This window comes from Ornithodoros turicata, chromosome 4 (genome assembly GCF_037126465.1).
Source record: "Ornithodoros turicata isolate Travis chromosome 4, ASM3712646v1, whole genome shotgun sequence".
Lineage (NCBI taxonomy): Eukaryota > Metazoa > Arthropoda > Arachnida > Ixodida > Argasidae > Ornithodoros > Ornithodoros turicata.
The window spans coordinates 54,811,449-54,871,996 of NC_088204.1; the positions used below are offsets into that span (position 1 = coordinate 54,811,449).

At 44.4% G+C, this 60,548-nt stretch overlaps 3 protein-coding genes across 5 annotated transcripts; 1 reads left to right on the forward strand and 2 right to left on the reverse strand.

Annotated features, from left to right (window-relative positions):
- Positions 1–219: 219 nt before the first annotated feature.
- Positions 220–16,269, reverse strand: LOC135391569 (coiled-coil domain-containing protein 137-like). Its single transcript, XM_064621863.1, has 6 exons — positions 16,073–16,269; positions 15,327–15,460; positions 9,806–10,058; positions 6,727–6,806; positions 482–549; positions 220–400 (listed from the first exon to the last, which is right to left on the reverse strand). Exons 1-6 carry the CDS (start codon positions 16,153–16,155, stop codon positions 236–238), a joined length of 783 nt encoding a protein of 260 aa, XP_064477933.1. The 5' UTR covers positions 16,156–16,269; the 3' UTR covers positions 220–235.
- A 22-nt stretch (positions 16,270–16,291) lies between these two features.
- On the forward strand, positions 16,292–46,476 carry LOC135391571 (intraflagellar transport protein 56-like). Of its 3 annotated transcripts, none has more exons than XM_064621865.1 (16): positions 16,292–16,578; positions 16,663–16,794; positions 21,465–21,557; positions 21,618–21,919; positions 26,039–26,108; positions 28,069–28,170; positions 28,226–28,300; positions 33,719–33,821; positions 33,876–33,985; positions 35,903–35,981; positions 36,036–36,124; positions 36,641–36,724; positions 36,784–36,853; positions 37,510–37,604; positions 40,300–40,433; positions 46,359–46,476. In XM_064621865.1, exons 1-16 carry the CDS (start codon positions 16,576–16,578, stop codon positions 46,462–46,464), a joined length of 1,647 nt encoding a protein of 548 aa, XP_064477935.1. In that variant the 5' UTR covers positions 16,292–16,575; the 3' UTR covers positions 46,465–46,476. The 3 variants fall into 3 exon arrangements, with proteins under 3 accessions (XP_064477935.1, XP_064477937.1, XP_064477938.1); XM_064621867.1 differs by having other exon boundaries at positions 35,918–35,981; XM_064621868.1 differs by lacking the exon at positions 16,292–16,578 and having other exon boundaries at positions 16,700–16,794; positions 21,465–21,562.
- A 2,341-nt stretch (positions 46,477–48,817) lies between these two features.
- LOC135391572 (tyrosine-protein phosphatase non-receptor type 21-like) lies at positions 48,818–51,803 on the reverse strand. Its single transcript, XM_064621869.1, has one exon. It carries the CDS (start codon positions 51,516–51,518, stop codon positions 49,026–49,028), a length of 2,493 nt encoding a protein of 830 aa, XP_064477939.1. The 5' UTR covers positions 51,519–51,803; the 3' UTR covers positions 48,818–49,025.
- Positions 51,804–60,548: the final 8,745 nt, after the last annotated feature.

A 60,548-nucleotide genomic window follows, 5' to 3' on the forward strand; every position in this document is an offset into this window, starting at 1 on the left:
GACTAAAAACATCGATGCACGAGCTGAAACGACGTTCACTGCTTAGCGCCAAAGCAAGAGTCCAGTATAATTTCGGTTGTAGCTCCGTAACGGAATCAAAGTTTTGGATCATGATAACAAGTACGAAATTAACGTAGCGTGTAATGTAATTTGAAGTGAACTTGTTTTTGCATTTTAGTGCCCCTCTGAGAGATGCTCCACTTCAATACTGCGTAGAAGTACTGCAAAAGACATTTTACTTAAGGGACTTTTTTTTAGTCTGTCGGTATGCAGAAATGACACGTTGCCTTTCGGCCTCGAGTAATCTTCGATCTCCAGGTTGCAGCATTTTTCGTTTGACTGTCAAGTCTCGACTTGCAGGTGTCTCCAGCAGCTTCTTGAGCAGCAGCTCCTTTTGAGTCTTAAAGGAAACATGCAGGAGAAACTGCTGCAGTTTACTTTTATGAAAAGCATACAGGAGGGGGGAGATTGTATAGCTCACCTTCTGTTCCTTGTGTGCCCCGCTGAATTGTGGTGGTTCATGGACCACTTCTCCGAATGCCACTCCATCTGTAACACACCTTATTCTGGAATTTACTGTGTAAAGTACTTTTAATGGCTTGCAAAGCTGTGTAAGAGCAGGAGCTTTGCGTGCCTTAAAAATATATTATGGCATTAGGGGAGGTGTGCAAATGCTTGAACATTTTGAATACTGTATAATAATTATACTGTAGTCATTTTTTGCGGATGCTATAGTGACGCCCTTAGGAACTCTGTGGTGCAGGATCAACGTACCGCGAAATAACGTGCCACAAAAAATTTTCCTCAAATGAATTCCCAAATTATTATGACCGAGAAATTAACTACTTATACAGTAGTACGTCTGAATATCATAGTTGTGTCACCAGTAGGAATGTTTTCCCACTACTCAGCATCAACCGCTGAGCAAGTGTACTACCCCTCTTAAGGGAGAAAGCTACTAAAAGTATAAATCAGTGATTCCCAAATAATGCCGCCCCACGTTTTATAAAAATACAGATGACCCCCACCCCGGTTTCTCACTTCACGGTGCCTGACGTCTTCCGATCTCAGCACATGAACGTTAGCTAAAACTATACACTGACATATTATTGGAGCTACATTCAGAACCGTAGTTCTCTGGGTCAAAAAAGTCTTGCACAACAGCATGCTTCGCTCACCGATAACACACGCGAAATGGTTTTCTTAGATTTTGGCATCTGCTCTAATTCGAGAAGACGCCACCAAGTGGTGCACCGTGAGGGCAGGGCGTCGTGTATGCCGCGATAGATGAGTGGACCTCATGACATAGCTTTTGGGACCTTGTGCACAAGTGAAAGCAGGCAGGAAAGCGAGGCTCTCTGATGCATCGAAAGCATCGTGTACCCCGCATGCAAGTGATTTTATGAGAAACATCCGGGTCTGCCGCCACGGGCTTCCTGGCAACGTAGAGTAGCTGGCACAGAGTGGCAGTTTTTTTTAACTTTGTGGGTTGCTTCGTGACCCCCCTCAGAACGTGTCACAACCCCCCCCCCCCCCTGGTGTCGTGAACCACAGTTTGGGAACCACCGGTATAAATCATGATAAAGCAGAATCAAAATGTGTCAACTCGACCTAACGCTAGGGAATTGCTAGGTCATTTTGAGATCCAGATGTCCCTGAAGACGCGGAGCCTGAGGACCAGTTTTGTAGATTTGAAATACTGAATTTGATTTAAATCCACATAAGAGGTAATGCAGATTTGATTTGGATTTAATCACATTTTTAAAGAGGGATTTAAACTGAATTCCTTTTCTTCAGAAAGATTTCGACTGAGTCATGCTTTCGCAGAGGGATTTGGATTGAATTCATTTGCTGCAGACAGAACTGGGCTCCAGCTGAAGCACACCTTACACGTGGAGCTAAACCGTGTTACCTTGATCTATGCTAAAAACAACACAACATATTGATAGTCCAAAAGGTTCGGCCCTGGTTTTCTCAACCCTAATAACTAGAGCTGTACGAATAGCAAAATTTCCATCGCGAATAGTTTGCGAATATTTCAACTGCACTGTGAATGAAATCGGAATAATTTCTTTAGACAGCGAATCAAATTTGAATAATCAGAAAAGGTCAAATTATAATAATTTTAAATACCTCATGGAGAAATATTTTGTGGCGTTGTGTTCATTCGATGATGTTCTGCTCCAAACTTGTGAGCCTTTTATCGTGAGAGAAGTGTCCCTCTGTGTTGTGTATAGTAGACAGCATTAGTGGGATGAAGTGATGTGGTGAGAATTCCATGCAGCCTGCTTTGTGTGCATCCCTGTGTACATTGTGAAGTTCCTGTACTTTTTTTTAGAAACTGCACATATTTCCATCTGTTACTGAGCATAACTCTGAAAGTTGGGAGTAACTTACTGGAACATGCAGCGCCCAGAGTACAGTGTTGACCATGAGTTATAGACCATTGACAAATTATTGTAAACCTGTAAAGCGGGCTTGACCTAACACTCGAGTGTAATGAGGTGAAGCTGACTTGCAGAATAGAGCTGTACACCAAAGGAACAATGACAGTGACGTGAAGCTGCTTCACCTAACTCTTGGGTGTAATGAGGCGAAGCCCACTTGCAGAATGGCAATAGCGATATTTTGCTTTCGTACTATTAGAAAAATATTCGAAAATTTGGAACACTGATAATAAATATCATTAGAATAGCTTCAGATATTCTTTTCATATTCAAAATTTCGAATATTCGCACAGCTCTACTAGTAACTGCACCAGATGTACAGCTGTGATGTAATTGATAGGTCAATCCTTTCTTCATCTTTTTGCCTTACCACTTGCGTTCAATTTGCTCAGAGCCTTCGAACGATGCATTGCACCAAAGCCCTAGAAAAAAATGCCCTATGACCTGCACTGTAGCACCGAAGAGAAAGCTTGCAGAATTGATGTTTGAGAAAAGAGAAAAGTTTTGGACAGGTAAATGGAGCATTTGGAGAATCTACTGCAGCATAATAGGTATGAAACAGAAGCCATTCTTAAGGATAATAAGCTGTGTTCTATAGGAATATACTCATGTCTCGCTTATCTGGAGTTCAGATAACCGGAAAACTTGTTATCCGGACTACATACTACGGGAAGCGAACCTGCTACCGTTGGATTTTGTCTCAGCTATCTGGAATTTGTTACCCGTATCCGGAGTGAGAGTATGGGGACCAATGTTCCAGAACCTACGTCATTCAAATTCGATTATCGGGAAATATATCAACGGCCTCTGTCCCTGGCATGTGCTGTGTTCGCATTGTTCCGGAAAAGGGTCACATCTCAGCGGGGAATTCCGTACTGCTCGACTCCCGTTTCTTAACAGGTCACTCCCCTTTGGTGCGTATGGGCACATGGTAGAGATGGTAGACGATAAGCGGAAGAGGTGCCCTGTATCCACCAGGCGTAAGAAATCCACATGTGTACATCATTGTCCAGGCAGTCTGAAAGCATCGCCCCTCTCTCTTGGCCCACGCCAAAGGCATTTGCATCTACCATTACAGTCATCACTCCTATTAGACAACCTAGCTACTAGGTAGCGTTCCACCACTGGAGTGGAAAACCTAACCACTTCATCGTCAAAATATAATTGTTGTTGTTGGAAAAAGACCAAAACGTGTACGGAACCAACTTTCTGGGAGATTACCCTTCTTTCAACAGCAGGGTGATGCAGCGGGTGCCGTGGCTGTTACCAAAATTCTGTCACACACGAGCCTACTAATTTCCATTTCTGGAGCTATAAAGAGGTCTCCCAAAGTTTTCGGGTTCCCCCGGGAGTTCGTTTGGTTCAGCTATCCAGAAATTTGTTATCCAGAATAAAAGGGACAACTCCAGAAGTGTCTGGATAATCGAGACATGACTGAACACATAGCAGTCACTTTCACAAGTACATGGTGAAGTAACTGATTTGAAGCTGAAATCTGACAGTGCCTCGATTAAACATACAGGATGTTTCATTTAACTCGAACCCCACCTTAAAAAAATAACGGCTCATTGCATCACAACGAAACCAACTGCATGGTATTACTAGTACCCTAAAGTGTTTCAGAATATTTTTGTACTGCAATTAATTAATTAATTAATTAGTGGAAATTAATTTTGTAACTTTCTAGTTACGAGGATTACAACGAAGATGTCAATTGTGAAGGTGTAGGCGCTGCCATGAGAAAACAAATCCAGTGTCTCGCAACACTCTAGCTCTAACGACTCGTTTTTTCCCGGGTCTGCAGAAATGTGCCCGGACTTCCGAAACTTCGACGGTGCATGTTTCCGTCACGCCAAAAGAGCGCTCGATCGCAGCGCCCTCCCACGTCCACGTGACAAAAAAGGAGATATGCGATCCATTCCACCTACTACACTCTTATCTATCATCCTTGCATGGTGTCATATCTGCTAGACAATCAGAGGGTGCAGTGACGATGACAACGTGGCGCTTTGTCTTTTTATTGTTTGTTTGATTCCCTCCTGTTTTTTCGCTGTGACGGAACTGAAAGTACGGGACAAGGAATGTTATCTTTCAACCGAAGCACCTTGATTCTTTGTTCACTTTCGTCTCCGTACACGCACTCCTTGTTGGGTGCTCTGCGGGTCAAGTAATGGCCTATTCCAACGAAGAAAGAGCTGACATGGTGCTGGCCCTAGGTGCTCCACAGTGCAATAAGAAAAAGGCAGTGAAGATTTTTCAGATGTGGCTTCCTGGCAGGAGACCAAGCTCTGCGACGACCGTTTGTCAGTACGAGACGCTAAAAGAATTTGGCAAGTTTTCCTGAAAGCAACGTAGGTCATCAACACCTTCAGACGACTTTCGAACCAACATCCTGGCGTTCTTTGAGCCCCTCTAGCCAACATCCGCGAGGCCAGCAGTCAGAGTGGCGTTCGGTTGTCGACGGCGAGGAGGGTAGCAAAAGAGGCCTGCCTCCATCCTTACCACATTTAACTGCATCAACAGCTGCAGCAAGGAGACTTCGAAAACCGGTTGCATTATGCCAACTGGCTTTTGCACACTGCCGATCTCAGGTGAACCTGCACAATGCTCATTATTGAAGTACCACCAATCCCCATTGGCTGCGCAAGTCCCATCATCAATACAAATGGTCCCTCAACGTCTGGTGCGGCATTTGCGACAGGACCCTCATTGTACCCATCTTCCTTGATGGGACATTGACCGCGGACAGATACCTAAACGAGGGCCCCGTGGAAGAGTTCTACGCCAACCTCCCACTCGCGCGATATGGCCAGCTGTGGTTTCAGCACAATGGCGCTCCCGCACACAGCTCCAGCCCAGCTCACGCCTATCTCGACCACGCATTTCCTAACCAGTGGGTGGGAAGGTTCGGACCAGTGCCATGGCCTGCCAGGTCCCCGGACCTTACGCCTCTGGATTTCTTCTTACGGGGATATGTGAAGGACCGCGTGTACGTCGAGGACACGACAACACCTGGTGCCCTCAAGGCGAAGATCGCTCAAGTTTGCCGTGAAATCCCCGAGGACATGTTGCGGAGGGCGACCGAGAACACAATCAGGAGATGCCGGTTTTGTGTGATGACGCACGGCGAACTCTTCGAGCACCTGCTCTGAATATCCATGTTATTGTTTCTGCTATTTTAGAATACATGTGCAAAATGCAGGCTCACGTTGTTCTATCTTAAAATAAGTTGTCATTAAAATAAGTGACACCAAAAAGAGGCAATTACTTTTATCTTGCTCTTTTCTGTTTTCCCTGTGCAGCACTTAGGGGAAGCATGATACCTGCTGGCTCTTCGCTGGAATAAAGCATTGCTTGTGCCACAAACCATTTTACAGAGAGTGGCTGTAGATGAGTAAATGCATAAACGTTAAAAGAGCGACTGAACAAATGCCACCCGCAACAGCTCTTCCTCGTGTCTTCTGGTTTGCTCGCTTTTTCTTTTCTTTTTTGTAAACACATGCTACAGGTTCAAGGTGCTTCCGTGGAAAGATAATCTCCCCTGTCGCATACTTTGAGTTGCTTCACGGCGAAAGAATGAAAAAAGAGGAAGAAATCAAACAAACAATAAAAAGACAAAGCACCGCGTTGTCATGGTCAGCATGCCTCCTGATAGTCTAGCAGATACGGCACCACGCAAGGGTGATAGAAAAGTGTGTAGGCGGAATGGATCGCATATCTCCTTTTTCGTCAAGTGGACGTGGGAGGGCTCTGCGATGGAGCGCTCTTTTGGCGTGATGGAAACATGCACCGTCCAAGTTTCGGAAGTCCGGGCACATTTCTGCAGACCCGGGAAAAAACGAGTCGTTAGAGCTAGAGTGTTGCGAGACACTGGATTTGTTTTCTCATGGCAGCGCCTACAACTTCACAATTGACACCTTCGTTGTAATCCTTGTAACTAGAAAGTTATAAAATTAATTTCCACTAATTAATTAATTAATTGCGGTACAAAAATACTCTGAAACATTTTAGGCTACTTTTAATACTATGCAGTTGGTTTCGTTGTGATGCAATGAGCCGTTATTTTTTTAAGGTGGGGTTCGAGTTAAATGAAACACCCTGTATAATACTAAACCAATGCAGCTAGGTGGGGTAATTGGTGCTGATTCATACTGTAACACTGTAACCTACTGTAACACCAAATAAACTACACAAGAGGAATCTTGTGTCTTGGGGTTTTGCAAACTTATTCTGTGAAGGAAGGACAAACTGATGGTCTGCCGTACATAAGACATATTACCTTTGAGGTGAGCGAACTCTGAAGGTGTGGGAATTTTTCGCTTCTTCTCCCTGAGCCTCTTCTCACGAGCCCGTCGCTTCCTGTGAACACATTGTCAGTGTTAGGATATCAACTGAATATTCAACGTGGGTCCTTGTTTGTTGGAGGCATCACTGAGAAGCTGCTTGAGTGTAACCCTTCTATACAGGGTGTCCCAGCTAACTGCGAACATATTTTAAAAAATATAAATATAACACTTTTTCCAAGATGAAATCAGTTGCAATATAGCATATGCTGAAGGGCACTCCCTAGCAGGGCATTAGCAAAGTCCAAAGGCAATGTCTTAATTAACTTTCATTAATTAACTTTTTAATTATAAAAGCTACAAAGTTGTCCCAATGAGAACATCTGTTCCTTTTGGTCACCTGATATCGTAGCCGTTTTCTGAACAAAAATCCGTTCGATAGATCGCCCGCAAAAAATTTGTGAAGGAACGCAATTGTTTTCTTTATTTTGTTCATTGCGTTTCTTAGAAGACGCGTCTTTCCTTCACCCCCAATGTGAGAGGGAGAAAGAGCACACTATCGCCTCTCGCATCCTGGAAAAAGATTAAAAGGAAACAGAAAATGCAACCCAACATAAGGACAGTTCCGATAGAGTCACCCGATACATTTGTTTTTGTTTTGTTTCCGCAAGTTAAAGCTCATCTTCGACGCGTGAGGCGGCACTGTGCTCCTTCCCCCTCTCATGTTAAGGATGAAGGAAATACGCGTCTCCGAAGATGCACAATGAACAAAATAAAGAAAAAAATGGCGTTCCTTCACTAATTTTTTGCGGGCGATCTATCGAACGGATTTTTGTTCTGAAAATGGCTAAGATATCAGGTGACCGAAAGGAACAGATGTTCTCATTGGGACAACTTTGTTGCTTTTATAATTAAGAAGTTAATAAATGAAAGTTAATTAAGACATTGCTTTTGGACTTTGCTAATGCCCTCCTAAGGAGTGCCCTTTTTTTTTTTTCTTTAGCATATGCTATATTGCAATTGATTTCATCTTGGTAAAAGGGTCATATATATATTTTTTAATATGTTCGCAGTTTTCTGGGACACCTTGTGTATGCCACATATATTACGGTAGAATGTCATGCAAACTATGGCAATAGTATTCGTTACACACAACTAGACTCCTGTGCGCAATCGTGTGTATTTACCCCTCCTTCTATGGCAATCGCCAGAAGTATTATAAATAAATAAATAAATAAGTAAGAGTGAAGGTCAACTTATCTGTTTTTCAGTATTATTGCCACACTGGCATATAAATAATAGTCAAAAAGAAAAAAAAACTGGGACAGTATTGTAATTTATTGGCTTGGCACAGAATAGTAAGGAACAGGAAATGCAGGTTAATCCCCTTGCCAAATATTCAGACAAACTCGGCACAGTGTTATTTACCTTATCCCCTTACTTCATGTAGAGGTTCAATTGCTCAAGGTAGGTTGTCACTGAACAGCAGCTATCACTTTTTTCTACAGTATTAAAGGAGCTATAGATTTCTTATAATAATTCTCATTATGCCGAGTTCCTTCCATTATTCGAGCAACATCCAAGTAATACACAGCAATAGCAATTTGGTACACACATTATGAGACAGAAACCTAGTTGAGTCTGTCACTGTCATTATGTGTCGAATCTTGCACATTCAGCTCCCTTGGACCACATTCTTCCATGAGCAGTAATTAAACGGATCCTGCCCATTTGACTTCACTACTATCTTCACCAACCACTTGCATAGCATTGAGCTTTGTTGCGGGAGTGTGTTGGCGAAGAAGATCGATATGCATCTTCACCAGATGCTACACAGATAGCTCAATGAAGATGCTAGTGAGGGAAAACCTAATTAATGCTTGTGGGAAAAACTGACAGCCCGCAGGAGCTGGATGTCCGACGATGATGATGGCAGAGTCAACAAGACCTGCGACACAATTGCCTGGCAGAACAAAAACCGGAAGCTACTGAGAGGCATGTCAAAGACCTAGCCACAAAATTTAATTGCAATAATTGGCTGCAAATTCAAATGAAATGTTTTCTATGGCAACACTGATCATCATATGAAACTGAGTAACATTTTCCTTTAGCTTTGGTGTAGGTTGGTTTAGGTCCCGATTATCGCTTTAACATATTCTCCCTTTTGTACTTGTGCACTGCTCCCAACACTTTCTCTGGATGAGGAACACACTCTGGAAATCATCCTGCTTCACAGGTCCTGCAACAAATTTTCTATATCTTCCCTTATCTGAATCAACGACCTATCAGTGTTGATTTCAACTTCAAGAACAGGAATAAGTGTCTTGTGTTTTCCGGTTTTATGTTGTTTGAAAATCAAGTTTGGGGGGGGGATCAGATTTTATTGTAGGAGCTGTAAATGAGGGTAAAATTGGGTGGAAAAGCAGATCTTCATGCTCCTTATATTTTAGGTTACAGCCATGCTGAGTGTGCAGTGCTTAGCATTCTGCAGTGCATGTACTGGAGGCTGAATTGACACTTTGTCAAGTTAGTCTTTGGAGTTTTTCAGGTTTTACCCCAAGTGATGATATGCAAATCAAGGTTTAAAATGAAATCAATGGTCTATATCGGGGGAGTTGTTGCATGTTTAGTACTGCAGCGCAGCAAAACAGCGACAACAGTGTTAGACGGAGGAGACTGTACACCTGCAGGCAAAATGCAAGCAAAACACCCGCAGGTTTAAAAAAGGTTTTACAGGGTTTAACCATAATATGCTGAACTCTAGGAATAAGTCAACAGGAGTCAGACCTAGGGAGCAAGGTGGTTGGGGGACCACTGGTGTCTGGTGCTTCACAAAAAATTTCAAAAAGAAAAAAAAAAAAGGAGAAAGAAAGAAAAATGTTGCATGAACTATGTAGTACTCCAAAGCATTATCTTGACAGCATGTTTCAAAGTGATGGCAGCTGTGTACAAGTATGAGAGGGGACTACTTTGAAGGAGACAAGTTTGGGTCGTTTTATTTTTGGAAATTCGCACATGGTACATCATGTGCACCACCGGAGAAATACATAAAAGAACGAGAGAAAGGCAACTCACTCGCGTTTCCTCGATCCGTAGTCTGGGTCGCTTCCTTGCGCGTTGACTACTACTTTTCCCGTACTGTCGTGACGGATGTCCACGTCAAACTTCTGCTCGATAGCAGCCTCCCCAAAAGCCTTTGTTGCAAAGCTGTTGATGCGCTGAATGAACTGGCGATCCGTCTCGTACCGTTGCTGCTGCACAACATCGGGGAGGGGCTTCAGTGGTCGAGTCATGCCTGGCTGCTCGACCTCTTTCTTGCACTGTCTCACTGTCACAGAATGTGCCGAGTTGTGACATTCACATAATTGCTGTCACATATCAAGCTGGTCACTTCTAATGTACACTAGTAGTCTTAAAGGACCACTGAGGTGACCCCCCCCAATTTTTTTTCGCTTTTCGGTGCGGAATGTTCTCCAATTTATAAAATGAGTTCCTGCGAAAGAACAACGCGCGCAGCTGACCAACACAGTGAGCACGAGGGCTCTATTCTGCACACCTTTGAAAAATCGCAGAACGAGAGGACGTCGTGACGTATGCTACTCCCCTCACGTGACTAGTGGCGTACGGTGACACAGCTCAAGCATGTATACGTGGCACTTGAGCTGCGGAGAAAAAACAAGGAAACAAGGAATGGAGCATAATGTAAAAACCCCCGAGACTAGGGAACACGAAGGGACAGACCAGTTAGTCCAGTCCACTTAGTCCAGTTAGTCGAGTTAGTTAGTTAGTTGTGTTCGTGTTCCCTAGTATCGGGGTTTTTACATTATGCATCATCTTCACCAGCTCGCTTGCTTCTTAGCCATTTTTTCAAGGAACGGAGCTTTACCACGCCACGAGAACATTGTGTCGGATGCCAGCGGCTGCTTTCTCAGACAGTTTTTTGTAAATTCGATAGCACAGCTATAACGCATCGCAGAACGAAAATATTTTGCATGGTGACCCCTGCTGAAGCAACTTGACAGACGAGGCGAGGATTTCGAGCGATGCTAAATGTCACCTCATTGCTCCTTTAACCTTATCAAAGGGATAGTAGAGTGAAATACAACCACCACGTTTTATCCTCTACCACAGAGAACTCAGCCTTCTGATGAGACACACAAGCCATATGTCTCAGTTCTTCATATTTTGCACATTAATGAATTTCAAAGATTGATAGCCCCTGATTGCAGCGTCCGCCGATGTCCTTCGCGGGAGGCTGTTAAGGGCATCCTGGATAGCAGGCGTTAACGTAATGCATTTGAGACAAATTACTAATTATGTACTTGTGGTGTATTGATATAACAGGCCACAAGATGGCTCCAGGTAGACAGGGTGTGACTCGAGTAAGGTGAGACTGCGCAGAAATCTCAATCTCGATGCGAGAAATCTCAAGAACCTGGGTGCCTGTCGTCTGCTTCCATGTACCCATTTGAAACAGGAGCTCAAAAAGCAGCACGGAGCTTCACTCTCTCGGGTGCGCGAGTGGTGCGTTAACTGATTAGAGTCTGAAACGCTCGTGTCCCGGGGCGTCTACTTAACACACCCAATGTGAACACATACACTCTAAATGTAAGCACATACAAAAAAGTAGAGAGTGTCTCATGGGTATGTCGGTTTCCAGCTGCTCGAAACCAAACCAGTAACAATATAACAGTGCTGTTAAACCTCTTTTGAAGATTGCAATGATATTGGGCAGTTCAGCTTAATCAGCTATAACGGATAGATGCCTAGTGGCTTTGTAACGGGCTGTGGCATTGTGCCACCTTGCCTGCTAGGAAGAAATTAACTCTTGGACAGTAGTCCTATTTTAGAATATCAGTTCCCCTTTTCACCCATTTTCTCGTGTTGTCCTTAAATTCTCTTGTACTCATGTTGTCATGAAGCGGGCACATGCCAGTTATCCACAGTCCCCTCTGTTTGTTTTGACCGCCATAGCCGTTCCATGGTTTCACAGTATGCGGCGGCATTAGTTGTTGTGCCTGGAAGCACGAAGTGAACAAGCAGAATGCCACACCTGTCCCAGAAAACAGTGGCCATCAGTTTCTTCATTGAAACTGAAGTTCTGAACTTGTGTTGTTTTGGACATTGCGTATGACGCCAATGCAGTGATTGTTGTTTGGATTCAGGCATGTGGTGGAAGACCCATGTTTCGCCCCCTGTGACTATTGAGTCCAGAAATTGGTCACCTTCCGCATGTAGTGCGAGAGGAAGGCCAGCGCGTAACTCATCCTCTTCGTTTTGTGCTCGTCGGTCAGCATCTTTGGCACCCACCTTGCGCACAACTTCTTAAACCCTGATTCCTCAGTTGCGGCTTCATGAATCGCCGTCTTGGACACTTCGGGAACCAGTTCGTGCAATTTCCTTATCGTTACATGCCTATTCGAATGAATTTCATCTTCAATTTTGAGAAGAACATTATTAGTGAGAACAGACGACCTTCCGCTTCTTTTTCCATCATGGACATCAGTTCTTCCTTCCGAGAATTGACGGCACTGCTTCGCCACATTGTGCCTATTCATAACGTCACTGTAAACTGCACAAATCTCTCCATGAATGTCTGCTGGTGTTTTGCCTCTTGCATACAGATGGTGTTGGTGTATTACGGATCACCCCTCACATTTGGCAGGATTCTCGATCAGCACAGACATTTTCAAAGCCTCATACCTGCCAAAGTGGTGGCGGAGAACTGCAAGCCAGAGAGGGAAGCACAGTGTTCAAGGATTACAGCAGTGCTGCCAAATCTCTGCTGGCTTCGTTACTTAGCTGCTGGCAAGCACTGTATCCTTGTTGTGTATCACCCAGTTGTGTGTCCTCATTTCCACACCCTTGAGCCGTGATTCCCTAAATGTCGCCTGGGAATGCCTTTTGTGCCAAGTGCTGACCCTGCCACTGTGGTCATTCATATACATAACATGCTTTGAGTTCTTCGCTTTCGCGTTAAACCTGATTTTTCACGACAGTTCCCCCCGAACAAGTTTTCAAGAATCCGGGTAAAACCCCATATCTACCTGACTTCAACTTGTTGTTCTAGGTAAACTGTTAGAAAATCAGCAACGAGAGCTATTTCTGACAACCCTTCTGTCCTCCTTTTATAGTCCCCTCCTGCAGGAGTCAAAGACGAGCTTTTATGGAACTTAGGCAAGTGTTTGAATCCCGCGGCCATTCACTGCCCCAGTTCCGAGCGGAAATATAAAGATTCTTGTTTCTTGTCCCAGTGTCACAGCACTGGCTTGTTTCATATGCCTTTCATTTCACCCGAAAATTCCCTGATGACTTATCAAACAGAGATGGTAACACCCGATTTCTCCCCATATTCTTGTGTGCAAATAGCACCAGATTTTTCCCTCCCAAATTTGAAAAATCATAGAACCCGAAAATGAAGAACCCTAATTATGCTAGTGTCGTGACAGCTTTCACTCATACCTCATCGGTCACATACTTGATGTCGCCGGAGGATTGTGGGACTTTCGGCATTTACCTTCTGGAAACGTTTGCCGCCATTTAGGAAGGCTTTGGAAGGCTTTTAGGAAGGAGGGAATTTTTTTCAATTGAACTTTGAAAATTGCCAAGCGCACCTCACTTTTTTTATACAGAACTATGAAGTCCTCCACGGATAACCACAGGCCCAACAAAAACTATGCACAGTATCACAACAAAAATAGACTAAAAAAATTAGTAAAAACACGGCTTTAGCCCTGCCTGCTTGATTGTCGCAAAGAAGAGTGCATGTAGGTTGCGGGGAGAGGAGGAAGTGTTCCCGTCTCTTGTTTTACCTTTCATCCCCCCGCTTTGACCTTGATGCTGATGATAACCGACTTATCACAAAGAAAACAAAACAACCGTCTTACAACAAAGAAGGCAAAACAAATGAAAGCGGGGACACTTCTTCCTCTAGACACACATTTCGTGCGCGCTTCTTTGCGAAAATCAAGCAGGCGCGGCTAAAGCGTATTTCTTATAAATTTTCTTCTACTATTTCTGTTGCGATACTGTGCATAGTTTTTGTTGGATCTGCGGTTATCCGTGGAGGACTTCATCTTTCTGTAAAATAAAAAGTGAGGTTCGCTGTGCAATCTTCAAAGTTCAATTGAAAAACAGAAAAAAACATAAATTTCTCGCAATTAAAAATTGTCCAAAGCCATCCTCAATGATGGCAAAAGTTTCCAGAAAGTAACTGCCGAAGGTCCCACAATCCTCCGGCGAGTACTACGTCACCAGTTAGAATTTTTTATCACATTAGGTGAAACACCCTGTATTCTGGATGTTTGTAACTTGACGTTAGACCTGAAGAAGTGCAGCCTTCTGCACGAAAGTCTTGTCTCATTAAAATTTAGATGCTCTCAACCGTCTTGTTTCTGTTGTAATATGGTAAGCCCTCGGTAATTTGACCCCCATCAATTCGGAAATTCGGATGACTCGTGTGGTCCCAACAGATGTCTGTACAAGTCTATGCTAAGAAACACTCGTTAATTCAGAAGCTGTCGCGCTTCCACCGCATGATTCGGAGGGTGCAACATCGCGACGAACCAATGCAAACAGTGTGTGCCCCAATCCAGAACAATCACCTGGACAAAGAAGGCAAGGTGTGGTGCCACTCTGCAACTAAGAAGAACGCCAAGCTGCCATGTCGACTCTGTAGCCAACTCCAAAGAAATCGCGAACTGCTTTCGCCTTTGCAGTTTTACGTGATCTAAGAATTCTGCCTTATGGTACACAACTGCCGTTCCCGTGGCCTCCTGCCTTCTTTAGCGCAACTTGAAGACTACATTGCAATTGACGATGCTGTTGCTGGCAGTTTGACTGAAGATGAAATTGTGGACAATGTCCTTGCAACTGCTGAGAAGACTATCGTCGGACGACGAATGTGAGGAGCCGCTGCCGCGGCAGAAAAACTTGTGGTTTCGGATGATTTCTCCTGGAGTGCTTTTGGTGGTGCAAGTGCGGTGGAGCACCTAACCATGCTCCAATAACTTCTAATAGCGCAAATGAGCTTGCAAAAGCGAACTACTATACTCTGACAGTTCGTCTTAAATAAAAGTGTCTCCATAATTACATGCTTTGTTATGTGGTTCATTCAATAATTCGACATTTTGATAATTCGAACATTTTCGTGAGTTTCGTGATATCCGAATTAACGGGGTTTTACTGCGTATAAGTGGTTAATTTTGTGGTCTTAATACTTTGTGAATTCACATGGCAGGATGTTTTGTGAGGTGTGTTCTGTGCGGTTATGTCGTGGTGATTACGTGAGTTGGAAATTCTAGGTGCTTCTGCAACACCAACGTAAAACCATACCCCTCCTTGGGAAAGTTGATGTCGACGATCGAACATACATTCTCAAGGTGAGAACGATGGTGGAATGACGTAATAATACGCATGTGATGGTAGTAGTGCCATTATAAATTAATTCTCAGTTCAATCTCGTTCATTGCAAATTCCAACATTTTTGTCATTGTTACCAACAGGTATTTTCTGGAACTTATTGCTAAAAGATCCAGGAATTTCTGAACAGTACTCCTAAAGTATTTTACAGTACGAGAGCCTCTCCTCTGCCTACCTTCGATTTGGTTATTTGGTTTACGTTTCTTGCGTAGTGCCACCTTGACAGCATTCTGCTTGGGGCCAAACAGTTCAGTGAAAGAGCGTGGCACTTCCTGCTCCAAAGACTTGGGTGGCCGGTTTGCTCGACGGCTGCAGCAAAGACAGGAAACTTAGTCCTAACTGTACCCTAGAGCATGTCAATCGCTTTCTCTCACAATAAATATGTGCACAGTACATAGACAGCATCATGTAAGCTGCACTATCATAAAGCATAGACTAAGATGAGAGCAGTTGTAGATAAGATAAGTGAATGTGCCTTTAACAACGGCAATGGATTAGCGTTGGATTTAAACGTGTGGTACACTCTTCCCTGTCTACTGAACTGTTGTTGGCACTTAAAGAATTTCAGTAATAGAGAATCCTGAATCAAATAGCACACTGACAAGCGCACCTCCAACAGTGCGTAAAATGGTAGCCAATCTAAGAAGAGGAGTGGTGAATTTGTGGTGCCCCCAAAGAGAAGCAAGATGGATTAATGAGGTTCGCACGTCCCTTGTGGACGACAACATGTTGTACCGTGACACCAAACTGATACATCCTCGGCCAGGTTTGAACCCAAAACCTTGGAATCAGCAGACCAGAAGCCGCGATTAAAGAATTGCAGGACGAAAGGCGTTTTGCCTCTCCGTAAGTCAGTTCACTTGCTATGTCGGCAGCTATAACTTTCAAGTGCGGGTCCACTGTGCCGATCGGACTACTTACTCTTCTTTCACAGTTCCTTTGAAAAGTGGATCTACTGACTTCAGCTTTTTGTGTCGCGTGCTTTTAGGTATTCTCCGTCCCATGTTCCTTGAAGTTCCTAAAACAAGAAGCAAAAGCGATCAAAGCAGTCAAAGTTTGACTCGCGAACTCCCAACCAACTCAAACAAAACCACGTGGTGCGCCGGAAATTCGCTTTCACACGACGAGGCGATGCGAACTTCCGCCAAAATATCAACACACACATGCACGTGCGCGCGTGACCTCCCAAATCCGCACCTTTTTGAGGTGGTCTACGCGCGAGTGTGCGTGAGAGCTTTGTTAGTTTCTTCTAGTATGAGTCCTTCACCATACATTGGCATGCACACTGCGGATTCTGTCATATGTTGTGGTGGTGCCAGCACGTTACAAAGTGTAGCAATCGATAAGCCAAATACGTGCAGTTCAGTCACCATGGTAGCAAGCACGCAAAACAAGGAATTCATAGTCGGCATTTTGTCCACACAATGGTATGTGAGAACTGTACTGCCGTTTTGCCCGGGAACTATATATGTGCGAAGTGTGTCAATTTCGGTATTGGTAACTCGTTGCAGCTGCTTTCGAGGACGAAACCCGCTGCGGGTCCTGACGGGGCGCGTAAGGATCGCCAGCAGCGGTCTAGAGTTCCCAGCCTGCAAGAATTGCTGAAGGAACGCGACTTCACAGGGGCGCTAACCCTCGTCGAGGCAAGTGAATTCTGAATGACAGGTTGGAGATGTGCCTCCATGACAGCAAAGCGGTGTGCACAGGAATTTCCCTACACCAGGGGAGCGTACAATTTTTGAAATTGCCCAAAACAGCTCGGCTCTACCAATGCAAACACCAAGACATGTATATAAGCGATTTCATTCAGATTCAGGCAGGGCCCTAACCTTTGGGTCTCCGATTTTTTTCCGACATTTTTTATGTGATAGCCCCACCTGTGGCATGAACACTGGCGTTGGTCCCAGGTTCCGAGACGACGTGGTAGGCGAGATATAAAATCAAGAGCGTCAGGGGTGAAAACAACGGCTGTGCTCCGAAGCGATTTCTGCCCACTTTGAAGTGATCTAATCCGGCGTCTGTAACGACCACAGCCTCCAGTCTTCCGCAACCTATTCACCATGTCATAGGCTTTGGGGCTGATTAATAACTCTTGTCTCCGACGAGCGAAACCTTTTGTAAAAAATCCTAGAAAAGCCATCCCTACCGAGTTTTACGCACTTTTTGTACCCATATGTCTGCGTTCGTGATTTTAGCAAAACAATGAGCTACAAGTTAAACGGAAGCCTAATTTTCGCTCTGTTCAACGATGTGCAGCACAATTCGCTATCCTGTTTCGTTTCGATAAAATTTGCGCCGTAGCTGTCAGAGGTACGAAAATTTTGTCAAAGTTCGCGAGGCGCGTGCGTAAAAAGGCCATGATGGATTTGTAAAAAAGAAAATTCTGGTTCACGACGAATGCCCTAGCTTTCTTTTGACATACAATTCATAATTGCTAAAAGCTTGGTAACTGAGTTACAGCGCTCATAAACTGCCATACTTCGCCACGTACGACGGACCGGCGTACTTCGCAGTCACTTGCAGTTTTCGAGCATGTGCATTCACCACAAGTTTATAAAAGCTGGTGCATGAGCCACAATACACCTACCAGTTCATAACGAATATATATTCACTTCAGAAGCGTTCCACTTTGCAAACAATAAAAAATAAAAAAGGATGGAAAGAAACAAACAAGTCGAATGGGATGAATACGAGCACGTATGCGGGCTCGTAGTAATCAGATTTTTTTTTCTTTTTTTTTTTCTTGGGATGCACGCAGCACAACCTTTAAGGAAGCCCGAATAAGAAAGATGTCATTCACATACGGCAGGACGGGGAAAACCAAGCAGTTGTGAAGCGATTCATGACGAGATCCATAAGAGAGACGTACCACATGTTCAAAAACGACCACCCGGATATAAAGCTAGGATTGACGAAGTTTTACACACTTCGGCCGAAATGGGTTCGAGTGACACCCCATCAGTTTCAGTGTGTTTGCACGTACTGTGCCAACTTCGAACTTGTCGTTATTGCCGTGAACACAATCTCTGCACGTGATCTGTGTAAAGACAGCATTAAACTAATGTGTTTATGTGACCCACCAAGTGAAGCATGCCTGTTCCAAGAGTGCCAAGCATGGGCTGGAGCTAAAAAGTTAACAGTGAAGACTTTACAAATAAGTGCAGAAGATGAAGTTGTTCTCGCGTTGTGGGAGTCCGGCAACCTCATAAGAAAAACGATGAGCGGTCGCGCATTCGTCAAGGAGCTCCGCAAGGGGGTTGCACTCTTCATAAAGCACAACCACATCCGCAACATTCAGAGGCCATTTGGAGTGAGAAATCTTTCCCGAGGCTCCGACACACTGTCCTTCACTTCGATTTTGCGGAGAACTGGACGATTAATTTGCCTTATGAAGTCCAGAGCCACTATTGGCAGAGAAGCCAAGTATCGCTCTTCACGTGCGTTGCAACGGCAAAATCTTACACCGTTAGCCTGGAAACGGTAAGCGATGACCTGCGCCATGATACAGCGCACACGCTTTTTGCGTTGAAGACAATATTGGACACCCTTGATGACATACTGCCGGTGTTCTCACACGTCGTCTATGTGTCGGACGGTGCAGCGGCGCATTTCAAAAACAGGTATCAGTTATACGAGATGCGCCGTAACACTCTGCTGACACACTGGATATTTTCAGCGAATGGACATGGGAAGAATGCCTGTGATGGAGTAGGGGGCTCGCTTAAACACGCAGCAAGTGTGTACAACATGCGGTCTCAAGCAACGGACGTAATTTGGTCGGCTCAGGACTTCGTTTCGGTGCTGACAGAACGAGGGCACACAACGCATATCTTGCACCTGCCTTCAGATGAAGTGGCAGCATTCAGGCAATCGAAACAGACCGAATTGATGTCCGTGCGGCCAGTACCCGGCCTTCGTTAATGTCACGTTTGGTACAAAGCTGACAGAAGTGCACAGGAGGATGTTTCCCTTGGGAGAGCAATGTGTGAAGTGACGACCATGCTTTAATGCATCTTTAAGGCACTGTTCTCTTTGAATAAAATATGGAAAATTAAGCGCCTGTTGATCTCATTGCCATTCCTTGTTCCTCTCTTTACCGGTTTTCCTTCATTTTTCTGCAAAGTGGAATGCTTCTGAAGCGAATATATATTCGTTATGAACTGGTACGTGTATTGTGGCTCATGCACCAGCATTTATAAACTTGTGGTGAGTGCACATGCTTGAAAACAGCAAGTGACGGCGAAGTACACCGGTCCGTTGGGCGTGGCGAAGTATGGCAGTTTGTGAGCGCTGTAACTCAGTTACCAAGCTTTTAGCAACCATGAATTGTATGTCAAAAGAAAGCTAAGGCATTCGTTGTGAACCAGAATTTTTTGTTTACAAATCCATCATGGCCTTTTTACGCACGCGCCTCGCAAACTTTGACAAAATTTTCGTACCTCTGACACCTGCGGCGCAAATTTTATCGAAATGAAACAGGATAGAGAATTGTGCTGCACATCGTTGAACAGAGCAAAAATTAGGCTTTTGTTTAACTTGTAGCTCATTGTTTTGCTAAAATGACGAACGCAGACATATGGGTACAAAAAATGCGTAAAATTCGGTAGGGATGGCTTTTCTAGGATTTTTTACAAAAGGTTTCGCTCGTCGGAGACAATAATTATTAATCAGCCCCAGAGCCAATGACATGGTGAATAGGTTTCTGTTACGGTTCAGTGTCAGAACTCTGAAAGCGGTTTTGGTTACGAGATTCGCCGTTTTAATATTTGCGGTTACCGGTAACCAAACGGTTGAACCAGTATTTTTTTCGGCCTTCTCTAGGAGGTATCTGCATGCTGCGTGGATGTCTCAAAGTGAGCTACAAAGTGCGAACAGGAAAAAATGAACATATAGAGTATTTATATTTTGCGCTCTGAAAGGGTGGTGCAGTGCCATCTGCATCTTCAACGCACTTTTGCCGTTTGCAACATCCCCCGTTAAGTAATTTGTTGCGGTCTCTATTATCTTGTGCACATTCATTTTGCTCATGCTGCGTAACAAGCTACAAGGCAAGAAGAACTGTGTACGTTCAGCAGTTAGGCAAACAGATGTGGAAACAAACAACGTGCAACTCTCGGCATCTTAAACTATCGCAAGAGTACAGTTCGTCACTCATTAGGGACATACGCAACACACGTCATACGATGCATATGTCATCCGATTATGGGTCCAAGCGCATAAGATGGTATGTTGTCTACACAACTTCTAAATGAAAAACACAAGCCGAAGAGATCTCCTTTAACAGAAGCACGTACTACACCACTAATCAGAGTTGTAAAGCGATATGAATACCACAGCCAAAGTTGTTTGCGTTCACGCTTGAACCGATTCATATGAACGGTAACCGAAATCACATTTTTCGGCTCAAGTTATGGTTTCGGTTAATTGCTGATGGTGAATTGCGGTTACGTTCCTGTTCTGGTTTTTGAAAAGATTTGGGTTCCAAGTGGTTCTTGCTCCATTCCGGTTTTGAACCCTGCTCCCCCCCAGGGGCAGATCCAGACCCTGGGTTTGGGGGGAGTTCTTTGTTGAAGCATGTAGTGGGGGAGGGGAGAGAGGGAAATTCCATGTAGAAACTGTCGTTTTGGGGGTGCGATCGCCCCCCCCCCCCCCTTTTCGTGGATCTGCCACTGCCTCCCCTCCTTACAAACTCGTCGCCGCAGAGGTTGCCCTCTGGGGAAACTACGTACTGGTTGGACATTTGCCTGACTATGAGGAACGTAAGGACATGAACAACAGAGAAGTGAACGATGCAGAAGCTGACAGACTCACAAGACAGATTATACTTTCATTCTGACTTTGGGAACAGTTGTAACAGTGCAGTGTGTAAGAAACGATCATTCCGTCCCTTTCCCCCCAAAAAGCGTTAGGTTAAACATTACCGTTCCTAACCCCCTTCCCACCCTGTTATACTCCTCGAGGAAGGGACCCCTCAAAGTTAAGGTTTGGATCCACCCCTGTACCCTTGTTCTAAGGACATATGTTGAGTTCGAACGAACGAGGCGCACACATATACTGTATGCACATACGCTATGCAGGCACATCACGTGGAAGCATGTCGCATTTTAAGTAATATGTAAAGCACCAACTTTACGACATGCAGCCAACCCCATACCAAGCATTGTGAAAATGAAGTGTTCTGACATGTGCCGCACATGTCAGAACACTTCATTTTCACAATGCTTAGTATGGGGTAGCTGTATGTTGTGGAGTTGATACTTTTTGAGGCAAATTATCAAATTATGCTCATATAGATGGTTGTAACTCCTTTCAGTTTGCTCGGAATTCTGGGAAAGGCACTTTAGAGACAGATCTATGGATTGCGTACTGTGCTTTCCATCTGGGCAACTACAAGCAAGCTATGCAGGTAAGGTAGACAAAAGAGAAGAAGAAGCAAATATGAGGAGCCCTCTGGAATTTTGAACAGGAATACGAGCGCCTGCGAGACAAGTGTCCTGAGGCGTGGACTTACCTGGCGTGCTGCTATTTCCACCTCGGCATGTACCAGGAGGCGCAGGCAGCCGTGGCGAAAGGCCCCAAGAGCCAATTGGAGAATCGCATCCTCTTTCACCTCGCCCACAAGTTTGGAGAGGAGAAGAAGCTCCTCTCCCACCACCAGTTACTCAAGGACATATTAGAAGACCAGCTGTCACTCGCTTCCATCCACTATCTGCGTGCTCACTACCAGGAGGCAATTGACATCTACAAGCGATTGCTCCTCGACAACAGGTAATATTGTGGGGTGCACTCAGTACCTGTCCAGTACACGTTTCAATTGAGTAATGGGAGTCCATGAAAAGTAACCAGCAATTGGGTTCCGAACCCACGGTCTCTATCCGGGGTGCCACCAGTTACACATGCGAGCTACCTTCTTATCAATGCACCAAGCCATGCTAAGAAACACTCATGCTCGACACATTCTCTCCAACGTGCTTTCTTGCTTGCAGAGAGAATGCGTTGAGGGTGAGTGAAATCACCCTGTGTTTCTCAACATCACGTCTTCTCAGCTACTGGTATGTTTCTTGAAATAGTACGTATTGCCCATTTATGCAAAGTGTGCAATGCCACGATAAGTCATGGTTACAGTTCAATGGAAATGTGGCTTTTGTGAGCAGTAAGAGAAGCTGTTAGGAATTAATACTAATTAAGCAATTGTGTATAGTACCAATGAAGCGAGTTATGGTATGTTTTGAGGTGGCGAACCTTGCTGTACTCTCCCAATTTCTTCCATGAATTTTCAGTCATTTTCGACCTCGTAAGAGCTATGAAACGGGAATCAAAAAGCTAGATAAGAAAAGCTGCAAAGAGCCTTTGGAGAACAGGAGAATGTTTATTCACAAGTTTAAGGTGTTTGAAATTAAAGTGTCATTAAAGTGCACCCTACCATGGCTCTTTTACAGTGCTTTCAAGACAACCTATGTGATATAATAGCTAAAGTCTGCGCTTTTATACGATGCACAATTTTATACAAAAGGTCACAGAATCAAAATTTCGTCTGAAATTAGGCAAAGACACACAAAGACGTGTGATCTAGAACTGGTTTTGTTACACGTACGAAATTATATGTCGCTTTAACTATATGGTCACATGGTTTACATCTCACAAATATCTCACAGATGGGGATAAACAGGTAAGCCAAACTTGCTCTCACAGTGGGCTAACTGGAATACTAACCAAAGAGGGACTGTGCGGCAAACTGGTGGCGCTGCGATGCGGCCTCCACAGAAGGTACCTTGCATGACACCCGTCTGGTAGCCAGCTTGTTTACATGTGAAGTGCTAGTGGGTCATTTTTTTTTTTTTTTTTTGCCACACTGGAATTGTGGCACCACTAACTGTGCAAGCACCTAAAGGAACTCTCCACTTTGGACCAGGCGTTTCATTTCTTGCGATTTCTATGCTTCCAATACCACCGAGGGCACTAAACTCGCAGCGAATATCATTCGTGACGCGCGTTCAGCCATTGCATGAAGTGTGTGCAACATGAGCGAATATACTCTATTTCTTGTGCCCTAGTTTCTAGGACCGACAGATGCACTGACCATACAGCAAATTTATTTGGAGATAATAAATGGGGTATTTCATTGCCAGAGCCCAGAGGCAACATTGCTCCCAGTAATTTTGTTGACGAGCCTCACAGTGAGAATGGAAGTTCTCTACGTTGTACAAAAGGTTCAGTATTTACTCAGCGACCATTTCACAGCCGTCATGCGGCAAGCTCATGGCGGTAGCCGAGGGTCGAGGTAAAAAAAATTCATATGTATAATTTCTGTTTGGTCTCTTTAGTGTTATTGTTTCTGAAGATATTGGGAAAAACTGCGGTACAAGTTCAGACAATATGTTGTGACCACACGTGTTTATTTGTATGAATAAAGCGGACGCACGATGTAGATTTCAGCGACGAAGCTTTGTGCGCAGTGATGTACCAAAAGGACGAAAGGAATACGAGACTGAGTCAAAAACATGAAATCACTAGTGGGTGGAGTCAGAGAAACGTGCCTAGTCTTTGCTAGCGAGCTAGGATTTTGTGAGACATTAAATAACCATCCTCTCTGTGAGTTGCTGTATCTCCTTGCGCACTGTTAGATACATTATAGTTATGGTGGTTGCTTCTGTGGAGTTTGTTTCCCTTCTCTTGAATCGTGCCCCTGAAAGATTCCACATTATTTCCACTTTGAAAATCAGCCCCTCTAATTACGGTGGTCGCCATGCATACGTACGGTCCCACTTGAGAATGCATAGAATGGGCGGCGTGGTATCACGTCAGATACTCTCAAGACCACTGCTGGTGGTGATGTTGTGATGGAGCAGAGCGCCGCCTTTAGATGTCGCATGGTCCCTATACGCCTCGTGCACCGACTAAAGGTGGCGCTTTGCGTGGCCACATAGCAGTGGGAAAGCGAACTTTTTGTGTGAGTCGTCCGATATCGAAATCAGTCAAAAGTGTATGTGGCGGGCGTCATGAAAACCAAAAATGTGTGAATCGGTTGTGTAACTTTGCTGCTTTCAATCACTTTAAACTCAGAACGACTAATCTCTGTCCTCAGCGGTCAATAAGGCATAAGACTACACGGCGAAGCAGGCACATCAGCGTTATTACAATTCTTTGAGCTTTACTGCGTGCGCACCGCACTTGCGTGTGTTTTCTTTTATACTTTTCACAGCAACCTTGCAAATGTTGCACCTACACCAAAGGGATGCAGAAGTCCCATTACCTGAGTCGGACAAAGCGACAAGGTCTAAGCTAGTTGGAAGTGCATGTCTGGATTGAGAACACACACCACAACATCACTCAACACAACACGAACGATACATGGTCTGATTACGGCAACCAATTAGGATCATTGACCTAAAAAAGACAGGTAGAATCCACGGACTAGCTTATTTTGTGACACGTACGTTTGACGGCCGACACCCATATCTTCTTCTCCTGTCCACCTCGTGTGGATTTGGCGGGAAACTGCAGAACCTTGTACCCGGTGGGGCATTCTCCGGTCCCGAAAAAAATGATCCCTGGTTGGAAATAGTGGTCCCGCGAGGTTCCGTGCGCCAAAAAATACAGCAGCTGTTCTGGAGAGCCGATGAAACTGATCCTAGCCGACCAAGTGCTATCATTCGCCCTCCTGATTTGTTAAAATTGGGAGACATAGGCTTTTTTTAAAATTCGCATTGATGTTAATGAACAATGAAAGCTGCACGGCATTTACCCGCATTATTTTAGGAGACGCAGGACGAATTACAGAGGACTAACCAAAGAGGAACATTACCTTCTGTATTCGTACATACCAATAAAATAAAGCACACATAAACGCTTTGCACTAGACCTCACACTCGCTGTACGGGGTCGGGAGGGTCGTTGGATGTGGTTCCCAATTCAACCTGGGTGCTAGTGTTTTCCCATTGTTGGTCAGACAGGTTTTACAGTTGTTCTGTCATACTTTCTATGTCGATGAACCGTATCTTCAGCAGAAGTGGAGTTGAAAAGCCAATGAAGCAACGAATGAGAGGGCGACAGTTTTTATTGTCCATAAACTTCAACACGGAAAAGATGCGGGGGACAACTGTAAAACTCGTGTCTCATTTTTTTTACAATCAAGCTCAAACTTATGAACTCAAAACTCGTGTCTGACCAACAGTAGAAGAATACTAGCATCCAGCGAACGATATTGCTAGCGAAGTAGTGCAGCGAATGATGTCGCTTTTATGTTACTTATTGAATGGCGTGCAGATTTTATTATCTATTAACAGATAAAAAGGCTTATTTTTATAAAAGGCCCCCATTTTCAACGAGTGGGGAGAGCGAGTGGTAACACTCGATCGGCTGTGATGTGTTTCATCAGTTATCCGCGATCACACCCCTGTATTTTTGCACGCGCGGGAACATGTGGGACTATTTTTTCCCTACCCCCGGCATTCTCATACGTATTTGTGCACTCGACACCGCAACATTTTGTGCGGTACGCCATTACTTTTAGCAGCTATCAATTCAGGCGTGGCGTCACCGAAGCAAGGTGACGATTGAAAGCGTACGAATAGCCCTCGAGAACCGAGCGGGCTCACACAACTAGTTCCGATGGCTGCCGCCAGGATTTTCCGTGGCGCGGTGGACGCTTTGCACGAAGCGTATATATGCAGTTTGGAAACAGATTTAATTCGATACTAGCAGAGCTGTTCTCATGACAAACTGACTGCCTGCTATACTCCTAGGCTGGGAAGGACTATAAAGAATAATGTTCTCTGTAGTGCATTGTGTTTCAAACATACCCACAGCATAAAATATTGTGCTCGTCAATCATCATCATTAAAATAAAGTTATTGTTGTTATAGCCTGCCCCTTCTTCTTCACTAGGGACTTCCTGGCTCTCAATGTCTACGTTGCTCTGTGTTACTACAAGCTGGACTACTATGATGTCTCTCAGGTATGTGTTACTCTGCATGAGATATGGACATAAGTTTTTAAATGGTAACTTGTGACATTACAAATTTTTGTGCTCCACTCAGATCTGCTGTACTGTCATTTTCTACAGCGCTTGAAAGTTGACTGTAATAATGTTGCACATTATGTAGAGCTCTCCTTTGTGGATTCACATGTGCTGAACAATCCTCTTATGCACAAGCGATGTCCAGGTCGACTTGCAATTACTGCCAGGCCCACAACTTGTCGAATGTATCACTGTCATCTGCAACATCCACCACATGACCTGAAAGCTTGAGTGACAAACTGCCCTTGCTGTTCCCGTGTCTCTAATGTGATTTAAATTCATATGTGACCTTCCACCCTCACACGTTAAAATAAAAGAAAAGAAAAAGTCATAATGGTAACTGAACAGCACATCGGATATATTTTTATTGCCTATATCCGGAAAGATTTGCAGCATTGTTTACAAAGACAGATCTGAGTATCATGGTAACCCTATTAATCGATGGCATCCTACTTTCTATGTCTCATAATGACTATATTTAAACAAAATACGTAGTACAACAACTTATATGTTCACTAGTTCAGCTAATCAAAGACAGTGTAGTGGTGTCGCTGCCATATTTTGCTTTGTACAGTAGTATGACAGTTTGAATAGTATTTTACCTCTACAAGCTAATTTATGCTATTTATAGTGTGATAGCTTGAATGTTATACATTGCTAAATACACAGCTATAATAGCACTATACATTATTTTTTATGTCTATGCTGAACATTAAAGGGGTGTGAAAGCATGCGAAATTTTGTTCGCAAAACCTTCATTTGGGCTTATTGATACATATACTTAATATCTGAAAGGCTAAAAACATAGAAAAAAACACTGAACCACATGGAAAATATACATTGCAACGCAAAGCTCCACTTTGACGAATGAGTAGGTGGTGAAGAGGTGCCATTGGGGGACTCCTTGTAAAATCGAGGGGTAATGTACCAAACTCCTCTTAGCTACAGCGATATAGAGACTGGGTAGGTGCATTACTACACCTCTTAGACAGGCATAACAATCTAATATCCTGATTGGATTTAGGCTTGCCTCCTCCTACTTAGGGAGAGGGAAATTTGGGAGACTTTTGAGATAGCTGACCAGGCACGATACGTGCTAGTTCTATGTGTTGGTATCATCTGAAGAAATCAGGTATCTAGCTTACTATAAAAGGGGTGTACCGTATTTACTCGCCTAATTTGCGCACTCGTTTTACCAAAAAAAAGATTCAAAGGTGGGGGGTGCAGATTACGCAAGGCATTAACTAGATGACCTAAAAAACGTGAGCAAAATCTGTTAAAAGATGAGCCTTCAGGTACCTTTATTACTTGATAATTTTATGATCCGTTATCGCTGCTTTAGTCGGAAATAATATCACAGTCTTGGATAACATCTGTTGCATTGTCGTCCCATAGGATGTCGTCTTCTGTACCATCGAGGCCATTTGAAGTACCAGTCTTAATACCAGTCGCAGGATAGTGCGATGATGTCACACACGAAAGTAGGAGTGCACAAATTATGCACATTTTTATTTTCACAACCTTTTTAGTGAAAAAGTGCGGGTGCGCAAATTATGCGAATAAATACGGTATGTGCTGAGTGAATGCTGTTGCAAGTGGCGTGTTGTGTTGCATAATATCTCTGTTGTCTCTTGTTTTTCATCAGTATGGTGTGGACTATTGCATGCAAAACTAGGTTTTGCATTCATTTCCTTTGCAAAAACTTTGTCTGCACTGAATAATTAAAGTTGCATGCAGGACCCACAAGGATCTTGAGAACTTGAGCTGTACAGTGAATGCAAACATGCAGGTATCTTTAACATGTGCTCGTGCCTTGACATCTGCTTTGACATCATAGACTGACTGTGCCAGTTGTATTATGAAAATAAAAAATAAAAAAAATAACTTGTCCATGCAGGAAGTCCTGGCAGTGTACTTGCAAAACTTCCCAGACAGCGCGACTGCAATCAATCTCAAGGCCTGCAATCATTTCAGGCTCTACAATGGCAAGGCTGCTGAGGTTAGTGTCCCAGATTTGGCTTTGGAAGTGTAATCATGCCATCCTTCTACCCCAGGCTGAGCTGAAGGGATTGCAAGACAAGGCATCTGCATCATTCACCTATGCTCAGGACCTGATTCGACACAACCTGGTAGGTAGGCATGGAGGAGACCACGTCATTAAATGAAGGGCGAGCCACCTCTGTGAGATCCAGCTTATTTACAACTTTTCCACACATACAGTATCTTCAGTACATTTCATTCTTCAGATTCTCTTGTACACATGTGTAATATACAGAGTCACTTATCGCTTCTCGTCAGCCACATTTTTATATTACGTTCTCGATACTTACTTGTCTCAGATCCTCTTTGGCAGGATGCTAAAGATGACAACTTTTAATGGGACATTGCTGAGTGCAAATATTCTTTATCTAGCTTGAGTTTACTTTATGGCCTCTCCACACCTGCCATAGTTAAGCTACATTGCAACGCAAATATTTCTCTGGAATTGCAAGCACTGCTTGGTAACTGGAATTCTACAAAGGTTTTAAGAGCTCACATGAGAAGGCCGTCCTTTGATGCATTTGGAACCAGTTTGAATAGACATGTTAAACCGTGGCATATACGGCGTGACCCACTTGCCTGCAACGTGAATCGCGGCCCCCTCCTGGACATGTATTACTGTAGAAGTGGTTTTTTCCGCATGGAAAATATTTTCGCGTTTTCGAGCAGAGCTGCTTTGAGGATTGATTCGCGAGAACTTAAATTCGCGACACAGGTTTCCGGGAGTGCTTTGCTCTTGCATATCATGCCGCCGTCAATACTCGGGCGTATTTCGGCACGTACTAAGACATCCGTTGTTCACGTGGATTGCGGCATTCTAGGTATATTCCTTTCTTCTCCTCACAGAGATAGGAGGAAAGGTCCTGTCCAATGCCCTTTAGGGACCCTGTAGGAGGCCATAGTACTGGCCGTGTGCAAGTTAGCCAGCTTATTTTAGCTGTTCTTATTAATTATCACTCGGGGCACTGACCAGTTCGTTTGAGATATGGTACTATCATTCAAGCTGGTTTTGAGAATGCGGGGAAAGGCATGTTCTGGCTTCGTGGTATAGTGGTATATTGCATGTATAGTGCAAAGCGTTTATAGGAGTAACAAAAGCGTGATGAATTTTCATTTCTTTTCATCTTGCCTGATGGGATAAAACAATCTTCTGCGCTTGCTTAAACTGCCTATGCTACATGGAGTAGAAAGGGTCAGGTAGTCGCGGTATAGCGTCGAACGCCGAACGATTTTCGCCCTCGTATGGCCAGAGTTATTCGCGGGAACTTAAATTCGCGATTTTGGAGGTGTCCGCGAAAAACGCGAAAAACGCGAAAAATAATTCCGCGCGAAAAAACCACTTCTACAGTATATTAATAAGGTTCATTAATTAACTTTTGAATTAGACGTTTTCAGGGTAATATGAGATAGCACAATTGGAGCAAGTCATCATCCAAAGCCACCCCACCCCAGGGGGGGCACAGTCGCCTCTTGCCCCCCCTTCGCCCATGCTGCAGTCCCAGTCATTGATGTTGTCAATGTCATCAGTTCATTTCACCTGCAACACATACATCTCGATGACTCCCATATAATCCCAAATGATCCCAATTAAATAACTCATGGCATGCAGTCACAGGAATGAACTGCAGAGATACAACGTATGCATTGTAACAACAAGATTTGCCAAAATGCAACAGAGTTGAACATGTCACAGTGGTCTGTTAAGTTCCTCATGCACTTTACACTACAGATTTTCCTGTCGTATTTAATCCTTATACCGCAGAATTTAATCCTTATAATGTGGAATTTAATCCTCATGCTGTCACTTTTAATCATTTTTTTGCTGGATTTAATTCTTATGCCACCACTTTTAATCCTTATGCCATAGGATTTAATCCTTCTTCGTTAAACTTAATCCTTGTGCTGCAAATTTTAATCCTGATGCTGCAAAATTTAATCCTAAATTCTCGGGGTTACCTTTTCATTATCTTTTCACTACAATGCGACAGTGTGGGACTACCTGTATGATTTATGACCTGTTCTGACTATTTCCTCGTTTACAGCTATACAATGACTTTTTTGTGACTGTCACTACTTTATGCACTACTATGGGATAGTATAGGACTACCTGCATGGTGTATGACTTGTTATGACTATTTCTTGTTTATAACTATAAATTGACTTTTTATTACTGAAACTGCTCTATGCAAGTATATGATGCAGGTAGTCCCATACTACCCCATTGTAGTGCATAGAGCAGTCCTAGTCATACAAATTAGAATTATAGCCATAAACAAGGAAATAGTCATATCAGGTCATAAATCGGCAGGTAGTCCCACACTGTCACTTGTAGTGCATTGAACTGTGATAGTCACAAAAAAGCCAATTTATAGCCGTAAACAAGGAAACAGTCATATCAGGTCAAATCATCCAGGTAGTCCCATGCCATCCCATAGTAGTGCATTGAGCAGTGATAGTCACAAAGTCAATTTATAGTTATAAACAAGGAAATAGTCATAACAGGGCATACATCATGCATGTAGTCCCATACTATCCCATAGTGGTGCATCGAGTAGTCATGGTCACAAAAAGTCAATTTATGGCTGTAAACCACGAAATAGTAAAAACAGATCGCAAGTCATGCATGTAGTCCCATACCATTCTATAGTAGGGACAGTCACAAAAAGTCAATTTATAGCTGTAAACAAGGAAATTGTCAAAGCAGGTCATAAATCATGCAGGTAGTCCCACACCATCCCATAGTAGTGCATAGATAGGCATAGTCACACAAATAATCAATTTACAGCCATAAACAGGAAACAGTCATACAGGTAATAAATTATGCTGGTCTTAAGACGCTTCTCAATAGGAAAAAACGCCTCTATAGACGAGCAAAATTAACTAATGATGATAACGCATGAGCCGAGTTTCGTGATTGTACCCGTGAATATAGCCGTTCCGTCAAAAGTGCCAAACAAAAATTCTACAGCCATGACTTTCCCAAATTGTTGCAAAGCAACCCGAAGAAGTTTTGGAACATTCTGTCACCACCGAAATCTCATCACATCACCTTAACGGATTCTTCCGGGTCTGTTCTGACGGATAATCTCAGTGCTTCCGAATTTGCTTCCTTCTTCACTGACAGATCAAGCATTGATCCCTGCTTATCAATGCCTTTTACTGCACCGATATCTCACATAGACATTAGTTCACATGGCATTTGTAAAATAATAGAAAACATAAAACTGCCATCATCTGCTGGACCAGATGGAATTAACTCCAAGATATTATACAACACTAGACTAATATGTATCAAGTGAAATTCTGTGTTGCATATTCTTGCAATCTCTTCATCTGTCCACCCTGCCGAGTGACTGGAAAACAGCCATGGTCATCACAGTACACAAGTCAGGTGACACACAGCTTGCACAAAACTACCGTCCTATTTCTATTATACCTGCATATCATGTAAAATTTTTTAGCACGTTATAACTCTAAGATGATTAAATTTCTTGAAAAAAATTATTTCTTCTACCCTTTGCAACATGGATTCAGGAACAACTTATCTTGTGAAACGCAGCTAGCTTGTTTTGTTCATGATATTCTTTCTCATGCAGACACTAACTCTAGAACGGACGCTGCATTCTTAGATTTCCAAAAAGCATTTGACATGGTCCCACATGTCCATTCTCCATTCTAAATCTGGATTATCATGTTCTGCGGTGGATAGAAGCATTTCTTACAAAATGGTTGCTCTTCGTCTCGTGTAACAAATCCCACTCTCCCGAAATCCCAGTAACATCCGGCATACCGCAGGGCCCTGTTCTTGGACCTCTGCTGTTCCTCATCTATATTAATGACTTACTTAGGGGCCTAACATCAACTGTCCGATTCTTTGCAGACGATTGCGTCATTTATTGTAAAATCGCTTCTCTTCTGGACCACTCAACATTACAGAACATCTTAACTCTAATACAGGAATGGTGCGCAGTATGGCGAATGCCCTTGAACATCAACAAATGTAACACTGTCTCCTTCTCACGTCAACGACTCTGCACGCACCCTTCCCCCATTTTCTTACACAATCGATAACTTCATTCTGCCACGAGCAGATTCTTACAAATATCTTGGCGTATATCTTTCAGCAAACATGACATGGAATACACACATTGACTGCATAATCTCGAACGCTAATCATTCACTTGGCTTTATCCGTCGAACATTGAAGCAGGCACCTCCTCTTAAAACATTTAGCATATCTCACTCTCACTCGCCCACAACTGGAATACGCCTCCACAATATGGGATCCCGCCCAAACAACCCTCATTGATAATCTTGAACGCATCCAAAACAGGGCAACATGATTCATATTCAACAATTACTGCACCACAACATCAGTATCTGCACTGAAAGCTGAACTTAACCTCTCGACTTTAGCATAGCACAGCATATCGTCGTACCATTTCAACGTTGTCCTTCTTTCATCGATTCTTCCATACCATTCCCACAGATCAATCTCCAATCGTTCGTGCCGATATCATATTACCTCTAGATATGTTATATATATCTAGACCATACAATACTAATAAAATCACGCGTCTTCACTGTAACACAAACGCATTCTCGAAGTCATTCTTTTGTTCCACCATAGTCATTTGGAATGATCTCCCAGGACACATAGCCACCACTCACGACCACCAGTCATTTTTGAACATTATACGTCCGCTAAACTGATTTTTTTGTTTGTTTTTGCTTTTCTCTTTTAGATTACTTGCAAAGTGTATTAAGTATGCTTGTGTTGTTCATTGGTGTACTAACTCTTTTGTATTATGTCCTCTTTTTCTTTCTTTTTTATTTTCTCTTTCATCATGCAAATGTTAGCTGTATTTTATTTGTATCTTATATACTGTATTTATGTTTCTCAATTGTAACTGTATGAATGCTGTAATTATAACTGTTTTTCTCACTCCCCATGTAATGCCTGTAAGGGCCCTTGGGGTAAAATAAATAAATAAATAAATCATGCAGGCACTCCCACACTATCATATTGTAGTGGAAGAAGTAATGAAAAGATAACCAGATAACTTAGGTTTAAATTCCACGGCTTAGGGATTAAAATTCGCAGCACGAGGATTAAATTTAACAGAAGGATTAAATCCCATGGCATATGGATTAAGTCTTGCGAAACAAGGATTAAAAGTGGCGGCATGCAGATTAAATTCCACGGTATAATAATTAAAATATGCGGTATAAGGATTAAATCCGGTGGGAAAACCTGTAGTTAGAATGTCTGTGCCTGAAAGAAGAAGGAAACAAATTGTTGAAGCAAGCTACAGTTAACCATAATTGGTTTTATCATGTTTGTCCTTCACTTTGGCTTCTCCTTTGTTGAAGTAAAAGCCTGAATCAGCAACCGAACTCGTTGCTGGGTAGCTTCAACAATTTGGCACCATACGTGAGCGGAATCTTCGCTGTATTGCGCTCCTCAATCACACCAGCCCATTTGTCAATGTGGTCATCAATTTCAGGTAGTGTTCCGTGGTGGTGAGGGTGCCTTGCAGGTGTTGCCTGCCCTTGTTGGTGTTGTACCTGAAGCCAGGCTCAATCTGGTCATCTACCATCTCAAACAAGGTACATGTCAAACTTGCCACTCTGGGTGACATGTAGATGGGGAATGTCTTGCAGACGATGTCCATGAGGCGTACGAGTTGATGAAGGACTTGGAGCCTACTGTACCTCATGAATATATCCTGAAAGGAGTCGTCAACGCCACAATCGGACAGGACAGAGGCCTGGTGCGACCATTATCCTGCGTTTTGCTCACTGAGACATATCCTTCACCAACAGAAACACAGATAAGCAGCTAATATCGGAGTGCATACGGAATTGCCACAAGCTTGCTGTATTGTATCACTATTCATGTAAACCCCAACCCTGCACTCACTCAAAGAAATGAAACAACTAAGGAAAAAAAGAGCAGATGCCAGGATTTGAACCTTGCTTGTTTGATTTAACTGATTCTGTGCATTGGAGGCTCACGTGTTTGTGTCGTCCATGTTTGTAGCCCGCCTCGGCTCATTTCTCGTTGTTGACTTGCTCAAAGATATTTAACTATGGTGGCTTCCTTTTGTGAGTTTGTGTGCACAGGCAGTTTTAGAAAACAATATTGCGTGGACATACGACATCTCTTACCCATTCTTCATAGTGTCTTAGTCTACGTGAACGTAACCAAGACAGTTGCACTGAAACAAAATTTTTTAGATTTAGATTTTTAGATTTAGATTTTTATTGCATAGAAACAGTATAACATGGAAAATTGGCCTGAGTGGGCAAGCTCTGTCGAACAGCCCCAAGCCTCTCACTCATAAGTAGAGCCTGAAGTTTTCTGGAAATATTTTTTCTAAATTCGGGGGGTAAAAACCGGGTCAATGAACGTCTACCCGAGAAATGTCATCATGACGTTGGTAGACATACCGAAACCAAAACAGATCGGAAGGGGAAAGCTGGGTTCCACGAATGGGGAATTGTTCGCTGCCTCCTACTGAAAGAAAAGTAGGACCGAAGGTCGCATCCTTTTCAGAGGCCCTCGTAATCCCCTCAAGACTGTGGCTTTCGGGCACGACCTTGTTCGCCACTAGGTTTGAACGTAGTTCACCTCTACCGAACTCGTTCTGTGCTGTCGGACATTATGACATCATTTGTTTACAAACAGGTAGAGGTCTATAAACACGTGCACTAAATTCATGCAAATTTGGGTGCAAAAACGTCCAGTATGCTAAATTCGGGGAGAAATTTACTCAGTTACTCAAAGTAACTGTACTGGTCTGGTGCAAACGGTGATGTAACTGCACTTGCTGCCAAACAAGTAAGTTAGTGCATTCCTCAGACATGCCAATGAGGGCAATGTGATGGGTAAAAATAGGGTTTCACCCTAGGCAACCTTCAATTTGGGGTGCAAATTCGGGGAAGAATCAGGTTAAACCTTAAAACTTCAGGTTCTACTTATAAGCCAAATCACTTATAGGTTGTACGAAAAGGTGCTTTCTGCCACCAAAACTCTACAGTGTGCCATGTAGGGAAAAATATTCCTAGCTGTAGGCATAGCTTTCCTGTATAGTGTTAGCTAATTTGTTTCCTTTCTGAGTATTGTGAATATGCTGCTCTCAAGTAATATTCGAACTTATTTTAATTGCTCTATTTAAAACTTTCGTGACCAGCTCCCGAGGCATAGTGGTTAAGATGGTCGTTTTCCACGCCGAGACTGGGGGTGACGCGGGTTCAAATCCCCCCTTCGATTGAGCGGTCTGAGGTTTCCCTGGGTTTTCTGGCAGACTTTCCCGACAAATTATCAGCTCAGATCCCCCTGAAGTCAGCCCAGGACACATACTAATCCCCCATTCCCACTCCTTCCTGCTGTCCTGTCTCCATCTGTCTACGTCTGTACGCCACTCATAGCCACAGTTGCTTTGCCATACTAACACAGAATTTAAAAAGAGAATCTTTTGTGTTGCCCAGAAGCTGCAACTTCCATGGTGTACGTTTCGGCTGTAGTTTTCCTAAGCCACGTGTGCCAACACGTAGCATGTAATGCTTTATTTCGACTAACTTGCTACAAGGGTCCCAAAGAAATGAGGGCGGTACAGTGCCCATACATAACCGCCCAAACAAGTGCAGTGTGCGATGATCGACTGAATGAGATTCCCGTTTGACAGGAAACTGTTTTGCAGCGAGAACATCTCAAGATTGCTCAGCAGTTTTTTCAACTTGTGGGTGGATCAGCGAGCGAGTGCGGTAAGGCGAGGTAAGCCGTGCAACTGAACGCCTCCTCATCGCCTTTTCTCGCAGACACCATACCTGGCCGACAGTGCATGGCTTCCTGCTTCTTTCTCCTCAAGCAGTTTGAAGATGTTCTTCTGTACTTGAATTCCATCAAGGTATTATATTAATCTTGACAAAAAAAAAAACACACACACACACAAAAGTTTTTGCACAAAAGTTGGAATCTAGAAACTAGTGAATTAAAACTTGGGTGGGTTGGTAACACTGTGCTTTCAGTGCTGTGTCATTGTCTTCTTTGTGTGCGGCCTTGTCCTTGTCCCCGCACTGAGGGCTTTAGCGATTTAATTACTAGAAAATGGATTTAAAAAATGGAAGTATAGCTGGAAAATAAATTTCATTTAGAATAAACTTAATCCTGAATGGAAAGATCTGATTATATGATTGTAAATATATTATTTTATTAGTTGTGATAGATGAAGAGTTTATACTTTTTTATATCCATATAATGTTTTTACTGTTAAAAATACCTGTATGTAGCAGTGGGTTGCTGCTACACTTTTTAAAGCATACTGGTTGCTTATTTACTTCTTTTTTCAACAAAGAAGACTAAGTGCTTACTCTTTTGAAGTAAGAAGGCTTTCCCACAACACAGTTATTTACTTTTTACCCAGAGCTACTTTTACAATGACCACACCTTCAATTTCAACTATGGTCAAGCAAAGGCTGCAACAGGAAACTATAAAGAGGCTGAGCAGGTGAGAATGGTGGCCATCATTGTAACAAACCTTCATTGCTGTCAACATGTATCTTTCAGATACTTTCAGCAATCCAGAATGAAAAGGTGAAGTGCGATTATGTATACCAAAGCTGGCTCGCACGTTGCTGTAAGTTTTTCTTAGTGCGGTGTTCCCCTCCTGTCATGCATTACAGCAGTATTTGCATATGCAGGGTGCTTTTTTTTATTCGTTACATAAGTTTTATTAAAAAAAAACTAGCAGAGCAAAATAGATGTTGTTTTAGCAGGTGGGTTACACGGCCAGGCCTGTAGGACAGAGTATGCAACTACTGGACGACCAATTACCTAAAGTTCATTAATGAACTTATTAATTAGATGTTTTCTGGGAAATGCGAGATAGCAGAATTGGAGCCAGTCATTATTTAAATGCATCGTCCTGAGAAGCAAATGTACTTTGAGATATAAGTTGTCAAATTTTGCTATGTAAATGAGCAGAAACCAGAACTACACAATTTTCATTTACATTTATATGTCTTACATTTAAATATGTGCCCTTCCACGGGTTAAGCACACATTAACTCAGCACTACATGCACACACAGCTGTAATGTTTCTGTATAATAAGGATACAGAGGCAAAACACAAAGGATAAACACAATGATAGTGACACTATATTTGCGACTATCATTGTGTTTCTTCTTCGTGTTTTGCGTCACTATCCTTACAGATGTACCGACTAGCCCCATATGTTGTATAACATTACTGGAGAGATACCTTCTACATTGTGGGTACTATCCCTCCGCAGATATTATGAATGGCAAGCCCAAGCAAGCCTGGGACATCTATCAAGAGATGGAATCATTTAGCCTCTTACAACAAATAGCCAATGACTGCTACAAGGTACAAAAGGAAGCCTGTGCTTAAAACTAGAAGCCGATGTTTGCTATATTGTGTAGCATTGACATACCCTAATGAGTTGAAACCAAGCAGATTGGTTGTAGTTGACTGTGTTCATACCAATGCTGCAATATCTGTGCTATGTTTTGTATGTCTAGCGCACACGGATGCCTTGCGCACATTTGTGAGTTTGTCCGTGCATGTTTGACAACACCAACGCTCGTAGCTGGTCTTCAGCACGGACACTTTATTTGGAATGGAAGATTGTTGATACAGCATATACTCGTATAGAACACACACAGAACTTCAGCAGTGAAATATTTTTTTAATGTCCAGCGTACTCTGTGCACCTTGATTTTTTATTTACTCGTGGTGCTAGTTGCAGTCATAGCATGAGGGGCTAACAAAAGGGGAATATATGCAGAACACAAAATGGTGGAAAGTAACTGTGGTCGTACTGGAACACACAACACAAGCCTCAAGGTGCCCAAGAATACGGGCGACACAACTTCTCAACACTTAGAGAGGTGGACATAAGATTGGTTGACAGATACTGTAAACGTATTTTTATTAAACGTATTAATTAAACGTATTTAAACGTATTATTAAACGTATGTATTACGTATATTATTACGTAATACATTGGCAATGTATTAATTTTTGCCAATTTTGCGACTGCCGAAAAATCTTGCAAAATTGTACTCGCAAACACAGCTTGACGTTTATCCCGTGAAAAGAAACAGGCCCCGGAATCGCAAAATTAAATACTCGCGAATAACTTCTCAAATGACTGAACGCGCAATTCGCAAAAATTAATACATCGCGAATAAAAATACGTTTACAGTAATTCTTATGCACCATCGGGAGACTGTTAAAATATTTACGTTATTAGAACATGTGATTAGAACATCTTCAAGGCCAGGAGATTATGTCACAATCTCCTGTAAGCATCTATAGAGCTTGGAAGATTACTCCAGTAGGAAAATGTCTAGGGTATAAAGGAATACAAATTTGTGAACATTGATATGTGAAGTGGGCACATGCAAGTGGTGACCATGGTGCTTTCGTGACTGTAGGAGACCACTGTATGAGCTCAGTAGTGAATAAGTGATGAGGTGGTGCAGGAATTTCAGGCTATGGACTTTCCTACAAATGTGTGTTTTTTTCAATGTTTGCCAAGTTATGTTGAAGTGTGACTGGGCTTGTTGCCGGTAGGAGATAAATAGAAACCTAAGTGCCATTTTCTGGACACGTTATTCGCTCAACGTTCTATGTGTTTGATACTGCGTGCAGATTCCATATATGATATCACCGTATTCTAGAATAGGATGTGCAAGAATAGGGTACTCAGTATAATGGGGCTTGTACTCCTATGCAGTGTACACTTCGCCAGAAGGCAGAAATTTGAGCTGGAATCCAAGTGGGTACACTTGAAAAAGAAAAAGGTTCCATTTGATTTCTCAAGTCGATTCACTTGAGATTCCAGCTCAAATTTCTGCCTGGGCAGGCAGCCCAGTCTTTTCGATTTAAAGTAGCACAGAAGTCATTTTTAACACCCAGTTTTCTTCCTATAAAACTGTTAAGTAGGCCAGTAAGATGCACCATGCGAAGTAATTTACATCACAGAGTCATAATTATCACAGAAAGTAAAATTAAAATACGCCGCAAAAAGTGACCGTGCGCAACGGTGGTGAAGAGCAGAACCAGCCTGTGGTCTGCCTGGAACCTCGCGCTGACGCTATAAGGAGAACGCTCGCTGATTGGCCTAGAGAAATGTTGTCTGCTACTCCGCTGTCGTCTGCTACTCGGCTGTTCGGGGTTCTGATAAAGCCTTTCTCCTTGCTCGGTAATGCTTCGGCCACTCCTTCTATCCCCAATTCTCCGGAAAAACGGCGTTGGAAAAATGGCAAAACAGGTTTACGGCGGCAAAGGGACGAGGCGCAGACCCCCCACTGACCGGCAAACCAGAACGAGTCTCCTTATGCTGTCATCGGTGACGTGCCATCATACCTACTCATCCTCGTTATAGCTGGAGTGGCGAGTTAAGGGTGAAGGCGCGGAGCTATGTTTATGTGAGTTTTATTCTGGGAAACAAATTGCACACATCAAAACCTTTCGCGCTATTCGGTATAATGTCACACACACTTTCATCAGATGTCTTAATCTGAATTTTTTTTGGATGGCCCTCTGTACTCCTTTAATGATAAAATGTGCATGTGCATTCCAGAACCACTTCAAACCAAAGTATTAACGTAGGCATGTAGCTTCAGAGAAGCTGAAGAGTAGCCAAACACATGACAAGAAGGCTTTGTGAAACAGACACAAGGAGCGTTCAGTTCAACTGCAAGTTAGCTCTTGTCCTGCGTACTACTTTTCCTTGTGTCTGTTTCGTTGTCGCGCTGTGTGTCTTCTTGTCATGTAGCTTTCGGCATATCTCCTCAGAGTGATAGGACGAGTGTGTACATTTACCAGTGCTTAGCTTTATTTACCTCATGACATGCACCGGATATCTCTGACACACGGTGCTTGAAGCAAAGTTTTTAGCTTCCCACCATTGCTACCGTTCTCGGCAGATATTGAACCCGAGATCTTGAGCCCAGCAAGCCAACACGTTCCCGACTGAGCTACCGGGCCGGCATATAGAGAGACTTTTGTTTCATAGTAGAGAGTGTCACTCCTTATCTGGACCTTTTTGCAGATGGGCCACTTCCTGTATGCAGCTCGGGCGTTCGACATCCTGGAGAAGATGGACCCAAATCCGGAGTACTGGGAAGGCAAGCGGGGTGCTTGTGTTGGAACGTTCCAGAAAGTGATAGCTGGACAAGAGACTAGGTGAGCAATGTACTAACAATAATTTGCTTTGTGGTGATTTGAATATACCTGGCAAGCGGCTACAAGTGTGGTGTATCCAGGGGAGTTTCGGGGCGTTCAGCTCCCCCGAACTCTTAACTTTGGCAGTGCATTTGGGAAAGGGAAAACTGGGGTGAAATTCTCTTCACCATGTAAAGTTTCTGTACAACCCCTCTCAAAATATTTTTCTGGCTACGCTACTGGCCACCTATAATACCGCACACAGCATTGTGCATTAGAGCACCGCAAGGGGCCGGGCTGGCCTGAAAAACTCTAGCTCAGCACGGCTTGCGAGCTCTGTTAGGGCCTCACAGTTGTTTTTATTCCGGGCACAGGCTGGGCTCAGGTCCAGTCCAAGAGTTATTGGCAATGAGCCGGGCCTGAGCTTTTGTCGGTTGCACATCATTTGTTTACTTCTCAGATCGAGAAACGTAGAAACATTTGTAAGTAATGCATGGAGACATCATAAATAATTGTACAACATATTTAGCTTCCAGATTTGGAACTATGTTGGTGTACGTAAATTGCAAAGTGACTACACCCGGTCTAATATGCAGTTGGTACTATCGGTATCCAAGTAAACCCCCTGTCGATTTGGAACACTTAGGTCTGGTTTCACCAACATCAATAAATGTTTGAACCAAGATAAACGATCCCTTAACTTAAATTTAATGCTTAACTCTGCTTTCACTACGGGGAGTTATTGTCACTGGAACGTTCATCACATCACTAATTAACGTTTGTAAAAAAATAATTAAATGTTATCTTCAAGTTTTAGCAAACATGATGTCGGTGCAAAGTTAACCAGCATCGGTGAAACCGTGTCATAGTCTTTATGACGAAAATGTGTTCTGAGAAAAGGTATACAAAAACTTAGAAAATTGCAAGTTTATCATCGCAACGTCTTTCTTAACTTCCCCCTTCCGGAAAGGACCTGGAAACTATCTGCTTTCTAAAATTGCATTGCACAAAATTAAAAACCTCACTTTCGTATACAGTGTTACTCATAATACCCCACTTTCTTCAATTGTCCGGGGATCACTGACGCTTTGAAACTATCTCTGAAAAGTAACTTACCAAAAATGTACGTTATGCTTCGAACTTTTACAAGTACAGCAAAATAAACAATGCAACAATGTTTGGACAGTTATGAGACTACGCAAACCTCAAAACTGAGCTCCAAATGAGAATCTTTATTTGTATACTTGGTGTTTTAGTCCTCCAATAAATCGTGTAACACCCAAAAGCCATGTTTATTAAATTTGTCTCATTTCACACCTCGTACTTTAGTTGTACCAATACAACCTCATCGACAGCAGCACCTTACTTAGGCAAATATGAGTGTGCTTAACTCTTTCCTTGGCGCTGCAAAAATGGCCACTTTTGGGTGGTTTGACAAATATATTTCCTTGTGGCTGATAGTATCACTTCAAAATGTGTTGCTGTATAGGAGAATGTAGCCAAATGATGCCCCAGCGAATTATATAGGTTTTGGAAACAAGGCTATCTATGCAATTTTGAAATTGATTTTGGAACACAAAAAAATCAGTGCAAACAGCAGAAAGCTTGTGAAGATACACCTGTACCTCAAGCAAAAATATTAATCTACAAGCTCCAAAATATGCAAAATGTGGCAAATGTTGCCAGAAATAATATCTGCAAGTATCAACACTCTGGATCAAGAAGTTCATGAGTTGTGGAAAATGACGTCAACACCCATGTTGTTCATGTAACTGAGTGGCAGAGTTCATTGAAGGAGTAAAACAGAAATGAGCATCATAATTTCTGCAGAAAACATTAATTTCATGCTCAAGTTTACTGTTCTTGTACCTCAGTTTGCTATTTCACAGCTTCTCTGCTCCTCCCCCAAGAACGCATTGACATCCTTGGGATAGCCTAAGCGCATGATTCACGAACGGGGTGACGTCCTCATTAGGGTCAAATTTGATCCTCAAATTGTCCTCAATGTGTCAATTTGGCACTATACCGTGTCCCCAGAGTATACTCAGAATGTTCACAGGCCATCCTTAATGACAATTTTAGGACAGTGTGATGGCACATCAGGGACAAACCCTAGATTCCTTTTACTGTACCCTATTTGTTTTTGTCTGAGACCACTACATTCTGTTTCACTTATTACTGTCCATTTGTCTTAATAAGCTGCCGCTATGATGTCTAGCTGTCCGTCTTTCCCCAACGGACAATGAGCAGGGCTCAATAAAAAGCAAGAGGAGAAATATAAACGATCAACAAGAAAACTTTGCCAGGCACACCAAGTCACAAAGTGAGAGAAATTCACTTCAGAAGGTACCGAAGCTCCTTTCCGAAATGAAAACAGATACTATATATTACTTGTTACGCGACCTTGTGTGAATCCGATAGTCTTGCTAGCCTCGCACTCAACACAGACGGTGAGCTGTCGGGGTTTAATTCGATTACAGAAAGGAACAATATTGAAGAAGGGAATTGGTTGAAGTATCAACACTCCCTTTCAGCGAAGTCCATGTTTTTTACTGCTGTTGGTTTGAGGCATTCGAAAGTCAGAAACAGTGCGTCAAAACCGCGATTGCCTTTTCCACGATAATTGCTCCATGTCATGGACAGTCACCCTTTTTGGTGGAGAAATGTTTTCTTTCTTTTTCTGGAAAATGTCATTCAACCTCTAGAATTGGCCCGAAAAACAAAACAAATGTGTCACTCAATATTTGGGGAGTCTTAGCAGGTAAACTGAAAATAAAGTAATATTCCCGTCCGTCTAGCGTCCACTAGGGGCGGGCACATGACGTACCTGAATGACCCTTCACGGACAATCCGCGAGTGTCATCCTCAGGATGCTCTGGGGACAGACATCGAAGGACGAGGACACGATGACACTGTGGGAACATCGTGAGGACCGTGTGTGTTCTTGGTGTCCTGGTTAGCTTTGAGACAGGAAGAACAGCAAGAGTGCAAGATATACATATCCACACATTCAGGATAAAAATCCGATTATCTACCACCTTCAGAGTCGTTATTTGCGTTCTAATGATGACATTGAACCCAAATATATTTCAAACGCAAGTACATGTATTGCACATTTACGAAAGAGGTCTGCTGCAGGGACGTGATGCCCCGACCAAGATAAAATCTCCACACTGCTGCCTTGCTGCAGGGCCAGCTTCACGATGTTGCCGAAAAACTAAAAGTAAAAATGAAACTCATTCTGTAGTGGTTATGGTATTGACCAAATATGACCACTTGTCCATGTCGGCTTTGGATGCCGAGTAGCGGGCTCCCAAACCGTCGATCACCAGCGATCGACTTTCTGCTGCTAGACACAGTTCTGTGAAAGATGTAAGGACACGCCTGACAATTAGGTACTCCAGTCTCCCTCCGGTCAAGCCTTACATCAGACACTGAACTATCGTTCTGTTATGAGTTGAGACACGACTGGTTGGACCAATTACATTATAAGCCTTTCAGGCCCCAAATTTTTTCCCCCCAAATTTGCACCCTGAATTGAAGTTTGCCTCTTTAGGGTAAAACCTGATTTTTACATGGCAAGTTACCCTCACTGAGATGTCTGTGGGAATGCACACTAACTTGTTTGGCAGCAAATGCAGTTGCATCACAGTTTGTACCAAACCAGTACAGTTAGTTTGAGTAACTGAGCATGATTTCTTCCCGAATTTAGCGTACTGGAAGTTTTTTCACCCAAATTTGCATGAATTTAGAGCACATGTTGATTTACCCGATTTTTATCCTCCAAATTTAGACAGAAATGTTTCCCGAAAACTTCAGGCTCTACATATAACCTGCTATCAGTGGAATGTGCAGGGCATTCTTTTTCCCATGGTAACTATCTGCCCCTCCGCAGGAAAGTACCCCGTTCGGCATCTAGCTCTGTCTATAGAGCTTTGGAAAGAGCACTTTCTATTAGCTTTGTCACAAAAGCAGCATCGGCTTGAGAGGCAAAGGTGGCTTTTATGTATCAGATATATGGATTGCTGTATTACACACTAGTGCATTAAGCATATGCAGCTAGAGATGATTTAATGGTACTGCACTTACTTGTGTTCACCAGGTTGCCTCTTCTCTGTCAAACTTTTATTTCCTCAATAACTTGCTTGTGGCACAATAGTGCTCCACAGGGTGTTTCAGGTAAGTCCCCAGGCTAAATAATTTGCGAAGTGGTGTTGCCACCAAAGCGGGTCATTCGTTGCAGTGATTAATTGGTTCCGGTTTACAACCCCCCCCCGTTACATCTTTTTCTGGAGGCGGACGGGACGTTGCGCACTGTGTGGTTGTGTTCAGAGGTTCCTATCATGATATCTGAGAATAATCATTATGACCCATGAGGCTATGACTAAAGAGCGCACTATTTTGCGACCTTGGTGTTCCGGGGAGCATGGCCCCCCCTTGCCCCCCTCTCGGTACGCGCATAAGGCATGCCTAAGGCCCTTCTTTTTCTGCCTTTTCTGCTTGTCACTTTTGTGACTTAGCATAACAAGGTACCATATTTTCACGCGTATTAGCCGCACCGCAGATAAGCCGCAGGACTCGTTTTTAGATACATTTTGAAAATGTTTTTGCAGATAAGCTGCACTCGCAGATAAGCCGCGGGTAATACGACGCGACTGCTTTGTGCTCTAAACCAGTGATGCACATACAAAATCAACAGAGACGCTCAACGCTCGTCAGCGGCGTACTCCCTGCCAGCTGCCCTGTTCCCGTACTTGTCCGCGAAGTCGACGACTTTTAGTTTGAAGCCGCTGTCGTGGCTGTGCCTCAACGTTGGAGCCATCCCTCAACTCTAACTGCCGTGCCCGTGTCCACGAATGCTGCTGCTCTCGTCAAGTGAGAACTGACGCTTAGCTGACCACGTTTTGTCCCGATGTCAGGTGTATTGAACCCTTCCTGTGGGTCTGCCGACAAAGGAGACCGTGGGGAAGGCCATAAGCCCTGTCCACATTCCGGTGTCGGCATGATGTGTAACAAAGGAGGTCAGTTCTAGTGTTCTACTAGGATCGGATTGTGCCCTTGTTGCGTGTTTTTCGTGGATTGACGGGTTAGTCCACTCGAATGTGGAGTGGACCCGCCCCTGTCCGGTATTGTTCGCGCACTGGTAGGGCGGTCCTGTTCCGAAAAACATGAGGCACTGTCGGCCCTTTCGTTTAACCCGGGGTATGGGGAAAGTACCCGGGAAAAATAGTCACCAGATAAGCCGCACCCACGGATAAGCCGCAGAGCGTCAGCGAGAAAAATAAATCGCGCATAAGCCGCGGCTAATACGCGTGAAAATAAGGTACATTGTACTTTCTTCTGAGAGGGAGTGACGTTTGTCACTGACTATCAGATTGTACTTGCTAAGTGATCTCTCTGCATGTACAGAGTTTACTGTCACACAGGGGTACTTGACAGCTATGGACACCAAAGCAGGGGTCAGCATTTGCATTCCACTACAAAATCCCAGAGAGTTGAGGGTTAGAGAGAGGAGTTAGAGGGTTGTTCACAGCCTGGTGGCCTTATCCGGTTGGCACATCTACGCTGTAACGCAAGCCAACCCGATGCGAGCAAAGTCCGTTCATCTCACGCATAAACTGAGTTAAGCACGCAGTTTCTGCAAAAATTCTGCGCAAAACCTCATATTCCGCGGCAGACCCACTATTGCGCGAATTTTTGCAGAATAGCGGAAGTGCAGAAAAAGAAGGGCCTTAGGCATGCCTCAGTGGAATATTGGAACATGATAAATTGATAATTCGTGGCATTGCATTGCAAGACAATTATGATCATTATTGATGCCACAGTAGTCCCAGTTACAGTAGTCAGTGATTAGTTAGTCATTAGTGTGATGAAACTGAGCTATACATGCCATAGACAACATGTGTGTATGCATCCTGTAGTAGCTCTTACATACTTTTTCTCCAGGGATTCCATGGAAGAAATTTTTGGTATCCTCAAAAACACCAGTAATCCACAAGCAGAGTCGGTGCTCCTCATCATGAAGAAATGGTGTCGGGAGAATAAAGGTTGAATGATTCTTGTATATGCTCTCTTTATTGGAGCGTTCAAAGCTTGATGGCCATGCTAGCCACAATACTTTCTGTGCAGCAGTCAACCAGACCTTTTTTTGTCATGTATGGCAGACACATGGGTGGAAGGCCTTGTAAGCAAAGTAGCATCTCCTAGAGTTTGAGGAGTTTGGGACGAGGACAGAACAGTAAGGGACAAGACAGGAGAAACAATTGTCCTCGTCCCCCTCAAACACACGTTGATGCTATCTTCCTTGTGCTACACGGAGCTTGCTTGCTTACTACTTTTATACTCCAAGACTATATCTGACTTGTGAACTTGTTACACATTCTGGCATCCATTTTTTCTTTGTCTGTTCCATATTGTGTGCCAAAAAGTAGAGGTGTCCAAATATCAAAATTTTCTACTGCAAATCGAATACGAATGTCTGCAAAGTCGTCCTTCGAATACCGAATATCCCGTCATAGGATAATGGCTTCTAAGAGTAACTTTTAAGTCCCGAAAACCAACGTGTCACAGTTGTGTTAAAAAATAAAATAAAAAATAAATAAAACAGGACACACAGGAATATGTACTAATGTATCGACTTAAAGTAAGGCATACATGCCTATATGCACATGTACAGTCAAATTATTTTTACAATGAAACAATGTGCTGTCCTCATCAGGCAAGCTGAAAATTGTAAAAAACTTGCACTTCAAAAATCTTTCATGGACAGTGAACACCTGTGTTGGTGCTGTAAGTGCTTGTGACACTAAAAGGATAGAAGTAAAGGGGCAATGACGTAATTGTTCAGAATATGGGATGGTGCACTGTTTATGGTTTAGTACTGGGATGGTTTATGGGCGCATCTCAAAAAGAAAACGAAAGTAGAAACTAGTACTCTCTTCTTGCACTCACAATGCAGTCGGCATTTGTCGTGCAGGCGAGAAACCGCACGGCTTCATTGTGCTCTCACGACTGACGTCACGCGCGAGTATATCGTTCCATCGCAATGCATAGTTTGGAACATCCTCATTCATTAGCGTAGTAAAACTGCGATCCTCATTGATGTCGTATGGCTGTGCTTATCCTGAGCAATTGTTTCCGCGGTGTTCGTGCTCAGCGCTTCTTTCATTTCACGGCAAAAATCTGTGTGCGCACGCCTCAAAACTTTGTCGCGCTGATGCCTGCAAGCAAAACCATGCAGGTCATGCTTACTCGCTATCATCTGTAACGACAGTTACTGCAGTTTCAAATGACTTTATAGCATTAATGTCATCCTAGTTGGCACTTCTAACATGCGGTTGCACGGCACCAGAGTTGAAGAAAAACTATGTCAAAATCTCGTCACGTCCCACTCCGCCATCACACAAACACACATTCGGAACGCGTGGTTTGACTGTGCATGCAGTGGCGCGGTGTTCAGCCCAATGCCAACAAAATTTCGATATGTAACTGGAATTTCACCAAACTGTAGGCCTTACACGAATGCTAAAGGTTCGTTGGCAATCCACTAAAGCCGTGTCTGTGCTGACGATGCATGAAGCGTACCGCAGTTTCGGTTACTGAACGTGTAGTGACACATTTGCAGATGGGCGTATCTCAAAACCTCTGCAGGTCACTTTGCAGCTGCTCAGTTATTCATGTTTGTTGCTGTTGCCGGAACGTACAATCCCAGCGTGCAGCTTGCAACAGCTTCGTAGCAAACTGCTGTAATATTTGAAAAAATTTGAATTCTCAAACGTTTACTGATATTCAAAAACCTCGAGCAGCGAATTTTCAAATACGAATCCAATATCGCAAATATTAGATTCGAAATTTCAAATATTTGCGCACCTTTACCAAAAAGACCTAATGGTCGCATTCTTTTTCGCTGTCTCAAAACTGATGCTTCTGTAAAGTTCTAATAAGCCTTTGTAGCGAAAATGCAAAACAGGTATCGAAAAGTAACATCACTTAGCCCGCTTCTCAGGGTTTCATGGACGGTTTGCAACTTTCGTACTCAACAAGCATTTTTTCGGAGTTAAATGCTGCTGTATTTTTAGTTCTCAGCATCTTTCATATTTGTCACTGCAAAATGGGGCATGAAAAACTAAGTTAAATTATCGAGGAAGGCTGCCTCGAGGCATTTCCTTCTTTTTTTGTTACCAGGGCTGTATGTATATAATGCGACATTCCAGGTTACGCATGCGTAACATTACAGTTCGGCACTAGAGTGAAAAACTAGCCTGCACGATATCTTGTTTACTGCTTCCTGCGGAACTGTACACTATATTGCGGTGCAAAGCAGAGCAACGGTTACACTGAAGTTGCTGTGAATTGGGGTAGTTGGCGGGAAAGTTCCACTGAAGCATACACACGCATAAACCCAGTAACGAGAGACATTCCTCGTTTATTTACTCCCGCATTTACAATGAGTAATGAGCTACCAGATTCAAGTTATTTGTTTTATGTAAAGCTATATGCGTTGAATATGTAGAAAACAAAAATAAGGCACATCCTTTGCACATGTAGAAGACATCCCACATGTCTCACAGTGGCTATTGGACACTAGTAATGAAATGGCACCACTTGGCACGTTCAGATGAGGCGAGAGTCTTGGAGGTGTCTCACGAGCACCTGGTAGACAAACTTGTACTGGGCGAGTGTTTGCACACTCAACATGCGCTGCATACGCACCAGCGTCAGCGCCCGCGGTATATCCATGGGCACGTTGTGGTCCAAGCAGAAGAGCAGGATGTCACAGAGAATGGCAACACCTGTGCGGCCAACGCCAGCCGTACAGTGCACCACCACTGGAGAGTTGCTCCATGGGGAAAGTCGACGCAGGGAGTCCACCTCCTCCATGAAGCCCAGAAATCCCTGCACGTTGCCCGGGCAGCCGTGGTCCGGCCAGTCCGTGTACCTTAGGTGCCACACCTCGCGGCTGCTCCTCACCGCAGGACGACTCAACACCAACGAGGACGTCACGGCCACTGACGACGACACCCACCCTTTGCAGACGACGTGGTACGCGCCAAACGTAAGGGTCTCGCCCTTGTCCTTTGGCCAGTACTGATGGCACTTGTCACGCCCTTGGTTGTCTCGCGTCTCGGTCAGCATTACAACCACCGTGACGTGATTCTCCCACACCATCTGCCAGAAACTTTCTGCGGTGCTCTCCATGGGTCCTTGTGCCGCGATGTAAAACCTCTGCTGCTCACCCACGCTGGCAGACACGTGCGACGCATTGATGTAGCCCGTTCTGTTGTCAGTCGATGGAGTGAGCCTTACGCGGTTCTCTTCGTACGGCAAGACGTCGCTGAACCGGTTGCGAGACGCGTTCTCTGGCATCAGTGCCGTGCTCAGGTCTGCATCGAGCCGTTTCTTGGTAATCCTCTCAAACTCTAGGAAAACCTGCCCCTCTGTGAGGTAGCTCTCGAGGACTGCATCCACGTTGCCATCACCGTTTCTGTACGCGCCTTGAGAGTGTGGCCTTGTTACTGCCAGGCCATTCATGGCTGCCATCATCATGGGTCCAACTGGGGCCTCCTCAGTTTGTTCCGAGGCTAAAGATGCTTGAACTCTTTCACCTGTAGATACACTGCTCGTGCGCGCACTCCAAGACTCTCCAATGGTGACGTATGTGGTGTGGATAGGTTTTGCACACACTTGCTCGTAAAAGGAAGGTATCTCAACATGGGCTCTTCGAGACAGCAGACCAGTATCTAAGGTGTTTCTCGTCAGGTCGGGTGTGCTTGAGCTGGACCTCTGTCCATATGGATAAGGAGGAGGTGGTTTGTACTGAAACGACATATGCGCTGTTGCCAGTTCTGGAGTGCTGTACGTGTGCATAGGAGGCCCTTCATTTAAGTTTGAAAGCGAGTCTCTCAGTTCTGTGAGGTCCACAAAGTTCCCATACTGTGAGCAGGACAAAGGAGGCAACAGAGGATGGTTCTTGTGGCTTGAGAGGTCATTGAGGCTCACACTTGTCGTACCATACTTTGTTCGAATGGCAGTTTCGTAGTCCGGAGCTTGACGATACGAAGGTAATCGTTTCAGTGACTCTGCAGTGCTGTTGCAATCATCCGTCTGCACAACGTCTCTGTTACTGCTTTCTTCTGCAGGCTGAGCGTTACTGGCTCGGTTTCCATTGAGGTCCCACGATGCCCTTGGCAGGGTAGCTTTTGTTTCACTCTCTTTGGCGGACATAAAGAACTTGTGCTGTTGAACACACATCTTCCACACATACTTTGCTGTCTCCACATCTGGGAGATAAAACTGAGCCGAGGACCGCGTGTCACGAGCCTCGATCCGAAAGCTCTTCTTATGGTGTACAAGATCTACGATCTCATCCCAACCGTAGACCGTGTCGTGCTTTGCCGTTATACCTTTGACCGAGATGCCGAGGACAACCTGTTCTCCTGCTGCATCTCTGACTTGGAACAACTCCTCGCCATAGCCAGTTAGCCTTTGAACAGCCAGGATATAGTAAACTTCTGCCAGTGAATGGTGAATCCCCTGTAAATTTCGATGTGCCTGGACTATCTGCTCCAACAATACCTCCTGATTGTCAATCCGTTTCGGGAGCAAGACGAAGTTCTTTAGATAGTCTGGAGTGTGATGCTCAGGCCGGTGATCTCCAAACTCTGCCTGAAGGCTGTAGCTGGCTAATTGAATCGCTTCTTCTCTGGTGCAAGGCAGTTTACCTTCGATAACGTCCGATTTAAGGTGCGAGAAGTAGTAATACCTGGTGACGTCGTTGTGCAAGCGGTCGACGTCGAAAACATGGAACATAACACCCAAGTAGAGCGTGCACTCGCTGGAGTATTTGTCCAGTTGTCGCTTAAGGGGTCTCTCCAGATCCACCCAACGAAGTTCACCTTGCTTGCTCTGATAGCGAAGTCCAAAGTATTCGGCCTGTTGGATCTGAAGCCGCTGGCAAACGTTGTTCAGACATTCCTGACCCAGTGTGCGGGAAGATACGATGCATTCGACAGTTGAATTCTCGAGAAGTTTCACAGCGATCACGCATAAGCTCTTGGAAGCAATACTGTATTGCTTGCTTTTTTTCAGTTTCAATTTGAACGGCATAGTGAATCGTAACGATCGTACCTACTGACATTGTCTGTACGCCCTACATGACAGCTCTGTGTGACGTAGGCTTAATGGATATGCATAGGCCAAGTGCTGCCAGAAGTCGCCAGGCCATGTAGTGTATCACCGTCATGTGTTATAATAGAGGGCTACAGCCCCTGGTAACTGAAGTCCCTAATGCAGAGCAACAGCATTCCGAAGAACAACACTAGCATAACAAAGGTGGGAAAGCATTTGGCTGTCGGTCAATATACTTGGATTGGATTGTCTCGTCTCGTGCGGGTTTAGGGCGCCATCTATGCATTGAGCCAGCCACGCCTGGGACACTCACACTCGTCGGGTATGAGTTGCAGAGTAGAGCAGATTGCACCTAATCCCTTTTAATGCAGGGCGGCCTTCAAACAGAAGTCAGAGCTGCAGCCTTAGTAACGATGCTAGTGTAGCGGATTGTGATTTGTTCCCACTTGACCAGATGGCGCAGCCTTCGCACGAGCCATTCGGGGCATACAATCGGGCGGCGCTGTTTCGGTTTCGTTATCACAGTGATTATGTCTTAGTGATTATTCTTATTCTTCTTGTTCTTAGCGATTATGTCACAGTGATTATGTCTCTTTCATTGTTTTTGGTTGACATGGGACGAATCCAGAATTTCCCGAATCCGAAACCGAATCCAAGGAAGGTTCTGCGAATCCACGAATCTTATGAATCTCGAGCCTTTCGAATCCTTTATTTAAAAAAATAATTTTAAAAGCCAGGGAAAAAAAAACACTTCTACCGAAAAATGTTTTGAAGCAGAATTTGATATATTTGTTTAATGCAAAACAAATTAAATAATAGTTCACTTTCAGGAGGAAACATACTCATATACTTCTCCCTAAGTGTAATTTAAGTCCAGGAAATACATAAACCATCGAGTCTGAATTTCTTCTATAAAAGTAAGCAACAATCAAGAACCAAACCGTGTCACTTTTAAACTTGTAATGTCGGAGTTTTATGCTGTGCTTCTGGTGCGCCCCGGGGCCCGCAGGCTAAGCAGACTTTCGGCGGACTCCGGAGGCACCAATTTTATAAAGAAACAAACAAACGTGGTTGGATGATTCAAAAGATTCGATTCGTTGTTTTGTGCAATGGGGATTCGGATTCGCGAATCTCGAATCCGTGCCTAGCATTCGGGGATTCGCGGATCCGATTGGCTCATCCCTAGTTTTTGGCTTCGGCTTCACTGGTCGTTTGTAGCTTGTAGGCAGGGGCAGATCCAGGGGGGGGGGGGTGCCCTCCCCCCCCCCCGAGACATACTTCTACCCTCCATTCCGGCAGATTTTCTTGCCGCACGGTGGCGTTCCTCTACAGCTTGCTAAGCTTCGCAACATGTAGATCATAAATAAAATTCTGGTGTGAAATGAAAGCGCAGCAGCTCGCCGTCTTACATGGCGACCCCCCCCCCCCCCGAGGATCTTCCCTGGATCCGCCCCTGCTTGTAGGGCTCTACATTCGAGCAGAACGTGTTGCAGGGCCCCGTTGCCTCAATGACTGGCAGGTGGTATCGATGTTTTCAAACATTTCACTCCTCCTAGCATTTGTCAGTAGACCCAATTCACGCTTGAAAGAGGAGTGCACTTCCACTGTCACCTCTCCATATAAGCGAGACTAGTTTATGTTCGTTGTAGTACGCGAACCTCCATTTTTTTTATTACGTTCCTTCTCCAGTCTCCTGCTTCGATTTTGCTCCTTCGGATATGATTTTGGCCTACCCTTTCCTTTGCGAGCTGTGTGTCGTCTCGTTCAAGTGCTGTATTTTCTGTTGTATTGGTTGACTTTGTTTATTCATCCAGGCTTGAGGCCGCAGAATCTTAGGTGATGAATACTCTCTTTGTTATGAACATCTCCGGCAAGTGAATCAGTTTCCCAAAACTTTGTATCTCGGGAGCTGAAAAATTTGACCAGTTCATTTGTCCCTGAATAGCCACGTTTGGTGTTGCCAAGCTCAAAGAATCTATGTATTTTCAAAGTTCTCTTTGGTACTGATCTAGGGTTTCTGGTAGTAGCTGGGGCAAATGATGACAACGTGATGACAACGCGTTAGCTAAACGTTCATCTTGCTTGTAATTGCTTCCCTTACGCTTGTTTTCTGCTTCTTATATTTGTATACAGGGTGTCCCAGAAAACGTGTCATTGAATTATAATAAAAAAACTACGCCACCTACAATCATGCGATCAAGAGCATTTGTTCTTATTAGGTTTTTGCCACCTCCTAATGTGAATGTCATGTACTCCAAGTTTAATTATGTAAATATTTGCGAACTGAACTCGGAAATTTGCCAAGTAAAGGTCACTTTTTTACCCCACCAATATGAAGAGCGTGCCGAATTCACTCAAATTCATGATAATTCACAGTGATATTCACGAGCTATCCCATCGGAAAAAATAGCCGAATATCATGCTTTTCGGAGCACCGGACCATAGCGCGCGATGACTTTTTGAGCGCAATCGCTCTGAGTGCGACGAATGGAGGTTCCGAAGCCAGCCCACAGAGTGATAGTAGAAAAAGTAACAGTTCCTAAAATTGGGAGAGGGAAAGCATTATCCCAGCGAAAGTCGGACGTGATAAGCCGTGCCTCTTTTATCCCTTTCTGCGATATCGGGGAGGGCTGGGTTTCCAACCTCCTTTCGTCGGACTGACAAAGATTGCGCTGAAAAATTCATCGTGCGCTATTCTGTGCGACCTCCGTAGAGCATGATGTTCGGCTATTTTTTCCGATGGGATAGCTCCTGAATATCCCTGTCAATTATCATTAATTTGACTAAATTAGACACGCTCTTCACATTGGTAGGGTAAAAAAAGTGACCTTTACTAGGCAAATTTCAGACTTAAGCTCGCAAAAATTTGCATAATTAAACTTACGTTACACGAGATTCACATGAGGAGGTGGCAAAAACATAATAAGAACAAATGCTCTTGACCACATGATTCTAGGTGGCGTAGTTTTTTTTATTATAATTCAGTGACTCGTTTTCTGGGACACCCTGTATACTTTGACTAGTATTTTGAGTTGTAGAAGGTCCGGGATCAATTGGAGAACATTGCAGTTTAAACTGCCACACGACATGAGACACAAACTCAGCCACTCGCGAAATTCTCGGAGAACGCACGAGACACGTCTGAACACGCCAGAGACGAAGCACAACTGACGACGGCTCCAGCTGACGTGACGGGCTCCGCGGCGGCTGCCAGACCTCCATAGCTCCCAGCCTTTGCGGCTCTAAAAAAATGTTTTCACGTCATAACCACGTGTTATTACTGCGTCAGGTATCATAGATATACCCATTGACCAAAGGACATCGCGCGCTCACCGAATGGGTGGAAGTTTGGAAATAGCAGTGTGTCGGATAAAATGGAATCGGAAAGTGGAAGAAAAAGAAACGAAACTTTAATACGTAAGACAAACGTCTGACATTGCCAAAGGTGTAGCGTCGAATGCCTCCGACGGAACCCTCTGTTTTTCCCCGCCCGTCTCGGCCGTCTCGGGTATCGTGCCCTCCTCGCTCTCGTGCGCGCGTACTTTGACCGCTGCGCTAACACGCTAACACGGCCCCGGTGTAAAACATTGCGTCCTCGCAATCTTCGCCGGTGACGTAATCCAATAGCCATCGAGGTGGGCATCTCCTGCGTTTGTGGCTTCCGACGGGAGCTCTGAGCGGTACTTCCGAGGAAGCGGGTTCTGCTATATCAGGGGTCAGGGCTGATGGATCCTCGTCAGGTTGGCTGTCCGAGGCAAACTCGTCAAATATCTCGCTGAGGTCGTAGTCATGCTCCATGTGATGAGGTTCGCGGTAGGCCTTGATTTTCATGGCAGTGGCGATTTTCTTTTCAGTTTGCCCATTCGGCAACGAGCGTTCAATCGTGTAAGCGTTGTCCTCGTCATTCGTTATTGTGTAGGGTCCCTCATAGAGACTTCCAAACTTGCCGTTTCTCATTCCGTTGGAGAAGAGGATCTTGTCTCCTATCTTGTATGTTGGTGTCCGGTGTCGACAGTCGAAACTCTTTTTCATGGCTTGTAAATACTTTGTAAGGCTGACGTGTGCGTCATTACGCGCATCTTCAATGTCGATGGCTGGATTGCCTGGGCTGACATGAAGTGCGTTCTCGATGTGCCGTCGGGGTGAGTAATTAAAGAGCAGCTGGAATGGCGATGTTCTTAGTCCTGCATGGTCGGTGACGTTCACTTGGAATGTTGAGCGTTTGAGATAGGCGCTCCAGTGATCGATGTCACCGTCGATGTTTTTCCGGAGTACTGGCAAGATTTTGCCGTTGGCTCTTTCTACAAGCCCATTAGTCTCAGGTGCGTAAGGTATGGTGGTCCGTCGTTCAATATATCGGTCGGCGAAATATCGTGTTGCTGCTGCAGATATAAGCACCTTGTCGTTGTCTGTGACGACCACTCGAGGTGTTCCGTACGTATCAATAATGTCCTCCTCAAAGAATGTGAGGAAATGCTCAGTGGATTTACTGGGAACAGCGCGTGTTACAATGAACCGCGTGGTGAGGTCAACAGCTGTAATGAAATATTTGTTCGGATCCTCCGTGTTTATTGGACCAACGTGATCAATAGCGACGTGGTCAAATGGTGTCGTAGGTGGTGCTCGGGGTTGCAATGTGCGCGTTTGTACACCGGGCACGTGGTTATACTCCTGGCACTTCGGGCATCCCTTCACGTATGTGTGTGTATCTTGCGACATTGTCTTCCAGTAGTACCTTCGCTGAATTTTTGAAAGTGTTCGTGGAGCATCGCTGTGGCCATCTTTGTCGTGGTAGCATTTGAGGACAGCGTGCTTGAGTGATCGTGGTATGACGGTGCGCATTATGCGAGGTGTCTCATTTGGAGAGATTGACATAAGAGTGCCGTTTACAAGGGAGTAGTGTTCCTTCGCTGCGGATGGACAGTCAGAGGTTTCGAGGTCGTCTATGATAGGTTTAAGTGCTGGATCCTGCCTTTGTGCGTCGTTGAGGCGAGAGTCCGCTGCACGAAGAACTAGGAGATTGTGAACTTCGTCGGGTATTCTTGACAACGTGTCGGCAACGGTATTTTGCTTGCCGGGTGTGTGTCGGATTGTGAAGTTGTACTCCATCAGGTCGAGCATAAGCCGTGCGAGGCGTCTGTGTGGCGTCTGTTTCGTCATGATATGTGTAACGGCCCAGTTGTCGGTGAAAACATCGAAGTGTGTCAGTCCTTGAAGGTAGCAGTGGAACTTGTCAGTCACAGCCCAGTGCAATGCGATGGCTTCAAGTTCAGTTGAATGCTTGTTTTCGTCCGATATAGGAACCTTCTTGCTGGCGTATTCTACAATACGGGCAACTTTACCCTCTCGCTGAACCAAAACAGCTCCAAAAGCTTGGTGTGATGCGTCAACATGGACTTCTGTGGGAAGCTCAGGATTGAAGGTTGAAAGTATGGGCGCTTGCATCAGACATTGTTTGAGCGTGGTCATTGCGGTTTCGCAGGCGCTAGTCCATACGAACTGTGCGTCCTTCTTTGTCAAGTCGGTAAGAGGACGGGCAATCTTCGAATAGTCCTTGATGCATTTTCTATAGTACGATGTTAGTCCCAGGAATGACCGCAGTTCCGTCTTGTTATGTGGTGTAGGGTACCTTTCGATCGCTTCTGTGCGGTGAGGATCGATAGAAAGTCCCGCGGGTGAAACAATGAGACCCAAAAATTGAATGGCGGAACTCATAAAGATGCACTTGGTAAAGTCAGTTCGTAGTCCAAGTTCACAAAGAGTGTGCAGCGTTTCGGAGACAAGCTCAATGTGGTGATCAACGTTATCAGTGAAAATGCAGATGTCGTCAATGTAAACTTCAACATGTCCCGTGCTCGTAAGGTGTCTTAAGCCGTCATTCATGACACTCTGCATCGTTGCTGGCGCATTACATAGTCCGAAAAGCATACGGTTGGGCTCGTAATGTCCATTCTCGGTGACGAATGCAGCCTTTGACTTATCGGATTCCTTGAGCAGAATGTTGAGGAAAGCCTTCTTGATATCCAGTTTTGTCATATAACGAGATCCTGCTATCTTGCGGAGTACAGTTTCAACGCGGGGCATGGGGTATGCATGCTTCACCGTCTTTGCGTTGAGATACCTGTAGTCAACACAGAGGCGTTTGGGTGTGGACACGTGGTGTGGCTGGTCGACTACGATGACCGGCGATGCATATGGTGATCGTGACGGCCTTATGATGCCTTTGAGAAGCCAGTTGGCAGTCTCTTCCTTGATGAATTTCCGGTTGACCTCTGAGGTAGAATAAGGTTGCATGCGTACCGGTTTGTCATCAAGAAGATCAATGGTGTGTTCCACGTGTGGGCAAAGTCCAAGTTCCGTACTCGGTTGCGTAAACGCTTCCAAGTTCGTTAGCAATGCGTTTTTTAGCCTCTCAAGCTCCTCTGTGGTTACGTTTTGTGAGGCCTGGAGACAGGATATTTTGCTTGCTATATCATCTTTTGATGGAAGACTTGGAATGGGTCTGTCGCGAGCTTGCCCTGTGTCGTTTTCCATGATCAGTTTTGTGAATCCCCCGATGTTGATAGCGTCAGGTTCAGTGCCTGTGTCGGTGGTGTGGCTGATGCTTGCAGCCTTGGGGTCGCTCAGTGGCGGAGTAGCAGAGAGCTGAGACGATTCGGACTCTACAAGCTCAACAGCAGGCGAGTGATTTGCGATTTCTGGTGTATCGATGTCTGCGGGTTTCGGTTTCGGAATCCATTCGAGAGTGTGTACGTTTCCGTGAAAGCGCTCAATATAATCAAAAGGAACTGCGCGTCGCCAGTCCAAGCCGACAATAAAGGGGTAGTTCAAACTGTCGACGACTCGAAGTTCGACGGTAGCTGTTGCCGATCCAATTGACACGGTCCCTTGGGCCAGGCCGACAGGGCTGTTGATTCCACCAAAGGGTCCCTTTAACGTGACGGTCTTGTTAGGGATGACGTCAATTTTGTGGAGCTTTGCGATGTCGTGAGATAGCAGTGTTGCAGCAGAGCCTGGGTCCCATAGTGCTAAGACATCTATGCCATTTATACTGGCTGGAACAAGTATAATGTCATGCGCAGGTGCATGATAAGAGGACACAACGTTATTGATTGCGTTTTCAGTGAGAGGCGGCGTTTGTCTTTGGAACTGGCCGTCACGGCTACGACGACGTTGCTGAGCTTCAGCCTTTTCCTCTTCCGTACGCGTGTCGGGGAGAGAACAGTCCTTTGCGCGGTGTCCGACGTTGAAGCACCTTGCACACATGTCTGGTGGAACAGTTGCAGGTTTAGCCTTCCTCAGGTGGTTGGCTTCGCATGCCGTCAGAAGGTTTCTGGTCCCGAACTCCTTCTTGGTCATTTCTGCTTGTTGTGAATGTCCTCGCTGTTCGTTGTTTGGAGTGGTCGGTGGAGGGAGTTTTGTGCACTGTGTCCGTAGATTGGCGATCAATTTCCCGAGCGTACTGTACCAGGTCGTTTACAGAACCTTGCCGGAGCGTGTAAAAGGCAGAGAGCATAGGTTTGTGTCTTGGTTCGAGAACACCGTCGATAATCCAGTCCACTATGTCAGGGTCAGAAAGTTGGTACTTTCCTTTCTTGATCCGTTGTAATCGGGCGTAAATGTAATCCACAAGGGGTTCCTTCTCGCGTTGGCGTCGTAGGTTGACGTGGTTCACCCACTGGCGAAACAAAAAGGGAATATCAAATTCTTTTTGCAGAGCGGTGATCCAGTCATTCCATTGTGTTAGCTTAGTGCCCTCGGTTTTATGCCATTCCAATGCGCGTCCTCGAAGTCTTGATATAGCAGAGCTGAGCGTTGCGCTGTCGCTCCATCCGGACCTCTCTCGTAAGGACTGCACAGCGGAATGCCAGTCTTTGAAACAGTCGGCGTCGTTCCCGTAGTAGAGTGGTAGCGTAGACGTCAAGTCTGGCATCGTAGTTACCTGCAGTGCGGTTGCGTGTTGCTGTTCGAGAAGTTTGGTGATCGAGCTCAATGCAGTTGCCAGCATGTTGATGACGGTGGGGTCGTTAGGGCTAGCGTTGGGTGTGGCCCCAAAAGGTTCCAGAACAGGCGGTGTCGTAGTGGAGGTAGCAGTTGTAGCGGTGGTAGCGATGGTGGCAGTGGCCGATGCGGTTTTCCTCGTCGCCATGTCGGATAAAATGGAATCGGAAAGTGGAAGAAAAAGAAACGAAACTTTAATACGTAAGACAAACGTCTGACATTGCCAAAGGTATAGCGTCGAATGCCTCCGACGGAACCCTCTGTTTTTCCCCGCCCGTCTCGGCCGTCTCGGGTATCGTGCCCTCCTCGCTCTCGTGCGCGCGTACTTTGACCGCTGCGCTAACACGCTAACAAGTGACAAACGATGACAAACTGCGCTATTTGATAAAAGAAAATGTGAGAATGACAATGACGAAGTGTCTTCGGGATAAAAGGACGCGACTGGATTTCTAAATATATTTGTAGGAAAGGATGACTCAAATTCAGAACAAGTGTTTAATCCAAAACGAACGAGCAACTGTTCACGAGCTCGAGCTCTGATGATTAACGAAACTGGGCGCAGGTGGGGTCAGGTGATCCTCATCCTCTTCGCAATTTCTTATATTCCTGCGGCGGAGATATGGCGAGCATCTGGCTAGATCTCCAGTTTGTGCAGAAGCTGTACCGGTCGCCGTAGGACAGATCCACTAGGGAGCATGACTTTACATGCACGGATGACGCCGTCACGTCCTGGCTGAATCTCTGTGACGCGTGCAAGAGGCCACAAGGCTCTGCTGAGAGGTTTAGAAGAAAGGAGTACCAGTTCGCCCACCTGGAATGGCACGGTGGAACTGTACTGGAAGCGATGGGCAGACGGTAGCTCGGAGATGTATTCGCGAGTCCATCTGCGGCAAAATTCGTCGAGCAAGGTTTGTCGAAGCTGCATCCTTTCAAGGAGCGAGGAGCGCGTATCATTGACCTCGCTGCCTGTGTCTGAACAGTCCGGTAAAACAGTTAATCGTTTTCCGA

Coding starts and splice junctions, on each gene's coding strand:
- LOC135391571 (XM_064621865.1), top strand. Junction 16,795..21,464: donor GGGCGCTAACCCTCGTCGAG/GCAAGTGAATTC, acceptor AACTCCTTTCAG/TTTGCTCGGAATTCTGGGAA. Junction 35,982..36,035: donor TGGATCAGCGAGCGAGTGCG/GTAAGGCGAGGT, acceptor CTTTTCTCGCAG/ACACCATACCTGGCCGACAG.
- LOC135391572 (XM_064621869.1), bottom strand. CDS start 51,518: ATGCCGTTCAAATTGAAACTGAAAAAAAGCAAGCAATACAGTATTGCT.
- LOC135391569 (XM_064621863.1), bottom strand. CDS start 16,155: ATGGGACGGAGAATACCTAAAAGCACGCGACACAAAAAGCTGAAGTCA. Junction 6,807..9,805: donor TACGGATCGAGGAAACGCGA/GTGAGTTGCCTT, acceptor ATGTGTTCACAG/GAAGCGACGGGCTCGTGAGA. Junction 401..481: donor GGGCACACAAGGAACAGAAG/GTGAGCTATACA, acceptor GTTTCCTTTAAG/ACTCAAAAGGAGCTGCTGCT.